Genomic DNA, 72,089 nt, shown 5'->3' with positions numbered 1-72,089 from the left:
GCATGACCCCATGCAGTGGTGTCCAAACTTTTTTCAAAGAGGGCCAGATTTGATGAAGTGAAGGGCCAAAGGGCCAACCTTTTTTTTAGGATTGAAGTTATTAAGCTTTTTTAAGGGTTGAAGTTGTTGAGAATTTTTTTAAGATTTTACCCCCTCCCCCCGCCCCGGAAATAAACTGTCACAGAGGCTGGATTAAACCAACCAGTCGGCCGGATTAGGCCCCTGAAACTGACTTTGGCCATGCCTCCAGGTATCACAGAATTGTAGGGCTGGGAGAGATCCCCAAGGGTGATCAAGTCCAACCCCCTTGCAATGCAGGAATCACAACTAAAGCATCCATATATGACCTCTTGACCACTTCGATCAGCCAAACTGGTGCTGTTACAAGTGTCACATGATTCCCGTTGTGCATTTGTGAGAAATCGATCTTTTCGTGTGGCAGCATTTACACTCTGGAACTCCCTGCCTCTTGATTTCAGAGAGGCGCCTTGACGGTACTGTTTTTTGGGCCTGCTAAAAACATCCTTACCGACCCAGATCTGTAGAAGTTGACGTATGTTTAAATCTGTTCTTTCGTTTATTGTTGATTGTGTCTTTCGGATGTTTTAAAGAGCTGCTTTTACTGATAATTTTATTTTTTTTGCTCTTTGTAAACTGCATTGAGCTGTTGTCTTTTAACTGTCAAGCTGTGTATCATTCTTATGAAATAAATAAACCTAAACAAGTGTAATACTGACAGCTCCAAGCATGTAGCCACATTTGTCCCCAAACAGATAATAATATGTCTGAGCCTTTGCTAACGCATGCAGACCCTTCACACTTCCCTTTCCACAAGCTACAATCAAAATGGGCAATCTTGAATGAAACATAGTTTCCCCGTTCCATCAAAACCAGAAAACTATGGTTCTCAGCTTTGGAACAAGGCTAAGATCTTAAACCTTAAAGGCTTGAAGTTGGTCTAAGATTCTGGCTTGTTCTGAAGCTGCTAACCAGAGTTTCTCAGTTTGGGAAAACTGGGAAACTGTGGTATATTACACCTCCCCGTTTAATTGCTGTGTGCAGAGAGGAGCTCATTAGGCGGGGATACGAGAGTCCAAATGCATGATTCTCTGAAGGAGCTTTTATGTTTCTCTCCTTGCTTCACTGGCCACTTGGCTCATTTATAACTTTGTCTTTAAAAACCCAGATATTTTTGTCCTCTTGTCTTATTGCTGCAATTTCCATCTCTCTCTCTGACTGTGTCTTGCTCTGTTTCTCTAATCATGACCATTATGCATTCATTTCGCTTCGGGGAACCAACAGGCACAGATGCTGCTCTTCCACCACACAAACCAGGTTTCCCAAACTCCCTGCCTGTATCGGATCTGCATATGGGATAGACACCGACTGATCCCAGTCTCAGATCTCTCTGGCAGAGCTGAAGCCCAACAGGAAGGCAGGATCTCCACGTTTCGTAAAACTGGGCCAAAGTAAACAGCTGCCCACAGACCAATTTGATCTCAGCAGCACGTTATAATAGTCTGCGGAGAGAGAAATTCACAAATTATTCATCCACACTGCGGATCTGAGAGTTTTGACCATAAGGTTTCCACGCCTTTGTAATCCTGCGGCTTTTTTATATTCTGGGATGCCTGTTTTGTAATTAATGAAAACATACAATAGGCAGGACCATAGAAATCTAGAGCTGGAAGGGACCCTGAGCATCATTTAGTCCATGCCCCCTGCAATGCAGGAATATTCAGCTATCCCTTACGGGGATCGAACCTGCAACCGTGGCGTTATCAGCACCACACGCTAACCAACTGAGCTATCCAGCTGATCATGAGGAAGGCCGGGTTTAGCTGTGGGACTGTGCTTCGTGAACAGACCACAAAGAGAGTGTTCTCTTTGACTGCAAGGCGCCATGTGATCCCCATCCCATGTTTGTAAGCATTCGATTGTCTAGTGTGGCAGCACCTACACTCCGGAACTCCCTGCCTATTGATATCAAGCACGGCCCTTCACTGTATCCCTTTTACCTGCCTAATCTATGGCCTGTTAAAGCTGGGGGATGGGACTGTTATGGTTATTTAATTTGTTCTTTTGAAATAGTTTTTATTAAAGATTTCCTTGGATTACAAAATAATGTGCAATGTCTCTTTCTCTCTAGATATTATTATGTTTTTGTTATTATGCTTCATAAGGTGTGTTCTTAACGTTGCATACCTCCCTGGGATCTTTTGATAAAGAGCGGGATATAATTGAATAAATAAAAAACAATAGTCATAAAAGCATTCTTGATTATGTAAGCTTCACCAAGGCGCTTAGAAAGCCAGTGCAAGTTTCAACCCATTTTAATATTTTAACTTTTTGTATATTTTAAAAAGTCTTGTAAGTTTTTCTCCATTTCATTGTTTTATCCTTTGGGGTTTTTTGTTTGAGGTTTTGCGATCGAGTGGTGTAGAAATCGTAGGGATTAAATAATTACCTCCATTTTGCCCAGGCCCCTCTTTGGGGCTCACCGTTTTCCCTTGGGGGGAGAGAGGGCCCTGTCTCCGAAGACATTCTTTCAGGCCGTCAAGGCACACTCAGCGTGGAGCTTTTCTCCTGCCCTGACAGCTGACTGACCAACCAAGAAATCGACTCGGACAAGTCTGGCTCCAAACCCTCCATTCAAATTCCTTGATAAATCTGTAAGATTACGGTGTCGGAGAACTTTGCTGGCATTATGTCGTTATGTCAAAAAGAAAGCCGGTGACAAGCTGGTAAGAGTGGAGGCGGCAGAGATTTTTGGGGAGGGGGGGCACCCACAGAGATCTCATCCTCAGGAACTCCATCTCAACGGGATTTCTAGCAAAAGCTGTCAGGTCTGAGCCAGAGGTCTCTCTCCTTCTCTGTCTCAGAAGGCCGCCCTTTTCTCTGCCATTGCTAATCAGGGAAGACGTTTGTGGAAGCCTCCTTTCTGCAGCGTTCAGGACTCAGCCCTCCATGACAAACTCAGCCCCCTTAAACTGCATTACCGAGGATTTGCATAATCTCAAGTGAGGGAGGGAAGAGGCCTGGAGGAACCAAGGCCTTGACAATATAAAGAAGAAGGGGGGGGACACCCCAAATGCATTAAAAGGAGCTTAGCTGAGAAGGAGAGAGACGCAATCTGATAAAAGGAATAAACCCGTTAAGAGAATGTGTGCCTGAATGCACCAGTCTATTAAAACCCCAACTTACGAAAAATCCTCTTAAGTCATCATCTGATCGCGTGTTCAAATTCCTAATTGAATAACACATTCATTGAGAATGTACACAGTGGTGTGGGTGTGCATGCAGACAAACACAAACACACACACACAAAGATTTAGGTGGAAGAGGTGCAGAAGGAGCAGCTTGCGGAATATATGAGGGTCTTTAGGATCCTGGCTTTGCCAGCCTGGACCATCACAGGGAAAACAAAAAGAGTTCAAAACTTCTCAGTCCATAATACCAGCAAAGGAAGAAGGGCTGTTAAAACTAAGGGAATACAGTGGTACCTCGGGTTAAGTACTTAATTTGTTCCGGAGGTCCGTTCTTAACCTGAAACTGTTCTTAACCTGAAGCACCACTTTAGCTAATGGAGCCTCCTGCTGCTGCCGCACAATTTCTGTTCTCATCCCAAAGCAAAGTTCTTAACCTGAAGCACTATTTCTGGGTTAGCGGAGTCTGTAACCTGAAGTGTATGTAACCTGAGGTACCAATGTACCTAGAATTGGCTAAACTTACAGACTCAATAAGAAATCATTCGAAGGAGAGAATAAGGAGAGAATGGGATGTTTTTATAAAATATATGAAAAATGGAAGTTCCCAGACCATCACTTGGCTTAGCGTAGATTAAAACCCCACTGGCAACTAGAACGTTTCTCCACAGACTTACCAACTGAATACAGATATTTATGAAAAGGAATTATCAAGGAATGTTCATGGGTAGCAGGAAGTCATCTTAGGAATCAAGGAGTCAAGCCAGAAGTTGCAAAAAGGCGGCTTGCACTCTCTACGAAGACTTGCATTTGAAAATGCTTGTTTCTCCTTTCTTTTTCTTTTTGCTTTTTCATTGCTGATATGCTTTTTCTTTCTTTTTCTTTTTTAATATTCTGATTATTTGATGTGTATGTATATGTAAAATCAAATCAAAACAAAACAAAACTTCTCAGTCTTCACAGCATTTCTCAGTTATCTGCAGGACCAAAAAACAGTTACCTTTAAATATATAATTTTGGTCGTTCATCTTAGTTTAAAACTTCTCTTCCGCCTGTATTGTTTGCAAAAGTTGGCTCTCTCCCCCCCCCTCCATATGACTGTGTATATACTTAATGTGTAAGGCATTTTAAAAAACACACTTCCAGATATAGAATCATAGGATTGTAGAGTTGGAAGGGACCCCAAAGAATAATCTAATCTAACCCCCTGCCGTGCAGGAATCACAGCTAAGGAATCCATGGCAGATGACCATCCAATCTCTGCTTAAAAACTTCCGCTGGAGGAGAGGCTGATACCTTCCAAGAAAGTCTGTTCCACTGACAAAAAGCTCTTACCGACAGAAACCTCTCCCTGATGTTTATTTCGAATCTCCTTTCTTTTCATTTGATTCCACTGAAATTCCGCTGGATTTAACTGGTTCAGGGCCAACCCGCTGGAGCAGGAGGAAAGAAACTTGCGCCATCTTCAGGTCGTTGATGATTGTTCTCATCTCAACTCTCAGGCTCCTCTTCTCCAGGCTAAACATACCTGTACAATTTTCCTCTGGATTCTGGAAGGATGCAATGAATCACTAATAAAACCACATATTTGTTAAGCAATCCATGAAGTGAAGGACATGAGGCAGGAGTAGATAATGCAGGTGAGCTGCGCACAGGTGAGCTGCAAGCAAGCTGCCGGCCAGCTCTGTGGAGGCTCCTTTTATTGACACAATATGCAAGCCCAGGCAGATACATTTTGGGCTGTGACCTTTACACATCTTCCAGTTCCGAGATTGTGGGGTGGTGCAAAGTTATTTTGGCGTCTGTTTCCACCGCGTCATTTCCCCCTTGCACAGTGTATGAAGAAGGAGACAAAGGTCTCAGAGACAAAGGTCACAGACAGGACACCGCAGACTACTGAGATGGCAAAAGGTTAGACAGAGGGCAAGATGTTCAGACAGCTGTGGCTTTATCTGTGAGGGGGAGTGTGCTCCACACCCAGTGATCATTCCTACAAATCCACTTCCAAACTGTTACAATATGGATGCAATGCAGCTGCCAACTGCTAGCTTGAAAACAAAACATGACGGGAATGTTGGGACTGTCCGTGGGAAACAGAGGGACAGTCAATTCACAGTGTGAAGCACCGGAAATAGCTCAGAGTGTAATATGAGCTCTTCCTTTTTTTCCTGTACAGAAAGTGTTTGTCTCTCGACTGCTGGAGCTTGAAGAGAGCAGTCATGTTTTTTGTAACGCTGCAAAGACAGAAATAAAGGCATGTAAATACGTTTCTGTCTATCTCTTTCCCCTGCCGGGGGGGGGGCAAGAAAGAGGGGGGGTGTTCTTCTCACGCTGAGAAGAATCGCCTATCGCGACCTTGCCTGGATCTTGCTGGGGAATGCAGACAGGGAGGCCAACAGGAGATATAGGTTTGAATTCCGACACAAACAACTGAAGGAGAGAGAGAGAGAAAGAGAGAGAGGGAGAGAGACAAGCTTGGGGACCAACATTGCCCCATGAAGTCCAGTGGATAGCTTGGCTACAGGAATTATTTCTACATTTGCATCTATACAGTGGTACCTCAGGTTAAGTACTTAATTCGTTCTGGAGGTCCGTTCTTAACCTGAAACTGTTCTTAACCTGAAGCACCACTTTAGCTAATGGGGCCTCCCACAGCCGCTGCGCCGCCAGAGCACGATTTCTGTTCTCATCCTGAAGCAAAGTTCTTAACCTGAAGCACTATTTCTGGGTTAGCGGAGTCTGTAACCTGAAGCGTCTGTAACCCGAGGTACAACTGTACATATGAATTAGCACCTGCAGATGTTGTGCAAGTTGGTGTCCTCTTCTGATCTCTCTCTCTCTCTTGCACAGCAGCAACCCTTTCCTACCCCCAAAATATGTGGAATCTATTTGATTTGCAACAATCTGACAGTAAGTGCAACTAAACCTACTCGAGCTAAAACATTCTGTTGAATAATACAGATGTCTGCGTGTTGGATTAGGGCCAGGAAGACCAAGATGAAAAATACACTTAGCTCTGAAGTTTGCCGAGTGACATTGGGACAGCCAGTCTCTCCCAGGCTAATCTACCTACCTCGCAGGGGCGTTGTGAGGGAAGAAAGGTGTGGGGGAAATAACAGTGTGTTCTGCTGCTGCTGCTGCTGCCTGGCTTTCCCTGTCGTAACTGAGCAGCTCCCGCCTTGTGCCATGAATGCAAATGAAACGGCTGCTTGCAAAACGTACCCACCCTCTATTTAGCAGAAACAAAGCACGGACTCGTCCGGTGAGTAGAGGAGATCTGAATCAGACAGGTGCTCAAGCTTAAAAGCACAGGTGCCAACCTACAAAGGGGCAGGTGTTCCCAGGGAGAAGACTCGGCGCTGACTACTGCTGATAAGAGGCGCTGGGGAACAGAGCATCAGTCTTCTAATCTCGAGCAGCAATAAAGGCTGCCATGGTGATACATTATACCTTGAAAGCTGGGCCTCATTTGCCAGCAGACTGCTGCTAATACAGGCGAGAGGCGAGGACTTGATGGGTGTGGGCACAGGCGCCCCCCCCCGATCCAAACAACTGTGCATGCGCGCCCTTGGCTGCTCTACAGCTGGGGGGAGGCAGCGGGCCATCTTGCCACACTCCGCCCTGCCCCCTTCGTACCCCCCCTGCCCCTCCGATCTAAACAACCACTTCTGTGCCCCCAGTTCTCTGTACCAACAACATATTTCATTTGCCACATTCCCGTGCACCTCTGTCCTCTCACTGGAGTGTGTTTATTAAACGCAGGGGTCAGCAAACTTTTTCAGCAGGGGGATAGTCCACCGTCCCTCAGACCTTATGGCGGGCCGGACTATATTTTGGAAGAGAGAAAAAATGAATGAATTCCTATGCCCCACAAATAACCCAGAGGTGCCTTTTAAATAAAAGCACACATTTGACTCATGTAAAAACACCAGGCAGGCCCCACAAATAACCCAGAGATGCATTTTAAATAAAAGCACACATTCGACTCATGTTAAAACACACTGATTCTCAGACCGTCCGCGGGCCAGATTTAGAAGGTGATTGGGCCAGATCTGGCCCCCGGGCCTTGGTTTGCCTACGCATGATTTAACACTTAAACGTTTCTAAATGGTTTTCATATAAGTTTGAATTCGAATCCTAGAGCAACATGGCCTCCAGCCAGCTGAGGTGGCGACAGGCCCCACTCAATTGCCTCTACGGCAACAAAGACCCCTCTTTAGATATAGAAACAGAGGAGCACAGAATATGTGCAGCTTGCAGACTTAACATATAGAATAAGAAGAACATACATTTAGAGAAGATTGGAAAACGCTTATTGAATATATGGGAAACAACTGTGTACAGCTGAAAACACCGGCAGCATCCAGATAAATTCAGCAGTGTAAGTAGGTTATGATGGATGTAATAATGGAATACTGAATGGTATAGTTTCTGTAAAATGTGCAGGGATTTGTGCTATGCAAAATGAACCATGGAAAGAGAAGAAGGGAAGTCATTGATATCTCAAGGATAAGGGGGTGGGACGGGACTGAGAAGGTGACAATTAGCTGTTTGTCCTGCTTATTCTGTTGCCCAGGTACCACCTGCTGACTTCAAGGTAACTTCAAGGCCTCCTCTGCCCACTTCCTTCCTGCAGGTTCTCTGTAATTGAATCAGACTTTGACCAAACAGCCCTGCAAGGGGAAAGTTATTTTTTATCATCCTTGCTATAATTAATGACTCACCCTAAGGTTCCAGGGCAGGTGACAACATCAGCCCCCGCAACTGTCCTTGAAAAAATGGGGCATCCGATTTTTTCTCACGAGAGAACAGTGGTCATTTGGGATGCTGCGATTTCGTGCTGTGATTTCCCCCCAAAAAAGGGTTTTAAGGGGGCTACAATCTCACATGGTGCCCCAAAATGTGTGGTTTTGAGTGCCGTGCCCCCCAAAAGCACTTTTTTGGGGAGAAATCACGCAAGATCTCACAGCATCCAAAACGGCCGCTGTTCTCTCGCGTGGAAGGGCACAATGGCGTCCTGTCCCATGATGAGGTCACATGCCACCCCATCACGGCTAGTAAGGAAATTAATTAACACAAGTGGGACAAAAACCAATCAGGCAGCCGTCCTCAGAAGCAGGGAGGCAACAAATGAACTTGACGATTCATCAAAGGGCTGAGAAAATGCTAATATTATTCACGAAGTCAAAAAGGCCCAGTGTGGTTCCGCTGTGTTTGAGAGCCTTTGTAATTATTTTGCCATTTAAAACAGAGAAACTGTTTTTCCTCTCCCCGCATGCTTCCTTTTTTATCCCCAATCTCTGTCATGTACAAATGTTGCATGCAGAGAGCTCAGCAAAGAGCTACATGGAGCCACTTGGGGTTTAGGTTCAGGGGAAGGCTGGCGTACTGGATGATACAGAATAACTTTGCTCCAATTTGGATGTGTTCCCTCCTCTTCCCTCCCCTTTTAGTGCACAGGTGAGGTCCCTCGCAGGAGTGTCAATGGCCTTTCCCCAAATTGGTGAGGCTCATTTGACAACAGTGAGAAACAGGGACTTTACTGTCATCGGCCAGGTCCTGCAGAACTCCCTGCCACTGGAGAGTCAGCAGGTGCCTTCTGCTTCGACTTTTGAATGCCTGCTGAAAACTTTTCTATTCTGCCAGACCTATGCAGTTGAATACTTTTCCCTTCTTCTTCTTCTTCTTCTTCTTCTTCTTCTTCTTCTTCTTCTTCTTCTTCTTCGGTGATCCCTCGTAGCTGAGTAAGATTGTCTTCGATAAACACAGTTTTAACAATGAGTTCGTAAGTGACTGTGGAGGCCAATTCTGGATCCACACATCCTTCCACAGTGGTGGCACCAGTTTCCGGGTGGGAGTCGAACCTGGTGTGGATTTGCCAAGCATGCCTTCCTCTTAGCACGTTTCTCCCTTGTGTCCTGCGTTCGAGTGTCTTCAAAGCCCATGACACCTTTGGTAAAGGCTGTTCTCCAATTGGAGTGCTTGCAGGCTAGTGTTTCTCAATTGTTTGTGATTATACTACATTTTTAAAGCTCTTCTTAATCTTAACCCCAAATACTAAGCCTGAGTAGCACCCACCTTTCCAAATCACTGGAGATTCCCTTTCACAACCTGATAAAAAAAAATAAAAATTAATCATTTGAGTGATTTCTGTAGGATCCAAAATCCCTAGATGGGCTATGACTTCTGTGCACAAATGACATTCCCAGTTCGTATGCAAAACAGGTGCTGTACACTTGTCCACTGGCATTAATTCAGAATTTGACCTATTAATCATACACCCTGAAACTCTAACAAATCCATTCATTAATCTGATTAATTCCAGTGTGCCCATTTCAAGTCCGCTAATAAACAGTAGCAAGCTATCTGCATACAGAGATAGCTGAAATCCCACCTTCTCAAAAGTGTAAATCTCCCTGCTCTGTCCAATACTGCAAGCTGGTGCTTCCAAACCGAAGCCTAATATGCCTTGTCCCTCTCTCTAAACTGAATCGGAGGATAATGGAGCGTAGGGGTCCTGTTTCTGGCCCTGTCCCATGAATGGCAGGTGCAGAGGGGAAAATATGTGCAACATAAGCAAAACAGATGCAAATCTGCTCAATTTGCCTAATGCATACAGGTGGCAGGGAAGTCACACTTTCTGGGTGCAGAATTTACATTAAAAAAACCCCCAAAAGAGAGGATTACACACTCCACTGGCCTGTGGTCTCCATCACTGCCTGTGTGCCATCCTCCTAAGCTCATCTCTTGGCTGTAAATGCCACGTCTCACCCGAAAACGATCAGCAGACGAGCAAAGCCCTCTCCGAACAAACGCAAAGAGCTAAAAATAGCCAGGTTTTTTCCTCCAAACACCCCTTCTCTGAAGATAACATGTTTGTGACAATTCGGTGAGGTCAGACCCCATCTTTCCTTCCTTCTCAGCCACACAGCACTGCAGGGGGACACTTATCTCCCGCCAGCAGCCCCCCTTCCCCCAAGAAAAAGCAAATCCAACCCCTTCCATGTTTTCAGCAGGGCCCTCGCATTGCATTTCCACAGTGCACAGCAGGCGCAAGGAAGCAGCTGCAGCCACATCGGCTGATGCTCTGAGATCTGAGCCAAAATTGATCCAAAGACATTTTGCTTTTCGTTCTTCCTCCTGCCCCCAACCTGGAACAGGAAGACAACTTGGCAGACTACAAACACACACACTCACAAGCCAACGCCTAGGGGCCGAAGTCCCCTAGCCCCCCCCCCTCAATATTTGAAGGGTCTGTCCTCTAAGTTGATAAATTCTTTCAAAATATAACACCGTCCTACAGATAAGTGATGAAATACCCAACCTGGAAGCCGGTGTTTAGGCAATACATACAAAATAACAATCAAATAGACATTCCTGAAACCTCGTGGGATGAAACCCATGACTGGAATGTAGGAACTGAGGGGTATATAACCTGTTCAATAGGAACAGACCCAGCAGGAATTTTATGCAATTTGTAGCAGCATTATGTGGGATGTGAAACACAGGAGCAGTCAAGTACAACATTCCTAGAGTGAACATGTTTACACATGAGGAGGAATGTTTGTCCAGCCAGCAAGTAAATTTCCTGTTTCCTTCTGGGCTGGGACAGACTTCCTCTGCATGTGACTAGAGGTGGGCGTGGCTTCACCTGTGCAGGTAACTAGAAAAGCACAGGGCAGGGCAGCCATCTCTCTCTCTCTTTGACAACATGCATGGAAGAAGCAACATCTGCTTAGCCAAAGATGCTCTCCTGGCCTCCAGCCAAGAGAGGACAAAGGGACTGTCTTCTTATGAGATAGTTTCCAGGTGTATGTTACTTTTCTAAGCTAAGTCTGCCTTCTGGGATCTGATTGTGAACAGAATGTGAGTGAGTAAACTCTTTTTATACTTTTATAGAAGAATGTGTCGTGTCTTATCTTTTATGAGGGAATAATGGGAAAATACCAGAACAGTTATTATAGAGGCTTTAGCGAGCCTGAGCAAACGCATCCACTATGAGTTTAAAAGGGGGAATGTTACTCTGCTAAATTGTGAACTTGTTAACACAAGTTGGAAAGGCTATAATCAAACAATATATCCTCTCCTGCATCCCTGAACATTCCCACACGTTATAGGTAAAGTATGTGCACAGTTGTGAAGAGATTGAGGGCTTGGAGCATGGAAGGTAGATTGAGTGTTTATGGGTACATTTTTTTATTTAAAAAAAATCATAAAAATTGTTTCTTTGAACTGGCCAGCCAAAGGAACTGGCTTAGATGGTTCAGCAGCCTCTTCTGTTAGATTTGAAGCAGGCCCTGGAAGCGACCCATAGTATCATCTAGACGGACCCCCCCCCCAAAAAAAAATAACCCTCATAAAAATATGCTTTGCTGCTTCCTTGGAACTGCAGCCAACAGTGTGGCAGGATGTCAAAGTCCCAAAAGGGACGGGGTGTGTGTGTGTGTGAGACCTCACAATATAGCATCTTTTGCACTGAGCCACTGTGAAGGATGGCCCCGTGCCCAATCACACGAGCACTTAAACACTATTTGTAAAACTGCTTTGCGAATTAGTGGGGTAGGCGGATGTTGCTTTGGGTGCTGGCCACTAGGAGGTGGGCTACCCTAAGGCCAGTGGAGGCTTATTCTTGTAGACACAAAGTATGCCTCTCATTTTAATTGAGAAGAAAAGCAATGCCATGCTTCATCTCGCTGCCAACAAATGAAAGACCACAGACAGTCAAATATAAATTGCATCCAAATCCAATTTATTTGCTAGCTTTTGCCGTCATGCATACACAAACGGCAGATCCAAACACATGTCGCCCGGTTCAAAATAAGATCAGAAATTACTTCATGCATATAAAATAAGATTACAAATTTGACTTTTCACTTTTGTGCAGTGTGTATTCTCTCCAAAAAATGAAAGAGAAAAGAATTCATTTAAGAGCACAAATGACGCCACTTGTTACTTTAGGAGCCAAACGGCTGAACTAACTGAGCTCCTGGCTATGCAAACCACATATTTGCAAGTCATTTCAGGATTACTTGAAGTCATTAGTAAATTTAAAACGTGTCAGCTGGGTCAGGAGCAGAGTCTGCTGTCCTGCAGTCAAGGCAGAAAAAGCAAGTTTCCCTAGCAGTGTCTCAGAGCTACAAGAATAGTTTGATAATCTGAGCCACATCGTTAAGATGAGAGATTCGTTCACTGAGTGCTACATTTGGCCAGCGCCTTTTCTGTCTTGTCCCTCGTCCGTGGGTTTTCAAGGGACCCCTTTGAACAAAGTTCCCCATCTCTTTCCAGATCCTCTGAGGAGTCTGTAGTCCAGTGATCTGAGTCCGGTGGCAAGATTGCCTCCCTGGGGCTCAGAGGGATAAATATAATTAATCAGTTAATTAATAAGGCTTCAGTGCCAGTGGATCCAAATCGGAAGGGCATGGAGAGTGGGTCTATCTCCTCAATTTTGGGGACCCTGTTGTAGGACTCCTGGAGGTGTGTTTGTGTGTGTATATATACACACACACACACAGAGAGAGAGAGACATATACATACACATACACGATCTTGGGGTCACGAAGAGTCAGACACGACTAAACGACTAAACAACAACAAATATATCATTTCCCAATACAGTGGTACCTCGGGTTACAGACGCTTCAGGTTACAAACTCCGCTAACCAGGAAGTGGTTGCTCCAGGTTAAGAACTTTGCCCCAGGATAAGAATGGAAATTGCGCACCAGCAGCGGAGCAGCAGCAACAGGAGGCCCCATTAGCAAAAGCGTGCCTCAGGTTAAGAACCGTTTCAGGTTAAGAACAGACCCCCAGAACGAATTAAGTTCTTAACCTGAGGGGGTACCACTGTACTCTTTTACCCTTTTACAAGTCCAGCACATATGATGAAACATATCCTCAACCTCATTCTATCTCCAGCACTTACCTGATTTGGACTTAAACATTTTTGCAAATCTGCTTGGAGTTAAATACCATCTATAAGTCATTTTCATGTAATTCTCCTTCAAAGAATAACAGACAGTGAACTTCAAATCACTCTTCCGAAGTCCCCCCCCCCCCAGATTTAAATCTATATTTTGACCTATATCTATTGCGACTCCTGGAGGTTCCTGACCATGACAACAAGCAGGGAGACAGCAGAGAAGACCTTTCAGGACCTCGGAGAGCTCCAAGCAAGACAACTTGCTCCACCCAGCAAAGCTCACCCAATTTGTGGTTGACAAAGGTCAGCTGGACATACAAAGGGCCCCATTACCTTCAGTAGCTTAGGGCAGGCTTCCTCAACCTCGTCCCTCCAGATGTTTTGAGACCACAATTCCCATCATCCTTGACCACTGGTCCTGCTAGCTAGGGATCATGGGAGTTGTAGGCCAAAAACATCTGGAGGGCCGAGGAAGCCTGGCTTAGGGCCTCATCAAACCCTAAATCTGGCCCTGCTCTGAAGGTAGGCTTTGTCTTGCTGTTACAGTTACATTTGCACAGAAAAGAAGTCTGAGCTAGGTCTCGGACTTTCTACCCTGTAGCTTCCATCCTCTGTAAGAATGAGCCATGTGCTGCTGGCTAAGAGTCGGAAGAAAGGAATAATAATAATAATAATAATTTATTACTTATACCCCACCCATCTGGCTGGGTTTCCCTAGCCACTCTGGGTGGCTTCCAACAAAATATTAAAATACAATAACCTATTAAACATTAAAAGCTTCCCTAAACAGGGCTGCCTTCAGATGTCTTCTAAAAGCCTGGTAGTTGTTTTTTTCCTTTGACATCTGGTGGGAGGGTGTTCCACAGGGCGGGAGCCACCACTAAGAAGGCCCTCTGCCCGGTTCCCTTTAACTTGGCTTCTCGTAGCGAGGGAACTGCCAGAAGGCCCTCGGAGCTGGACCTCAGTGTCCAGGCAGAACGATGGGGGTGGAGACACTCCTTCAGGTCTACTAGGCCAAGGCTGTTTAGGGCTTTCAAGGTCAGCACCAACACTTTGAATTGTGTCCTGAAACGTACTGGGAGCCAATGTAGGTCTTGTAGGAATGTAGGAAGGTGGCAAAAGAACCAAAAAGAGCCAAAGAGGAAGATGGCTGAGTGACTAGCCCTTTTGTAGGGTCTGCTAGGGTGACACCCATCTACCTGGTCACACAGAGAGGGAGGATGCGCCAGAGCAGGTATGACAGGAAGTCCTCCCGGTCTGGAGCAACATTCCTCTGTGTGTCCACTTTAGGAAACAGGAAATGTTGTATTTGACTTGCTCAGTGACGATGCACCCCACAAGATCAGCCTCAGAGGGTCTCCTTGTGGGACCCCCCCCCCAACAATTTTTATTAATTTTTTTTCCAAATATCTTAAACACAATACAGCTTAACAATATTATTCTCCTTTCAGTCTATATCTTATCCAAATTAACTTCCCTCCACCCCTCTTCTGGCTTCTCTACATTGCTCTTACTTAAGCATGATTACTATATATACATTCTATAAATGTCCATAATTCCTTAACAAATTTTTGTATTATACTTTAGACATACATTCCTTATTATATTACAGCATTACATCTTGTGGTCTAAGCAAATGTTTACAATAAACGTTATGAGTTTTATTTCAGTCCTGTGAGTGTCTTTATTTTTGTACAGTTTTCTCTAAGTATACCATAAATTTGAATCATTCTTTTTGGAATTTCTCATCGTCCTGCTGTCGGAGTCTTCCAGTTAGCCTTGCTATTTCCGCATACTCCAATACTTTCTGTTGCCATTCTTCAATTGTTGGAATATCCTGTTGTTTCCATCTCTGTGCGAGGCGTAGTCTTCCAGTGTTGTGGCATACAGGAAGAATTTCTGATCTTCCTTTTTAATGTCCTCTCCAACCATTCCTAGCAAAAATGCCTCCGGTTTTTAAAAAAGGGGGTACCTAAATATATTTTTTTAACTCATTATACACACTATCCCAAAAAGTCTTCACCTTGTCACACAACCGCCACATGTGGAGAAAATTTCCCTCTTTTACAGTGCATTTCCAACAGTTCTTATTTTTCATTTTGCACATCTTTGCTAGTTTGGTGGGTGTTAAGTAGGATCAGTAGCTAACACAGGGCCTTTTCTGTGGTAGCCCCAGATTGGCGAGACTCGCTCCCCTATGGCTCCATTGGTCCTGCCCTGAAAAAGCCCTTGAAACTTCATTTATTTTGAGTTGTTTTTAATGCAGATGCTGGGCCCCGTTTGTGATTTTTAAAAATGGATGCCACAAACCATTTTCCCTTATTTTCTAATACTTCTGTGTAAGCGGGTGGCTGTCCAACGTAGCTGCTGCTCTAAATGACTGCGTTGTGGTTTGAAATAAGATACCGATGTTTGTTTCTGCAAGCTGCTTTGGAGGGTGACTTTTTTCTAAATTGGAAAGGGGGGGAAACCACACACCAGTGCCGTAGGATGAGACAAAAGTTTTAATTTCCCTTAAAATGAATAAAGAATAAACCCCGAGTAATTTCCCAATTAGAAAAACAACAACATGGAACAGATAAAGAACACATGACAGGAGGTTGGGGGGGGGCGATCGTTTCCCTTTGCATATTTTAATGGCTTCAAAAGTAATTTTAATTTAGGCGTGTATATGAAAGCAAGCTTTCCATGTGGACCTCTTGATATGCAAATGACTGTTCAGCCGGGGCACATGAAAGAGTGTTTCTAATATGACATTTTTAAAAGTCTTCATCTCTCTCTCTCTCTCTCTCTCTCTCTCTCCCCCCTCTCCTCTTTTATTTTAAATAGTTTTTCTCAGAAAATAATGGGAGGCAAGTGCTCAGGGCTGCTCCCCTCTGCTGCTTGTCCAGCCCTTGCGGTCTTTGTTTGTCTGTCATGGTGGAAGGGGGGGGAGGCTTGCCAAGTTTGTGTGTGCAAAGAATAATAATAATAATAATAATAATTATTATTATTATTATTATTATTATTATTATTATTATTATTATTTATACCCCACCCTCCCTGGCCAGAGCTAGGCTCAGGGCGGCTAACATGAGTAAAATTACAGTAAAAACATAATAGGGAAAAAACCCAATTTAAAATGCAGGTTAAAATGCAATTTAAAATGCAGCCTCATTTTAAAAGTAGCTGATAAACCAAGACCATAAGGGGAGGGAAACATAAGGGTCAGACTGAGTCCAAACCAAAGGCCAGGCGGAACAGCTCTGTTTTGCAGGCCCTGAGGAAATATGTCAAGTCCCGCAGGGCCCTAGTCTCTTGGGACCAGTGGCGTAGCGTGGGGGGTGCAGGGGGGGCCGGCCGCACCGGGCGCAACATCTGGGGGTTAGGGGGCACAAATCCACAGGTTAGGGGGCGCAAATCCACGGGTTAGGGGGCGCAAATTACTTGCCTTGCCCCGGGTGCTGACAACCCACGCTACGCCACTGCTTGGGACAGAGTGTTCCACCAAGTCGGTGCCAGTACTGAAAAGGCCCTGGCCCTAGTTGAGACCAGTCTAACCACCTTGCGACTTGGGACCTCCAAAGTGTTGCCATTTGTGGACCTAAAGTGGGGCATACCAGGAGAGGCGGTCCCGTAGGTACGTGGCTCCTAGGCCGCATAGGGCTTTAAAGGTCAAAACCAGCACCTTAAACCTGACCCTACTTTTTGCATCCGGTTCTCAGCAGACCAACCTTTTCCATTCTGGCAGGGCCCCCCCAGATTCAGCAGCTGGGCGGGAAATGGAAGTTCAACAGGGAGAACTTTCTGCAGCAGTGGGAGTAAAACCCACACCTAGAGAATATCTGCCTGCCTCCCTCCCTATCATATTTACATCCTGTCTATCTGTCTGTTTATCACATTTAAATAATAATATTGGGGGGGGCGTTATAGTTTCTGTTTGTTACTATGGTATACATCTGTGTGTGTTTTTATATCGCAAATTGCAAAATAAGGTTAAGAAAAAAGCCCTGACCCAGTACTCCACCAGGAGCCAGTGCAGCTGGTAAAGCACTGGATGAATGTGATCTCGCGGCAAGGACCCCATAAGGAGTCTCGCCGCGGCATTTGGCAGCGTCTATCACTTGAGGCAAAACCAGAGCTTGGCACCTGAGCGGCCCTGCAGAAAACACCAAGGATGGATACAGAAAGGAAGGAGATTCATAAGGACATAAGGAGAGCCTGCCAAATCAGCCCAGTGGCCTGTCTAGCCCAGCATCCTGTTGTTGTTAAGTTGTGGGTGAACATATCAGACGACACAGTGATTCTTCAAACAGCTCTTCTTTATTCAGAGGCCACAAGAGAACTGAACTGAAGGCCTCAGTCAGCCTGCTTATATAGAGCTCCAGTACATTACTGTAGCAACTTTCTAAAACTATCCAATCATAGAATCCTAGAGTTGGAAGAGACCACAAGGGCCATCGAGTCCAACCCCCTGCCAAGCAGGAAACACCATCAGAGCACTCCTAACATATGGTTGTCAAGCCTCTGCTTAAAGACCTCCAAAGTAGGAGACTCCACCACACTCCTTGGCAGCAAATTCCACTGTCAAACAGCTCTTACTGTCAGGAAGTTCTTCCTAATGTTTAGGTGGAATCTTCTTTCTTGTAGTTTGGATCCATTGCTCCGTGTCCGCTTCTCTGGAGCAGCAGAAAACAACCTTTCTCCCTCCTCTATGTGACATCCTTTTATATATTTGAACATGGCTATCATATCACCCCTTAACCTCCTCTTCTCCAGGCTAAACATGCCCAGCTCCCTTAGCCGTTCCTCATAAGGCATCGTTTCCAGGCCTTTGACCATTTTGGTTGCCCTCCTCTGGACACGTTCCAGTTTGTCAGTGTCCTTCTTGAACTGTGGTGCCCAGAACTGGACACAGTACTCCAGGTGAGGTCTGACCAGAGCAGAATACAGTGGCACTGTTACTTCCCTTGATCTAGATGCTATACTCCTATTGATGCAGCCCAGAATTGCATTGGCTTTTTTAGCTGCCGCGTCACACTGTTGGCTCATGTCAAGTTTGCCAACTGAACGTCACTTTCGATCCTTCATTTGCATAACTATCTACAGTATCCATCCAATCACTGAATGTCACTTTCGATCCTTCATTTGCATAACTATCTACAGTATCCCCCTGCTGGCCCAGGGTGAGAACTTCAGGACATAACAGTTCTCACAGTGGGCAGCCATGTTGGGAAACCCGTAAACAGGATTCGAACACAAGACCAGCACTTTCCGGTCTTGCGGCTTCCAGGAACTGGTTTTCAGAAGCCTTGTGGCCTCCAACCATAAAAGCACAGCATAACCATTACAGCTAGTAGCCACTGACAGCCTTTTCTTGCAGGAATTTGTCCAATCCTCTTTTGAAGCCATTCAAATTGACAGGCATCACTTCCTCCTGGGGGAGGGAGTTCCATAGGTTAACTCAGGGGTCAGCAAACTTTTTCAGCAGGGGGCCGGTCCACTGTCCCTCAGACCTTGGGGGGGGGGGCGGACTATATTTTGAAAAAGAAAGAAAACGAATTCCTATGCCCCACAAACAACCCAGAGATGCATTTTAAATAAAAGGACACATTCTACTCATGTCAAAACCACGCTGACACCCGGACCATCCACAGATGGGATTTAGGTGGCAATTGGGCCAGATCCGGTCCCTGGGCGTTAGTTTGCCTACCCTTGGGTTAACTATTCCACAAGTGTGCAGAAAAGATTCTGAACTGATCCACATGATCGTGAGCCAATGGCAGCATAGTGGTTACCGTTTATTTTTTCCCTTATATTTTCTTGCACCCTGGCTTTTATTTTTTAAGGGAAATATATATTTTTAATACATAAATAACACTGAATCTGGAAGCCCCCTAGTGACTGCAATCAGCAGAATTAAGCCTGTCTTAAAGACTGCGTCTTATATTTACTTCTGAGCGGGCATGTAGTGGGTTGCTCTATAAATCTCTACCAAGATCAATGGGGCTGAAAAGTCCTCAATAGTCCTTAATAGGCTTGTGCCCTAAAATAAACAGATAGGTGCATAATGGGAATGAAATCGCCAGGGCCCTTGGTATTGCTTTTTCTTTCTTTTTTTGAGCTGCAGCTTTTAAACTTTTGTTCAGCCCCGTTTGTGATTTGAATTTTAATCGTTCCTTGGCTCGAAGCTGACCTCATCCAAAGCTTACCTTAATTAGCTGGCAAAAGGGCTGGACTTCTTTTTGCAAAAGAATCTCTGCCGTTCCTGGAGCAACTTCGTTCTTTTAGAGCGTGCTGGTAATTAACAGAAGCAAGATAGTGTGGGATTGGGGGGGCGGGGCAGAGGGAGAAAGATACAGTGGTACCTCAGGTTACATACGCTTTAGGTTACAGACTCTGCTAACCCAGAAATAGTACCTCGGGTTAAGAACTTTGCTTCAGGATGAGAACAGAAATCGTGCTCCGGTGGCGCGGCAGCAGCGGGAGGCCCCATTAGCTAAAGTCGTGCTTCAGGTTAAGAACAGTTTCAGGTTAAGAACGGACCTCCGGAACGAATTAAGTTCTTAACCCGAGGTACCACTGTATTGTTACCTGCCACCCCAATCTCTGCACAGTGAAGAAACCCCAGGGGTTGCACGCACTCACCCTGGGTTTCGCTTGTACTTGAGGGACAATTCCAAGAGATTCCACACGAAAAATGCTTTTGTCCCTGTGGAGATGGTAGTACCGAATCGGTGGCACATGTCCTTCTGGCCTGCACTCTTTACAAAGACCTGAGGAATGAGATTATCACCCCTCTTTCATTGTCCATTCCCGGTTGCCCAGCTACTGCCACCGTGTCCTTTCTCTTGGCAGATCAAGATGAGCAGGTGACAGCAAAGGTTGCAAGGTTTTTAGCTGGGGCAATTAGAATAAGACCCAATATTTGACTATTGATTCAAAAACCCCAAATATATTTTACATAATTGACTTTTTGTTTTTTATTCTTTGTACATCGTATTGTTGTATTATCGCTATGGCCGATGGCTGACGCAAATGAAGATTCATTCATTCATTCATTTCGGTTTACTTGGAACATCGGTCAGCGGAGACTGCGGTGTCTTCAGGATATATGGTTTTATTTACACATCCATACAACCTCAGCAAAGGGACATGGGTGGCGCTGTGGGTTAAACCACAGAGCCTAGGACTTGCCAATCAGGTGGTCGCGGTTCGAATCCCTGTGACGGGGTGAGCTCCCGTTGCTCAGTCCCAGCTCCTGCCCACCTAGCAGTTCAAAAGCACGTCAAAGTGCAAGTAGATAAATAGGTACCCCTCCGGTGGGAAGGTAAACGGCGTTTCCGTGTGCTGCTGTGGTTCACCGTAAGTGGTTTAGTCATGATGGCCACATGACCCGGAAGCTGTACGCTGGCTCCCTCGGCCAGTAAAGCGAGATGAGCACCGCAACCCCAGAGTCGGCCACGACTGGACCTAATGGTCAGGGGTCCCTTTACCTTTACCTTACAACCTGAGCATACGATGGAGGGGCTTGCAGTATTGACACTCTGACAGATCTGGCTTCTCCATTTGTCTCAGTTTTGGATCCAGCGCAGAACAAGCAGGTATCTGTGTATCCCGCTTCCAGGCTGCTTTCACACCAGCTATTATTCTCTTACGCTTAGCCTTGAGGGTCCCATCGTTCAATTGCAGCTCTTGCAACCTGGATCATTCTTTGGGGTTGCTGGTGAGGACACTCACGTGGCCAGTTAAGGTCCTACAAAGAATCTTGTTCGACATGTTCAGCAATAGGTTCCTCTGTTAGATTCTAATCCTCACTGGGTACAGCTCAAGAACTGGAAGGTGCTCAGGGCACCATCTAGACTACCCCCCCCCAATAAAATACTTCACTTAATTTCCCCCAGCAATGAACCACGCTCATCAGCTAATGATCAGAGTTAAATCCTTTTGCGTTGGTGGGATGCAGGCAACCCAAGGGGTGGGGACTATGTAATCCGTCTTTGCTCCTTGCACAAAAGGAATATAAACGTAATAACTGATAATTAATGTATAAATATGGCGAGGAGATGCAGTGGGGGGGGGGAGAAGGTGGGCGTTCAAACGCTGGCTTGAAAAAGATCCAGCCAAAGGTTTGGCCGCTGAAAACATTCTCATTTTCTTCATTTAAAGGTCATCCTGATCTCTTGGATATTTAACGCCAGCAGGAGTGACTTGAAGCTAACAGTGTTTATTTTCCAGGATGGATATTGAGTCAACAGAAATGAATGCTGCAGTTTCTTGCCTGTCTTCCCCAACCCCGGTCTAATTTATTCCCTGCCTTCCACAAAAGCATCATGTTCATTAACTTGTTTCAAAATCATGCCAGCTCTTACTGTAGAAAAAAAACAACAACCTACAATCTCGTCATCTACAAAAAGGGGCCCTTTCGTTGCCTGAATCCCCATGTTAATACCTTTGATGTTCAATTACTCCTAATTAAGATTGCAAGGAGTTCAACGAGGACATCAAATGAGAACTGAGGTAGTGGCGGAGGGAGGGAGAAGAGGCCCTTGCTTTTCAGCTTTCTTCCATATTTCAACCGCTTTGGGCAAGTTTTCCTTCAGACTGAACAACAGTTTTGTTTTTAAGGGGGTTGGATTCAGATGGAGTTATCCTGCTCCAAGATGCTCAACACAGCCAACGTCTCGATGGCTTACGTTTAGCCATTTCCTCTGTCCAAATCCACCCCAGACATTTCAAGCAACTGTAGCTTCCCCTCCTAAATAATAAGAATTTATTATTTATACCCCGCCCATCTGGCTGGGTTTCCCCAGCCGCTCTGGGTGGCTAAAGCATCCTGGGAACTGTAGTTTGCTGCGATTCCTGCATTGCAGGAGGTTGGACTAGATGCCTCTGGGGTTCCCTTGGACCCTACAATTCTACGATTCTATAAAGTTAGTAGACCACTATTCCCCTTGCAGAGTGACTGTTCTTTGAATTCCCTGGGGAAAGGGATTGGCTGTTAAACCCTCCCTCCCCCCAAAATATTCCCTAGCGCTGACCCTGGGTCTGAAGGGTAGCCCCGTTTAACATGAGTAGGGAACTATTTTCATCCTAAGGGGCACATTTCCTTCTGAGCAACTCTGCAGGGCCAGAAGGGAAAGCAGGCGGAGCAATGAAAACTACTGTAGTTTTCGCTCTAAAAGACGCACCTGACCATAAGATGCACTTAGTTTTAGAGGAGAACAAGAAAAAAAAGTATTCTCTCCCTCTCTGTTCAGCGCCTCTCCAGCAAAGCGGGAGGAGAAAGAGCCCCTTCCATTTCTCCTCCTGCTTCGCTGAAGGGGCACTGCGCAACTCTCCCTCTCTGCGCAGCGCCCCTTCAGTGAAACGGCAGGAGAAACGGAGCGGACGCAACGCAAAGCCTCCTGAGCTGTGTTCAGGAGGCTTCAGGCAGCTATCCCTGAAGCCGGGAGAGCAAGAGGGATCGGTGCGCAACGATCCCTCTTGCTCTCCTGGCATCAGCAAAAGCTGCGCAGCCTGCATTTGTTCCATAAGACGCACACACAGTTCCCCTTACTTTTTAGGAGGGGAAAAGTGCGTCTTATAGAGCGAAAAATACGGTAATATTACTTTTATACTATAGGAGGCTATTCTCCTCCCCTCTGTGTATTCTCCCCCAGACAAGCAAGAGGCATTATCAGTTAGGACCATAGAACCGTAAAGCTGGAAGAGACCAGGAGAACCATGTAGGTCCAACCTGCTGCAAGGCAGAAAACTTTGACCCAACGTGGGGCTCAAACCCAAGACTCTGAGATCAAGAGTCTCACACTGTATGTCCAAGGATATTTCTCAGCAGTGGGGTAGCATGCGCAGGGCTACAGGGATGGTTGCGCTGCATGCAAAATTCTTAGGGGTGCAAAACTTCAAAAGAGATAGCAATGATAAATAAAAAAGAGCACACCCTCTCCCTCACGGAAAATCTCCCAGTGTTTGTGTGGGAAGACTGCAGAGTGGATTTGGGCGACAACCGGTTGCTAGGGCGCACTCTGCACAGGCTTTTTAGAAACACACCCACTCCCAACCAATGCCACGCCCCACTCTCTGTTGTGCTTGGTGCCCATGGGTGCCCGCGCCACGCTGTGCCGGTTTAGCGTAGCGTGCAGGGAATCACTGAGTGGGCGGATCGGTTCAGGGGCAGCTTGTGGGCTGGTTAAACGGCCTTCATGAGCCGCTTCTGGCCCATGGGCCTTAGGTTGCCGACCCCTATTCCAGCCTATCAGCGAGCAGTGCCAAGGATAATTGCTTTGCCCTGGATGCTGGCAACCCATGCTTTGCCACTGCTTTCCAGGTAGACAAGACACCCGAGAGGCAAAGCCTGTGGGGCCTCTGGCCTGGGAAGTGCTCCAAGGGTCACATGGAGAGGTCAGAAGAGGGAGCTCACAGCCCCCAGGCCTTGACCACACCCTGCATCTGCTGCTCACACAAGCATTGCCTTCCTCCCTGATCTTGGCAAACATCCTTCTGCAGAATAGCGCCACCGACTCGCTACCTGTCTTTCCATGGCTGCTGTATGAGCAACAAGGTTTTCCTCCCAATAATCTGTGGTGCAGTCATGACTTCGCATGATGTCTATAGCTGCATTCTGCCCCCCCCCCCAAAAAAAACCAGGAGAGGTTTACCATCTAGTGGCACAACGAGAAACTGCTAGATGCTGGGAGGTACAAAAGCACACTACTAAATGTTGCTAGATTTGAAGCATTCCCCACCCCCCATTAATCAAGCCTATCTATCTATATCTATCTATCTATCTATCTATCTATCTATCTATCTATCTATCTATATTAAAAGGTCATTACAAAGCATTGTCTCATATTAGTTTCTGCTTAAGTATTGCTGGGTGGGATAAAGACCTGGGCAGCAAAATGCCCTGGGTGCTCGCTCGGTTTTACAAAGAGCATTCTTTCTTGCCTGAACTGAGCCTGGAATGCAGTTTGGGAGGGAAGCGAGCCCCCGTTGGAGGGAGAAACCCATGGGCATGTTTTCCCTCCCCCCCTTGAGGCAAACTCATTTTCCCTTCCTTGAGAGTGCCATCGTATTGGGTTTCACGATTCTTTCGTTGCCTGGAAGAGAACGCCACAAAAAAGGGAGAGTGAGTAATAATTTAATCGAAAAAGAAAAAAGAAAGCTGGCTGACAATCTAAGGAAAACAAGAGGTTCACACCCTAAGGGTTTGCACGCACACACCCACACACACACACACATTGCTGCTCATCAAAAACAAACTGGAAGGTTAAGAACCAAAAAAGGCACATTACAGCTCTGTAAAAGAGGGCAGCAGTTTTGCCCAGCTTTGGTCACTTCCTCGCGAGTCCCTGCAGTTCCACGAAAACCTGCCCCTCCTCCTGACGCAGGAACTGCTGTTCCAGCGGCTGGGAGGTGGGAGATTACATAAAGAATTGGAGGTTGAGAGGTCTGGGATGAAAACTGAGACACAGGTGCATGAGCTGTAGCTCAGGTGTGCTGCCACAAATGGAGGTTTGGGGTCCTTGACTGGAGTCACAACTACATGAGGGATCACAGGGCCAACCCTGGAAACGGAAACAAGCACTCCCTTCTCCAGTGCTGCATGGTAGAAGTTGCCCCATGTTTCGGTACCCCATGCTATCCATCTCCCAAGCCCCACTATGGGCTGCAGAGTGAGGCCACATTCACACCATGCATTTAAAACGCTACAATACCACTCAGAACAGGCATGGCTTCCCTCAAAGCATTCTGGGAGCTGTGGTTTAAGGTCCTAGGAGACCACCCCCTCCCCTCGCAGACCTGCAATTCTCAGAGTGGTGCAACCATTGGGGAATTGTACCTCTGTAAGGGGGTTTCCTAACAACTCTCAGCACCCTTAACAAACTATAGCTCCCTGGATTCTGTTGGGGGAAGCCATGACTGACTGAAGTGGTACCACAGTGCAGGGTGTGAAGGCAGATGGAGAGTACCAGGAACAGGGCGGCGGATTTCGACAGCGGCTCTGCATGTCACTTCGCCTTGGAGGAACTCGGGGAAAGTTCAAATATTGGCCAGCTGAAGGTGGCGCGGGAGAGGGAGAAGTCATGAGAGCAGGGCTGACAGATTGTGAAGGGAGCTCCAGCTGAAGGAAGATGCAAGGCTTTGCAAGGATTGAAGCAAGATGAGCAGATGGACGTGAAGGGCCAAAGGATGAAGATGCTTTCTGAGTTAACTGGCCAACACCTCTGAAACTGGAACACACTGACCCTACTTTCGGACAAAGACAGAACAGAAGGGAGAAGATTCCCCTGCTCCCAAAGAATGCCCAGCCTGCATTGGTCACTCTCTCAATTTCACGTCCCCAAAGAGAGGAAGAAGCGATAGCAGAGGCACACCATCCCCTCTGCGGAAGAGAACACAACAGTCCCACAAGCAAGGCAGCATTTAGAAGGAGTTTTTAATTAACAAAATGGTCCAGGGAAAAAGGAGGAGAGAAGGAGGTGGGGAAGAAAGGAGGGAATAAACTGTGAAGCTGGACAGGAGGGGGGAGGTTGTGTGATGGGAAGAACCCAAGAAAAGAAAAATAGAGAGAGATCGCTGCATGTTTCTAGGAGTTGCAACCGAAAGCCCATGCGCAAGAAACTACCTGGAACCTTTGTCCGGGTAGAATAAGCCAATGTCCTTCAAATCCTTGGGCACCCAGATGTGGAGGGACTAGAAGCCCCATCATCCATGACCATCGGGTCAAGCTGGCTGTGGACAATGGAAGTGGTAGTCCATCCACATCTGGGGATGGTAAGGCTGAAGAGCACTGGAAGAAGTCAAAGCACCCAGAAGCAAACTTTGCTGCTCCTCCCTTCACGGATGCCAAGTGTTATTTATGTACATGTATTTGTCTTCTAAAAAAAAGAGAGAGAGAGAGATAACCCCAGAACTCGGCAAACTTCTTCGTTATGAAGTGATCTGCTTGCTTGGCACAAGGCAGCATGCAAAGCTAGGAGGTGCCGAAGGATGCACAGAGAGAGCAGGTTTTGGCAACAGGAACAACGACGAAAAATATATATGCATATATCCTCACAGCTAAAAGGTAAAGCAGGATTTAAAAGCCACTGAAGTGAAACCATATATTTCCCCCCCACCCCACCCCCACCTCCATGGCATCAAATCAGCATTACGACTACAATGGTTTGTGTGTGTGTTTGTTTTAAAATGACTTCAGAGTCTTCCGCCGTCCTCCCTCTTGCTCTCAGCCCAGGTCAAGGTTCGTAGCAGCACAGACACAATAATCCTCCAGAGGGGTCAGGCCTGCGTCCTCGGCTTCAGGAGTGGAGTTCACAGGTCAAAGTTCAGTCCGTCCGAAGGATCATCGGGGGGTGCTCGCTGTCTTCGTCCAGCCGCAGGGTGCTGGCGTCCTCTTCCAGGCAAGCGCCACCAACCGCACCCAAGTCCTCGGTATAGGCTGGAAGACGAATGAAAAGTGCAAGGTTTTGGAAGCCACACACAGACAGGGAGAGCCTACAGTAACCAGGCGGGCAGTAGGTTGGCAAAGGTTACACTAGGGAATTACACACCGCATTTTCACAGCATCAACCCAAAGACAGATACTTCAAGATCTCTTGGCATGCAGGAGGGGGAAAGGGAAGTCAAAGGCTTTGTAAAAATGTCTGCAAACATAAACTCAGTGGAACAATACCTGGGATTCATTCACCCTTTTCAAATGCAATCTTTCACATGGGCATGGCAGATATCTAAGTGTTGTTTTAGGTCTACATTTTTCTGATTCAGTCATATTTATACATGATTGATTATCCTCAAATATGGTTACAATTTCTGGAAAAATTTGATGTAGATCACTGAAAAGTTGTCTGAACCATTCAACCTCATTACAGGCTAGAGATAGGCGAATATATTCTGCCTCAGCTACCAAACTTTGTTTTCTGGAGTACCACTCAATGAAAGTTTATTTATACATAAATACAGACGCAGATGTGGACTTTCTATCTGTAAGCACGCTTGCTCAGAGGGAAACTCAATTTAATTCCTAGCAAATATGCCTAGGATGGCAGCCTCAAGTGCTAATCTCAAGAGACCCAGGTAATCAAAAAGGCTTGACTGTCCACGGTGACACCCAGGCAGTTTGGCCACAGTAGGTGCCCCTTACTGGCTAGGGGCGGGTATGGCCAAGACGGAGACTGAAGGCAGAACACAGGATGGGGCAGAGGTGGCTTCAGGGGTCAATAGCCTCTTCTCCTCGCCACCCAGAGACCCAAAGGGACTGAAGTACCCTTGGTGCAGCGCAACCCCAAGTTCCTGACAAGCCTTGCGGGGTGGCAGCTTCCCGAGAAAGCAGCACTTTGAAGTGCAAGTGGGGGGGAATGAGTGCTTTTTAAAATGGTCAATTGGCTTGGGTATTCCTGTGCCCCATTTCATTTCAATACATTTATTACCATAACAATACAAGGAAGAAAGGGAGAAAGAGAGAGAGAGAGAGGAACCAACGAAGGAAGCTGCCTTATACTAAGTCAGACGGTTGGTCCATCTAGCCCAGTGTAGTCCACACAGACTGGCAGCTGCTCTCCGAGGTTCCAGGCAGGGGGACTTTCCCAGCCCAACCTGGAGATGTTGCCAGGGATTGAACCTGGGATCCTCCTACCACTAAATTACAGCCCATCCCCCAAAGACTGGATTACCATTTCTACATAACATTCAAGCTTTGTCAACACTTTATTCATAATAAAGGGGGATGCGATGTCTGACTTCTTGCCTCTGACAAGGAGTGGAGTAACGAAAGGACCAGGCCGAGTGGCTCATGCAGCCTTCTTGACCAGGGTGGTCTTCCTCTCCCAAGGGGCGAGGAAGGCAAGTCATGCCCTATGGGGAAGACCATGTGGAACTTGCCTCTGTGGGCACCCCCCTTGCAGGCTCCTCACTCAGCCACCCTGGTCCCATCCTTACCGTGCCTTGTAGGCGAAGAAGGCACGTAAGTACCTTTAGTCACAGCAGTGCTGTACGTCTGTGCTACTAGCGGCCGGTCGTGCGATGCAGATTCTAGGATTTCATTGCCTGGCTCCATGCTGCCATCCAGCCTATGGGAAGAACCAGAGAGCGAACGGTGACCAATGCAATCCTTAGAAAGAAAGACTGTGTTCGCTTTATGGTTTCATACACGCATAATAATAATAGTAAATTTTTATTTGTATCTGCCCTCCCCAGCCGGAGCCAGGCTCAGAGCGGCTCACATCTGCAATATGCATAAAAACAAGCAATCAATCGATTCAAATGCAACCCAAAATTAATTCAAAGAAATTAAAATTAAAGTTAAAACTGGACAAATGACAATCCTCAGGTTAAAATTGAAAGCGGTTAATACTCGCCAGGTATTAACAACCTGTACAACCTGAGCCTAAGATGGAGGGGCTCACCGCACTAACGCCCCAACAGATCTGTCTCCTTCATCAGTCGCAGCTTTGGATCCAGCACAGAGAAAGTGGCTCTCTGTGTGTCCAGCTTCCAGCCTGCTTCTGGCTCAGCTCATACACACTACTCTGGCTATGACTCTCCTACCTAGCAGCTAAAGGAGGGCAGGTGAAAAGCCCACCCATTTGCTCGATGGCACGTTCTTTGGTTATGTGGCTATGCAAGTTATGTTTAACGGGTCACCCAAAGCCATTGCTTTGAACAGGCATGTCCAAAGTCTGTTTCGAGGGCCTAAAGTCTGTCCCTTTGGTCAGCCCTCACTGCCCTTCACTTCATCAAATCTGGCCCTCTTTGAAAAAAGTTTGGACACCACTGGCTTAGAAAAAGGGACTGGTTTGGCAACCTTGCTCTCATGCCTTCTACCGCCACAGATATAGGATCCCCAAAACTGGAAAGGACTCAGGGCATCATCCAGGCTGACCCCTCCCAACTCAGGACAGTATATTTTGCTCAGCCTTGTGCTAACTTTTTAAAATTGTTGTAGGGCATTGGGCCTACTGTTCTGCGTTACGGTTTTACATATGCTGTACACTGCCCTGACACCTTTCTTTGATGAAGGGTGGTGTAAAAATATGTGACAGAATTAAAACAACTATGGTAGCAAACTGTGCATTAGAACTAACTATGGCTACCACAGCCACCTACAGTGGTGCCCCGCAGGACGAATGCCTCGCAAGACGGAAAACTCGCTAGACGAAAGAGTTTTCCGTTTTGGAGGTGCTTCGCAAAACGAATTTCCTATGGGCTTGCTTCGCAAGACGACAACGTCTTGCGAGTTCCTGCTGTTTTTTTTCCCTTCCCCCCTTTTCTAAGCCGGTAAGCCGCTTATCAGCTGATCCGATCAGCAGATAAGCCGCTAAAAGCCGCTAAAAGCCGCTAATAGCGCTAATCCATCAATGGGCTTGCTTCGCAAGACGAATAAACCGCTAGACGAAGAGAATCACAGAACGGATTCTTTTCGTCTTGCGAGGCACCACTGTATATGAAGGCAATGCTTCACCCTAGCTCTGAAACGGAACATCTCAAAACAAAAGAATGGGAGCATCTCACAAGGAGAAAGCAGGACAGGAGACTTACTTGTGCTGTTTCATCAGGGTGCATTCACCTCCCTCCTGGGGGTCCAGGTTGTACATGTACAGGTACCCATCTGCAGCTCCTACCAGCAGCCGAGGGATCTTCTGGATTCTGCAAGTAAATCCTAGTCAAGTTTAAAAATCTTACTATGTAAGATTTAACTATGTGTGTGGTTTTTAAAGTTGCTGCTTTCCTCCCAGCAGCTAAGTTCACATTACAAAGATCAGTGTAAGTCCAGCTGCACCGAATGGGAGTTACTTCAGAGTAAACATGCACAGGGGGACGCGGGTGGCACTGTGGGTTAAACCACAGAGCCTAGGGTTTGCCGATCAGAAGGTCGGCGGTTCGAATCCCTGCAACGGGATGAGCTCCCGTTACTCGGTCCCTGCTCCTGCCAACCTGGCAGTTCGAAAGCACGTCAAAGTGCAAGTAGATAAATAGGTACCACTCTAGCGGGAAGGTAAACGGCGTTTCCGTGTGCTGCTCTGGTTCGCCAGAAGCAGCTTAGTCATGCTGGCCACATGACCCGGAAGCTGTACGCCGGCTCCCTCGGCCAATAAAGCGAGGTGAGCGTCGCAACCCCAGAGTCGTCCGTGACTGGACCTAATGGTCAAGGGTCCATTTACCCTTTACCTTTTTAAACATGCACAGGACTTTGCTGTCAGCTGATCAATCAAGCCTCACAGGCCTCACTATTGTGCACAAAGGAACCTGGGTTTTGTGCATTATTCAAATGCAGTATGATTATTAAAAACAAACCAACCCAGATAGGTTCAGAAGGTCACGTTGCCACCCTTTTCCACCTCTACCTTTAGGGTGCTTGTGAAAGATGTGGGGAGAAGTCCCCTCCCCACCCAACGCTCCCGTACTTACGTGGCCAATGCACAGATGTTTTTGTGCCCACAGAAAGGGAGGCGGACGGTGGCAAAAGCTCGGCCTTGGTTGAACATTTCTGTCACCTGGGCAGGCAGGTAGTTTGTGGAGACCATCAGGACTTTCCCAAAGTAACCCGTCCAAGTCGTGGGCTCTTCCTGAGGTCTGGAAGCAAGGAAGTAGAGTGGAAATTACACTTGCACCACTTAATATATCACAAGAACAATTCTGCCATATTTGAGTATGTCTTGGCTTACAGCCACAGGCAGAAGCATAACTTCCTCTAAGTTTAAGCTGCTCTTTCAAGACATTAGCACAAGTCTTCCATTGCATTTGGGAAATAGACTGGCCTCTACAGAAAAGATGGGACTCTCCCCGTTCTGCCTCTGGAGATGCAGATGGATCTAGCTTTACTTTATTTCCAAAGACAGATTTATTTATTTATTTTTAAAACCTTTTCTTTCATGTTCTCTCTTCACTATATGGTTTACTAGAGCACTGCTTGCATTGGGTTTTTGCTTCGAAACAATGTGGCCTTAAAAATTATCCTATATTTACGTCAACAAGCAGCACAAATTTTAAAGAAACAGTATCATTGGTTGTTGTGTGTGCACACTGCCTTAACAGCCCAGTTCCACCCTGATTCTACACCAAGGCAAATATTTATCAAAAGTGATTATTATACAGTGGTGCCTCGCAAGACGAAATTAATTCGTTCCGCAAGTTCTTTCTTCTTGCGAGTTTTTCGTCTTGCGAAGCACGGTTTCCCATAGGAATGCATTGAAAATCAATTAATGCGTTCCTAGGGAAACCGCTTGCCAGGCTGGCGGTGCGGAGAAGGGCTTTTCTCCGCACCGCAAGCCTTCAGGACAGGTACGGGAACAGAGGGGAAGGCGCGCAGCGCTTCTCCTCTGTTCCCGGGGCTTGCGTGGGAGGAGGGTTTTTCCTCCCCACCGCCAACATTCAGAACAGCATTCTGAATGTTGGCGGTGGGAAGGAAAACCCTCCTCCCACCCCAAGTCTTCAGGACAGCCATCCGATGCCGGGCTGCGGGAGGAGGCGTTCCCCCCCCCGCCCGGCATTGGAGCTTCGTTCCGATGTCCGTTGGAGGGAGGAGACGTTCCCCCCCCCCGCCGGACATCGGAGCTTCGTTCCGATGTCCGTTGGAGGGAGGAGACGTCCCCCCCCCCCGCCGGACATCGGAGCTTCGTTCCGATGTCCGTTGGAGGGAGGAGACGTTTCCCCCCCCCCGCCGGACATCGGAGCTTCGTTCCGATGTCCGTTGGAGGGAGGAGACGTCCCCCCCCCCGCCGGACATCGGAGCTTCGTTCCGATGTCCGTTGGAGGGAGGAGACGTTCCCCCCCCCCGCCGGACATCGGAGCTTCGTTCCGATGTCCGTTGGAGGGAGGAGACGTCCCCCCCCCCGCCGGACATCGGAGCTTCGTTCCGATGTCCGTTGGAGGGAGGAGACGTTCCCCCCCCCCGCCGGACATCGGAGCTTCGTTCCGATGTCCGTTGGAGGGAGGAGACGTTCCCCCCCCCGCCGGACATCGGAGCTTCGTTCCGATGTCCGGCGGCGGGAGGAGACGTTCCCCCCCCGCCGGACATCGGAGCTTCGTTCCGATGTCCGGCGGCGGGAGGAGGTCCGAGGACAGTGGGGAAGACGCGCTGCGCTTCCCCGCTGTCCCGGAGATTTCCCTATGGGCTGTCGTCTTGCGAAGCAAGCCCATAGGGAAATTCGTTTTGCGAAGCGCCTCCAAAACGGAAAACCCTTTCGTCTAGCGGGTTTTCCGTCTTGCGAGGCGTTCGTCTTGCGGGGTACCACTGTATCCTGCTTTCCTAACAAATATAGAGCTCTGCAAATGCTCACAACAGCTAGTAATGATTCTGAACAAGGAAGAAAAGCTCATCTATCCAGGACAATATATAAGCAAAAAGCAAGTAACCCTAGAGTCAGCACGTCAAAAGTTTGGGAATTTTTTTAGCTTTAAACTGGCTCCTAAAAAGCTACCACTATTATGACCTACCTACCACTCAGTCATGCTCAGAACAGACCCACTGAAATCAATGAATGTGACAAACCTAAGACAACTGATTTAAATGGGTCTACTCTTGGTATGGATTAGTTCAGGGGTGCCCAAACTTTTTTCAAAGAGGGCCAGATTTGATGAAGTGAACATGCGTGAGGGCAACCAAAGTTGCTGAGCTATTTTTACAATTTCCCCACAAAGTTGTTCAGCTTTTTTTAGGATTGAAGTTGTTGAGCTTCAATCCTTGCCACGCGGGCCAGATTAAATTGACCGGCAGGCCGGATTAGGCCCCTGAAACGGACTTTGAACATGCCTAGATTAGTTGGACACAAGCCCTATTTAACCTAGGGGCCTGATGAATAGTGGCTGGGGAGAATATTCTGAAACAAGAGAGGAACACGGCAAATCTGCCCCTTCCAAGCCACACTGAAAGCCCTTAGCCTGAGAGATCAGAGGTGGTTTTCAGCCCACCCTGGATATAAGTGGGCAGCTATGGAAAGAAAGGTTTCCTTACTTCTCTTTCACAGTTTCTAATTTGAAAATGTGCACTGTCTCTGTGTTACTGGATGCAGACAGAAACATGCCGTCCATGCTGAAGGCCAAAGAGGAGATGCTCACACACCTGGAGGGAATAAGCAGAAAAGAAAACGGCCGGTCAGTTTCCACATCCCAACTGGAGGAAGAAGAGGTGGCAGCTAGACAGAGGCAACTGCTCCACATTCTACAGTGGCCTAGTTAGGGTCCCACCCATTTAACTGCTGGGGAATTCTGAGGCACCCGAAAACTTGCTCACTGCTTCCTGCTGCAAAACAAAGCTTTCGCCCTTCTGCAGATTTTGAATGAATTTATTAATACGGTCACAGACCAGTCACAACACACACAATATCGCAGATCATAAAAAAAAAACAGAGATACAGAGGACAATATGAATATAACAAGGATTTAAATATAAAAATTAAAATTAATTATTAGCGTGCTCCCTGTAGTTAACATTTAGGGGTTTGGTCATTATGGACTACCACTTGCTTCCTGCGATTAATTGCAGACACACAGAATTTGGCTACATTTAATGTAGTCTTGGGCTTCTTGTCCTCTAGCAGTAGCTTTAATCTATGGAGTTCCGATACTTTCCTGGACTTTTGCAAAACAGGTGTAATAAAAGTCAAACGTATATCCTCATAAAGACGGCAACGTAATAATAGTACGTGTAGAGCAGTTTCAACTTCCAACGAGCCACAAGGGCAGACCCGTGCTGTATATGGTTTACCCTCAAATCTGCCCTGAAGTAAGGCAGAAGGGAGAACGTTGAATCTGGCGAGAGTAAAAGACCGTCTGTATTTGGGTACCTGAAGACCTGACAGATAATTAGCTGGAGAGAAACCTCTCCCATGGTCCCTTATTGCTGGGTGTTTGATCATTTTGCCCATGTGGCATTGTAATTCTACGTCCCAGATATGCTGGCGGTATGAGCCAAAATGGCGACGGAGGTAGCAGACTAGCCAAAACCTCCCGTCTTCAATTAAGCTTTTAATTAGGTTTTAGCCATCTTCTGACCCTATGTTTATATTTTTAGTTGTCATTTTGTTTCCTTTGCTTTTAGCCTAATGGTTTATTGTTTTACTGTTTTCTTATCTACTGTTTTATGGCTCAACTTCTGCAGATTTTGGATTCCCCCCGCCATGAAGAAACACAGCTACCTATGACACAGGTTCAACTGCTGAGGAGGGGGGGGGGGGACCTCCTGCAAAGAGCAAGTTTCTGAGACTGAGCATTTTACTTCACCTCTTCACACCCCTTCGGAATTCAAAGAGTTTCTGTCCCTCTGGAATGGAAAATACCCGGATCACCGTCCCCTGTGGGGAAAAAGGAGGTGAGAAACAAAGACTTCAATGTTCAATTTAAAATAGCTGCTGCAGAGTCTCAATATAGTTCGAGAGCAGAGGGGCTGAACCTATCTAGCTCTGGGAGAGAGATCTTTGGCTGTCTCCACCCTGTGGGCCAACTCTGATGGCAGGTCAACCTGCCAGCCTGTCAAAATTCTCTTGTGCGGGGTTCCCAAGCATGGAAACCACAGTGGCAAGGGGTTTCCTGCGCTCTGGATGCCTCCCTACGCTTCTCCTTTTCGTCCCCAATGTTGGAGAGGGAAATGGGAGAAGGGGCTGGGAAGGCTTCAAACAGCAGTTTCAATTTAATGGAAACAGTTTCCTCCTCCTTGAGCAAGGCCTGCTCCTGCCATGTTCCAACAGAAGGAACAATCCAGAGCCCACTTGCAGCTCCGGAGTGTCCCCTTGAAGTCCCAGCCCCGCCCCTCCTGCACCATCACCTTTGACACCAGGTACAGAGGTGTGTGGCTTCTCCACAATGGCCTGTCAAGCAAAATGGGGAAGTCTGGTAAGCCACCTTTGACTCACAGCCCAGAGGTTCTCCACCCCGGTTATACTGGGAGGAACCAAAATGGCTGGGGTCGAAAGAGCAATTTTTAGATCCTTGGCCGTGTCCACTGGGGTTTAAAACCTCCATGCAGAACACATTCACACTGTCTTTTATTTATAAGACTACAGCTGTGCACAGCGCAACTTAAGGATTGCCATAAAACCAACACCAATGGAATTAAAAACAAAAAAGTAAATTAAAAGCAAACAGATTAAGAACAGGCTGGTATTCATTGCCAGCAGAGACTTGGGACGACAAATGAGTTTTACCCTAGAAGCCCCTGTCCCCACCAGATCACATGCTGCTTGCTTTGAGGAAGACTTGTTCGTTCTGTAAGAGTTTGCTCTGTGGCAATGGAAGGTGGGGCTTCCTGCCCAAGACGCACACAAACCTTGAATGTGCAGGACTGGTTATGGAGCACTTTGGACTCAGGACAATAAATTGAGTTGGAATCACAGAAATGAAGTATCCTGGAAGGCTGAATCAAATACATTTCAAGGTGTGATTTGAGATAAGGTTATCAGATTTTTTTCAATGAATCCGGGGACACTTTTCAACTTCAGTTGAATTCAGTGGATTTTGTCAGGGTAATGATTTGTAAATTTGGGGACTGTCCCCGGGAAAGGGGGACACCTGGTAACCTTAATTTGAGAGGATGAGCAAGCTTGGAAAGTGTAGGACTGTCATCAATGTCACTACCACATCACAGAGTTAATTCCAAGATACAGCACTGTACCTGCTGTGGGGTGGGACAGGGCAAACGGGAGAGATTTCCTGCCAGGATCTGTGAGAATGCTCATCAGGAATAACATGGTGCCACTGCAGGAAAAGCCCTGACAATACAGCTATACTTTAAAAGGCGGGCAGAACCCCACCTGATAAAAAGAACCAACGCACAGCTTAGCATGACAGGGTGTTCATAGCTGAAACAGCGGCTCAAGTCCTAAGTTGGAGGGTGAGAGGTTTGTGCTGACATTTTGGATTATTCCCAAGCAGAAATACTGCAGGAGGCTTCTGGGCACTTCAACTCACTCTTTCAAAAAGCCCACACAGAAATGCTGCCTTTGTTCCCGTTCAAAACAGAAGTCAGTGTATCAGGCCCTCACCTTTTCTGACGCCGTGGCCAGTTTTGTGCCGCTCGCATCAAAAGCTAGCGCAGCCAAAGGACTGTCATGAGCAGGGATCATGTTAGCAGCTCTCTGCAGAAGAAGAAAAAAGGGGCACAAGAGCTTAGCACAGGCGCAGCCAGCACCAAACAGGGAAGATCTCCTTGGGCACAGGAGCAGGAAAGATGCTTGTGGAACCTCACCAGATTGATGGTGTCAAAGACCTGGACTTCCCCAATAGTGGCACTGCCTGGGTAGGCCAGGTAGCAGTTGTCGTTGTTTATGGACAGCGCACACAAGCCTAGGGACAGAGAGAAAAGGGGGGCATTGCCTCAGGCTACAAACACGTCAAGGAGGATTGGGAAGGGAAAGCAGCCGTCACTGAGGCTTGCAGGACAGGGTTTGGAGTTCCTGTGGGTGACAGGGAGCATTTTAAGGTGGCCTTGTGGTTGGGACTCAAGGCGGTTCGCACGAACAGCACAGGTAAAATACAAAAAGCTAAAAACCACACAGCCTTTTCCTTTAAAAAGTCAGTTCCCCAAGGCCTGTTGGAGCAAACACCTGCCAGGAGAAGGACAACAGGGAGAAAACCAGCGCATTTATGTCTGTAGTCATATGCTGTAGTCATATGCCCCTTGAAGAATATGCAACCAGGAGGGTCGACTATACAAACACACATTTAATTCTTGACTGAGCTACCCTCCTAGCAGAATTACAGCTGGGTGGTGCTTTCACTGTGTCAAAGATTATGTGTGGGAAATGGAGAATGGTCTCCTTTACCTGCGGGGTTGGGGGGCGTCTCCCTGATGGTATGCAACACCTTCATGTCCCGGATGTTATGTATGTACAGAGACTCTTCTAAGCACACGATCAATCGCTGAGGAGGGAAATAAAAAAAGGAGAGGGAAGAGAATGAAGAGAAAATCCTGAAGCAGCGTAAAACCTTCAGAGTGAAGTTTCCTAGGGAAGAAAGTTAGCGACTAGTGAAGGCAGTTTTAAAATCTGCCAGCCTGGATTATATTGATTTAGAAGCGCAAGGCAAAGCCTCCTTTCCCACAACTTAGGCGAGGCAATTGTGATCACCTGTTATTAGGAGGCCTCACCTGATCCTGACCTCAATTCAAGAAAGATCCTGACTGCTCTTCGCCCTACAGGCAATGTGTGTTTGTGTTCTGGGACAGAAGGAAGTGCAATTATCACCTCGCCCTGCACAACAAAAATATCTGTGCTCAAAATAAATAAGGGTTCATTAGAATTTCTTGCAGTCCATCAAGGGACAAAATACTAAGCAAGATTCCAACAAAAATTCCATGATCATTATTTATTGGATTGGATAAGTGACTGACTACTCACCAGTCACCCTGTTAAGCTAGAGCTAGTGGTGCTATGTTCAAGTCTGAGAATGGAGGCCTGGGAAACAGGCACTTGCCTGGTTGCTATCAGCAAGCAAAACCTGCCTCCAGGGAAATTTTACCCAAGAATCTCCCCCCCCCCCCGCTTTCCAATGCCTCTGATGCCACAAAAATCACTTAATGAAGCTATGCATGGCCGGTATGAGCATGTCACAGGGACAGGAGGAAATTCATCTGCATGAGCCCCTACCTGCAGCAGCTGAGTCCAGAAACAGGGTCAACTCCTATTTTCCTGTCTTCACTGTACACAGAAAACTAGCATATAATATTGCTCTTATAGGTTAGCTTTCTATGAGATATATAGTTTTTTCTTTGTTTGGTGCAAGGAGAAGCGTTCAAGTCGCAAGAGGCCCCTGTCAGCAGCATAAGTGTGTCCAGAAAAAGAAGTTTTGTTGTCCCTTCTACTGTTAGAAAGAACCAGTGCCACAAAACCCAGCCACTTGCAACCACAGTTTCAAACTTATTCCTAGACACTGGGCTGACCACAAATAAAGAGGCCTTTTGTCCTTTATGCTTTACATTTCTGATTCTTTGTTTTCTTTCTTTTTGTTACGGTTGCCCTTTTCTCTTGTTGCTGTGGTTTGTATCCTGCCTTTCCTCCAAGGAGTTCAAGGTGCCTGACATAGTTCTCCTCCCTATTTTATCCTCACAACAACCCTGCGAGGTAGGGTAGACTGAGAGCAAGTGACTGGCCCAGGGTCACCCAGGGAGCTTCATGACCAAGTGGGGATCTGAACTCTGCTTAACCAAATCAATAAAATACTAAATGTGAATGAAAAACAAAAGAAGCCTGAGATGACGCAAAAGCATCACGACTCACCTGCCTGTTAAGCTTGACAGCCAGGATTGTATTGGAATAGCTGTAGTTGCAAATCTCTGTCCCCTTCTTGAAGTGGCAAACTTTCAGCTTGCGGGGGGCTTTGAGGCTCACTATGGCCACCAAGCTACTGGAAAAGAGCCTCTCCACAATGCACACATCTTCTGTGTCAGCTGCAGGGGTGGAAAGGAGAGGTGTAGGAAAAAGTTGACAAAATGAAGGATGAAGGTGTACAAAGGAGCTGTTCACAAATCAAATCAGAATTTCAATTCACTCCTCTTGCTGCTGACCTGCCCTGTTCTCCTGCCTCATCTGCCTGCACCTCCCACCCCAGAACCAGCAAAAGCAAAGGTGCAACCCGACTCAAAATACAGTAATTAAGAGTCATACCCCCTTCTTAATGTGTCTGGAGACGCTGCGGTTTCAAAACTGTATTCAGGTGAACCTTAGGGTTTCCTGGAACCTTTTGAGGGTATAGAGTGGTACCTCAGGTTACATACACTTCAGGTTACAGACTCCGCTAACCCAGAAATAGTACCTCAGGTTAAGAACTTTGCTTCAGGATAAGAACAGAAATCGTGCTCCAGTGGTACGGCAGCAGCAGGAGGCCCCATTAGCTAAAGTGGTGCTTCAGGTTAAGAACAGTTTCAGGTTAAGAACTGACCTACAGAACGAATTAAGTACATAACCAGAGGTACCACTGTAGTCATTTTTGATAAGCTTTGCTGAAAGAACTTTGCAATTTGCAGTTGCTGGGGAGTAGAGCATGTTCTGTGTCACCCTATCCATTCACAATGGAGATGCCCAGTAAGCCTGGCTGTGGCCCTACATCCTCCAGAGTCATCCCCTCCTCCCGCAAAAAAAAAGTCAGGTGGCCTGTAAGGCATCTCATCCTGATGCAGAACTCCAAAGCTTGAGCATCCCCAGGATATGGCTCTCCAGGAAAGAGAAGCCTACCCCCTGCTTTAAGAAATTGGTTCCACTGTTCAGCTACTCTCACCGTCAAGAAGATTCTCCTAATATTCAACCGAAATCCATCCTCCTGTAACTTAAACCCATTAGAATCCTCTGTGGCATGGACAATGGCTGATCAGATGGCAAGTCTATATGCAAAGGATTCCCTGAGGGAAGGCAAATCTGAAAACCATTTGCTGACAAGAGGGCTAACCCTAAAACACTCATATCAGATTGCTAGTGTGTACACTTACAAAGAAACTCCATGGAAATCAAATGGGACATACTCTCAAGAAAGTGTGCCTAGGATCAAGGTGTTAAGATTGCTCCTAAAGATCTCCCATCCAAAACTTTAGGCACGTATGGTCACAATTACCTTATTTTTCTATTTAAAGAGGAACAGGGTTTGAGGGAGAGAGACTGAACTGGGTGAGAACATGCAGGTGCTTGACTAAACTGCAGCTGGCTAGAGCTTTGCTCTTCCCTGAAGATCAATAGATTGACATATCTGAGGCTAGGCTGGCTGTAAATAGACCTTAATATTACAGCAGGAAGAGCAAAGCTGCTAAGTGGGGGAAGACAACAGAACGGGAGGGAGCCCAACCTTCTGCTTGCTGAAGATGAGCAAGCTGTAAATAAAGAGCCTGCTAAAAGCATGTGCCATGGAACAGATTTCAAGCAGCTACAGAGGCTTCCTGGCCAAAACCATTAGTATAAATCTTAACTGTATCAAGCAGTGCAACGGTTGACATTTGCCAACTAGGAAAACTGCCAGAAGTTAAAGCCTGAAGGGGTTCTGGTTCATCTACTGGGTCTATCAAGCAAGCGCCATTTCCGTTACCAAGGGCAATTCACTCCTTTCAGATAATCTGCTCCAAAAGCTCAGCAAAAATGAAAAAAAGAAGACAAACTGTACTTGTGTGATTTAGTGGGTGGATTTCCCCACACTAAGCAGAGGTGTGAGTTTGGGGGGGGGGGCGGCTCATCAAGTCCTAATCAATGCCTGCCCATCGAATGAGGCGAAACACACCCAATTTACCCAGCAGAGTGAAACACAAACAACGGCACCACGCAGGGATTTTGTCCTTTAGGACAGTACCACACTTTTGTGTGACAAGTTTGTTTTCTGCACAACACACACGTTGCAGGCTGTGGTACAACCATGTCTCTTAGGTACATGTATATGCCCGTATGTTGTCACGGTTTGCGCTTGCTCTGGGAAAACATTTGTGTACAAACGGCAAACGTGTTTTCCCATGTAAATTACAAAGCTATCCTTGAACTTGGGTACCTTTGCACCAATGTTCAAAAAGCTGAGCGTGATTCATCTCGTATTCCTGCACAACTACATAAAATGCTTGGTAATGTGAAAAGATACCAATGCTCCAGCCAAGGCCACACCGTACAGCCAGATACCCTCTTTGTGCTGAAAATGGGGGGGGGGGGTAATGTCAAAAACACATTGGGGGAGCAAACAGCATAAGACACCCAAAATGTGGCAAGAGGGGACAGAGGGGAACAGATACTCCCCTCCACCCTCTGTTCAGAATCAAAGCTTCCAAGCCAGGAAGAACTCAAGACACACATCGCAAACACCGTAACTCAAGAGTCACATTTCTTCTGGTTTGATGCAAAGCATGACGTGAGTTGTTAAAAGGCAAATGAGACCTCCCAGTTAGAGAAAGGCTGGGTCTGGTGGTTGAGTCACATGGACACAAGCTAGGAACACATTTGTGCCAGGAAAGGGGGAGTTAGGACCCAGGGATGTTGAGCTGTTCACATGGGGCTAGGGCAGCATGTAAATGGACCAACTGCAGATCATGGGAATGCAGAATGAAGAATCTGCTGAACCCATGTTGAGACCAAGTCGAATTTTTTTTTTTTAATGAAGGTGCAGAGTGGGGCAGAAGCAAGCCACCGTTGACCCCCATTAACCACAGATGCATCATCTTCTTGGAAGTGGCAGAGCTGCCACAGGGACCCCAATATACCACTTGTGGTTTATTATCTCTCACTGAAGTCATGAACCACAACCCTGTAGGACAGGTTCGCTGCTTGCCAGCAGTGCAACAGCAGCTGCCCCCAGCAGCCAGCACCAACTGGATTTCTGCCTGCAGTCAGCAACACACTGCTGAAGATCTTGCATGTGCTGGGGCTAGAGACTCCCATTTTAGGTGGCCCAAACATCTCTCTCTCCCTCTTTTGCTTTGGAGGCTTCTGGAATAAGAGATGCAAAAAGAACTTTTTAGAAAGAAGCTCCAGAAAAATACCAAACATACAAGCTCGGATGTTTGGGGTCAAGGAGCTGGCCGCTGTCCTTGCAGCTAGGAGGGCAAGCCCAGGGATCAAGTCAATTAGGTAACTAAGGCTACTAGAGCAGGGGGCAGTCAATTGGAGGAGAAACTATCTGCTCAGTCCAAAATGTGACCACAACATAAAGATGGAAGGGGGCATGGGCTGGGGTAGAAGGGGAATTAAAATATACACTTACTGCATTCATAGATCTGCTCCAGTTTATCCACAGAAGAAAGGGAGAAGAATTTGTAACCTGATTTGCTGCCAACAGCTAAGGACCTGCAAAGCAAGACATGAGGTCAATGAAGCATGGGAACGGAACAAACTTGCCGTTTCACACAGAAAACCAAGCAGCAACCTCCACCAACCTGATGCCCTCCCGGAAGTATTGGACTATATCAGCCCCAGTGAAAGTGGCTGTGCTCACTGGGGCTGGTGAGAGTCATGCCCAAATTACCAGAGGGCACCAGGTTGGCAAAGATTGCAACAGAGCACCCCAAGCTCTCTCACAAGCGCGTTCAGCTTCACAGTTTGTCCTGGATCATCACGTGCTCACCAATTTCATCATCCAGGTACGTGGCTGCTTGCAAAACCAAAATAGCAGCCCCATTCTTTTCTTTATTTGCCTTACTGCAGAAATAAATGCAGAACAAGGTTCCAAAAGAGCATGCTGCAAGGAGCAGTAAGAGCAGAGCACAGAACTATGTGCATATTGATAATGGCTGTGTGATTTGTTTGCACCCGTAAGATAGTGCTTTCTTTGCATACTGCATTCCTGGCATGGGGCAAACTGTTTCTCTTTGAGTGGCCTGGGGAGGGGGAGAAATCTAAGTGCTTTCTTTTTCCAAAGTTATTGCTAAGACATGTCCTCAAGAGAGTTAGATATTGACCAGACCAAATAACTGACACATGAACACAAATCACATGACAGTTCATTTCCCCTTAAGAGACACAACTCTTTGGGGAAGCTGAAATGCTTAGTTGTAATGTGCGCCATGTAGCGAAAGCCTTTATTTTTAAGGCATTTGTTGTTCTGAGGTTTGTGCAACTTGCACTGCCCATTGTCAATTGTATCAGACGCTAAATCAAATGACCAAACCCCACAACAAGCTGTTGTGCTGATGACCTAGCAAAAAGGCCTGATTTTTGGAGAGCCAAGTGGATCAGCGATAATCCTGTCATTTAGAAGCTGGGGATAGCAAGCAGAGAAGCACTGTGTCATTTTTATTACATGCCGGGGAAATCACTCACTTCAACGTGGCGTGCCTGTGCATTTTCTTGCACTGAAGGTCACACAAAACAGCTGCATGTTGTTTTGACAGGTAATTCAAATAGACATAACAATGTAAGTGTTTTCTGCAGCAAAAAAAGGGGAATGGAAGGTGGAATCCAGAAGGTGTTGTGTACACAATGTGACAAAAGCACAACTGCCTCAATCCATATATAGCCCACTTGTTGACACGACAAAATGTGGAGGGGATTCTTTTTTTGGGGGGGAGGGGGAGGACAGAACCCCGGCCTTGCCCCTGCTCCCCAACCAAAGGCTGAACCTATCACTGAAAGCTGCTTCACACTATGTCAGACCTTCGGGTCTGTCTCGCTCAGTACTGTCTCCACTGACTGGCAGTGACTCTGCAGGGTTTCTGGCAGGAATGCCTCCCAGGAGATGCCACTGGGATTGAGCGAGGGACCTTCTGCATGCAAAAAAGATGCTCTGCCATTCAGCTGTGGCCCTTCCCTATTTGACCAAGAGGATGCACATTCAACCCAGTCTGTAGCTCACGTTCGCACGTCCTGTTCCCTGTCCTGTTAGGGATGTGAACTTCCCTCTACAAGTATGTACCTAGGGGGATCGAGGCAAACATCTTGCTACGGCCTTCTCCTAAAGCAGGCACGTCCAACTTCCAAGAGACTGCAATCTACTCCCACTATAAAAAACTGGCAGTGATCTACCCGTTGGATTGACCAGAGTTGTAGAGCTTCGATCGACCAGGGACACCCCACAATCAACCAGTAGATCGCGATCGACTAGTAAGACATCCCTGTCCTAAAGGACTAGAGATTCTGGTGTTCATGGTATAATTCTGCCCACTTTCCATCTCTCCCCGCCCCTCCTTAGGATCTCTGAGTTAGCAATGCCATCGTACTGCCTGCGAGAACAGCAGCTACGAAGAGAAAATGAAACAGGGGGAGGGGAAAATTGTTCATGCAACACCCAGCCCCCATTCTGAGGTCTGATTGGAAGACCTGGCTTGAAAGATAAAGAGCATCTCCCTGTGCCATTATCCTTCCAAACACCACCAAAGATCGATTACTAACATGCTGTGATATGTGGTTGTAAATAATTAAGACTACACTTGTCAGAAGACAAAACACACAGTGTGGTTGCAAAACACTTCCTTTGAGCATCTTACACAAGTCTCTCAACAGCAGGCACTCTGCGCATGAGGAGGAGGCTCAGGATCTGCTGGCAGATCTCTGGGTAATTTGTCGCAGGTGGGCAAGACTCCCAATGTTTTAAATGACAGCAACTTTCCCCACCTAATTAGGCTGCTGACCTGAAGAAAGCAAACCATGAGAAGACTTATAGGTGAAAGGACTGAGTTTGGTCCAGTTCAGTTCTGGTACTAAATACAAATTCCTGGGCTCAGAAAGTGCTCAGAAGTATCCTGTTCTAACTGAACATCCTTTGCACCTAGCTCTGGTTGGTAAATATTGAGGTTCTCATTTTAAAAAACATACACTAATCATATCTGACAAGCCTCAAATAAAGGTAAAGGTAAAGGGACGCCTGACCATTAGGTCCAGTCGTGACAGACTCTGGGGTTGCGGCGCTCATCTCGCTTTATTGGCCGAGGAAGCCGGCGTACAGCTTCCGGGTCATGTGGCCAGCATGACTAAGCCGCTTCTGGCGAACCAGGGCAGCGCACACAAACGCCGTTTACCTTCCCGCCGGAGCAGTACCTATTTATCTACTTGCACTTTGGCGTGCTTTCGAACTGCTAGGCTGGCAGGAGCAGGGACCGAACAACGGGAGCTCACCCCATCGCGGGGATTCGAACCACCGACCTTCTGATCAGCAAGTCCTAGGCTCTGTGGTTTAACCCACAGCGCCACCCGTGTCCCACTAAGCCTCAAATATATTATTATTATTAATGTGATAAGTGGAACTGTGGCATTCTGCATACAAGACCAGAGTACAATGTAAGAACAAGAGACCACAACATTTCTTTCAAGATAACCCCTATATCCACCTGAAACAGAACACTGTTCTTCATATCAAAACCCTTCTTTTTATTGTTGCTCAAGATGTACTCACTGCTGGGGAATTTATCAACAATAATCACAGAAATCAATTCTTTCACTCCACACACTTTTATTTCAGTGTGAACCTACAGCAAATGATATCCACAAACCTCTGTACCACAACAGGAAGGTCTAGTTTCACATTCCTGCAATGAAAAGGGGGGGGGGGTAGAGCTCTGCCTAATCCTAAATTCAGTGCTTTTATTTAAATAAGTCCACACCATAGTGCTAAAATTCCCAAGTTTTGTCACTTACACTTTCTGTAATTTAATTTTATCTACAGTACTAGTGTGTTTTGTGAAAGGGGTTAAGATGGTGCAACTATGCAAAAACACATATACCAGAACCCATGTGTGCAATCTATCTGCAAGATCTCAACCAGCTGGTTTTCAGTCATGCAAGGTTGAAATCACACAAGTTAATTGCATGCAAGGTGTGATCATACTATATTTAATATCATTGTACTGGGCTGAAGAATTTACTTCTCTCTAGGGATATGAACTCAGATCACTTTCTTTCACAGGGAGAGCGGTTTTCTATTACACACACTGACTAAAGAATTTCATACACTGGCCAGACTATGCAAGCCTATTTGTGGAAGGGCTGTGGTGGGACGGAGTCAAGAGAGCCAAGCTTTTGAGGAAAGGATCAGGCTCCTAGACCTTTGGGCCCTTCGATCTCAGTGAGTCACCCAGCATCAAGGAAAGGAATTTTGTGTGGCTTCCCTTGTACACAAAGGAAGCAGTCATTCCAAAAACAGCCCAACGGCACAGCTCTCCTGATCATTTCCTCTTATTCACTTCCCACGGGTGATGCTCCTCCCTGCAAAATGGCCTATTTATCACTGCCCCATCAATTGCCTCTTAAGCATTTCAAAACCCTCGCACTCTGACTACACACTCCGACTTCTTTCCCATGCACTTCAGTGTGAGCCCAGTGTGAGAGGCAAGAACTCTGCAGTGTTTCAGCTTGCTTTTGCTCCCATTATAGGAAGTCCCACACCAACACCAGGCCATCTGGCCCACAAAGCCACAAATTTGGGGACAAGGAGAGGGAAAGGGGAGACCCGGACACACACACACACACACACACACACACACTTTGATTTGGGGGTGGTTATACCAAATTTATATATGCAAAGAATAAGAGCTTGATTTACAGCAGGGATGTGGCCCTCCAGATGTTGTTGCAGTCAGACTCCCATCAGCCTTAGGTAGCATGGCCAATGGGAGCTGTGGACCAGCAACACCTGGAAAGCCACAGATGTCCCATTCCTGACTTACTCCAAAGTCAGTTGCTTAGAATTACAGGGTAAGGTTCATTAACAAAGCAGGGCTTACTTCTGAGTAAACATTAGGGCCCTCTCTCCCCCCGAAGGCTAATTGCATCAGGGCAGTGGGTGTCTTCCAGGAAAAACTATTGGGTGTCCACTGACTTCAATGCACCTAATGTTTGAGCACTGTCCACACAAGAGAGGTGTGATAACTCTACTGCAGTCCAAAAACATCTGGAGGGCCCCAGGTTGGCAAAGGTTGCCTTGAAAAGGACAGAGCATCTCTTACACTGTTCATACCAAAGGCCTTCATACTATGTTCCAGGAAACCCTGACGTTCCTGGGAAGTTTAATGTAAGTTTCTCAGGGAGTGGATCAGAGAGGCTGCTCTGAAACAGAAAAGGCTTGCCCCCTGCGACACCCACCCCCACATCCCTTACCCGGTGCAGCAGTAGGAGAGCGCAGGGCATATTCTAGGCCACACACTCATGGGATTTGTGGGGAAGTCCAACAAGCCTGGGACCCCACCCCCAGGCCCTAACACAAGACTGCCAAGAGTAGACAAGTCAGGGCTAAATGGATCAAACCTCTGACTCAGCATAAAAAGCAGTTTCATATGCCCAAGGAAGGGTGCTTTGGGGATTGCAGCTGAATCCAAATTGGGATTCCTCAGAACTGTGCCTGAAGTGCTTGCCAAGGACTTCAAACCCCTCCTCAAAGCCTTCCCAGTGAAGTTTTCATACTGCAATTAAACTGAACCTAGGTATGCGTAAGTGCAACATGGTATATTCTGCCTACCCTTCCTCTGAGAATTATTAGTTTACAACCCAGCTTTTCTCCAAGGAGCACAAGGCAACATACACAGTTTGCTCCCCCCCCGCCCCGCATACTTTTATCCTTACAACAATCCTGTGAGATAAGATTAAGAGGTAGTGACTGACTTGATGCCACCTGGTAAGCTCTATAGCCAAGTGGGGCTTTAAACTTGGCTCTCCCCAGTCCCTCCCAGCCAAAAACTTTAACCACTACACCACAGTGGCCCTTGTGTTATCCTCTATATTGTAAGTTCGAGGCACAGACTTGTCCTTTCATTCTTTCTGAAGTGTGGTGTAGTGGTTAAGAGCGGTAGTCTCATAATCTGGGGAACCGGGTTCGCGTCTCCGCTCCTCCACATGCAGCTGCTGGGTGACCTTGGGCCAGTCACACTTCTGTGAAATCTCTCAGCCCCACTCACCTCACAGAGTGTTTGTTGTGGGGGAGGAAGGGAAAGGAGAATGTTAGCCGCTTTGAGACTCCTGAAGGGGAGTGAAAGGCGGGATATCAAATCCAAACTCTTCTTCTTCTAGAACCCAATGGGTTCTATGGGATTTGCTCTCACTGCAGGCATCAAGAAAAGAGTTCCACTTCACCACTACCAATCCCTCGTTCTCCACCTGCCCAGGCCATCAGTCGTGATCTTTTCTCCACCAACGCCTTCCCGAAGCCTTCTTCAGTGAGACACACTGGAGATTTAGCAGTCTCCCTCTTATGATCCCCAGCAACTTGCTTCTAAGCAAGCGTGCCTAGAACTGCAGATATGGTGCATGCTTACTCAGCAGTAAGTCCTACTTTTCCCAACCCTCAAGGTGTTCTAAGCTCAGGAAGAAGGGTGTGTGTGATGATTCGAGGTTCTAACCCTCATCAAAGCACCTCCACGATGGAGAAGGAATTGCAAGTTAAATATGTCCCTGCCAAGAACCTGTTTTAAAAACACAAGCATCTTGCAGCACATACACCTTCCAGACAGGTAGCGTGTTAAGTCTGTTGCAGCAAAAAACAAAAACGAGACTTGCGGTATCTTACAATGCTAACCAATATATACCGTAAACTGTCAGGGGTCCTTTACCTTTTTTTTACTTTTGTTCATCTTGTCAGATGTATGAATTGCAATCCTGAACTGGCAAGTACACACAACTGTGTGTGCGCGCACCCCCACCCCCCAACACATGGTTGGGAAAGGTAGTTAAGTAAGTTCAGAGGGAAATGAAAAGAAAAGAGGACATACAGGGACAATTACAACATAGCTACAGTGACCAATTAACAAGGCAGGTTTGGCAACAGCATGAACAGCTTGGCAGTGGTTATCTCTCACCCACCTGAGATCCCTAAATAAAACAGTGGCCATCTGAATAACTTGGCAAACTCCTAGTCGCTCACAGAATTGGCCAGATTCGGATTTATTTGCATCCAACCATCAGAATGTTACTAAGCAAAAGTTAAGAAAGGGAGCAATATACTTGTATGAAAGTAACACAGCAACATGTAAAAAGAAATTAAAAAGGCAGAGAAAGAGACACAAACCTAACAACATACCATATGAACATTAAAATTATTAACCTCCATGGCAAACCACAACATTTATCTGTAAGGCTAGGATTTTAACACACATTAAAAAAGATAATCTGAATCTTCCAGGCAAGACACAGCAACCTCCTTTAAAAGAAAAGAAAGGAGTTATCCAGAACTCTTCATTATGCTAGATCAGCCTTCCCCTCTACCTGGTGGCCTCCAGATGTTGGCCAATGGGACTTGCAGTCCAAAACATCTGGAGAGAATCAAGTAGGGGAAGCTAGCTGGTAAATATGGAACCAGCAGCAGCCAACTTTGAAGGCAATGATTACAAAATCCAATATACCATGTGAATTCTTCACTCAAAATATGAACACTGCATAGGAACACTGGTGCAATGGTTGAGCACTGGTCCAGGACATGGGAGAAACCGGGGCTCAAATCCCCAGTCATGAAGCTGGCTGGGTGTGACCATGGAAGCCAGTCAACTGCCTCTCAGCCTGAACTACCTCACAGGGCTGTTGTGGGGATTAAGTGGGGAGAGGGAGAACTACGAATGTTGCCACCTTGAGCTCCATTGAGAAAAAGGTGGGATATAGATTAAATGAATAAATAATAATAATAATAAATACAGGATCAGACCAGAACCTGGGAAAGAGTGGGTACGAATCCTCATTCAGCCATGAAGCTCACTGGGAGCGACCTTGGAAGACAGCCAACTGCCCCCCTCTCTTTGTCTAACCTACTCACAACTAGATAGCTCAGTTGGTTAGAGCCTGGTGCTGATAACACCAAGGTCGCAGGTTCAATCCCCCAAAAGCCCATGCGAATACCTGCATTGCAGCGGGTTAAACTAGATGATCCTCAGCGTCCCTGCAATTCTACTTCCCAGGGGTGTTGTGAGGATAAAAAGGAAAGGCAGTGGGAACCATAATACACCTGGCTTGATCTCCTTGGATTTTTTAAAAAAGGAAGAAAGCAATAAAAATAAACGAAGAAACGAATAAATCCTGGGTGTGCGTGCCTTCTCTTCCTCCCACCCCCCGCCTCATTTAGGGACATTTCTTCTCCAAACTCTCCCTCTTTCAAAGGAATATACACTGCACATTTAAAACAGCATAATTAACAAGATATAACATATTACCATAGGGACGCGGGTGGCGCTGTGGGTAAAAGCCTCAGCGCCTAGGGCTTGCCGATCGAAAGGTCGGCGGTTCGAATCCCCGGGGCGGGGTGCACTCCTGTTGTTCGGTCCCAGCGCCTGCCAACCTAGCAGTTCGAAAGCACTCCCGGGTGCAAGTAGATAAATAGGGACCGCTTACTAGCGGGAAGGTAAACGGCGTTTCCGTGTGCGGCTCTGGCTCGCCAGATGCAGCTTGTCACGCTGGCCACGTGACCCGGAAGTGTCTCCGGACAGCGCTGGCCCCTGGCCTCTTGAGTGAGATGGGCGCACAACCCTAGAGTCTGTCAAGACTGGCCCGTACGGGCAGGGGTACCTTTACCTTTTAACGTATTACCATAAGCATAGGACATATCTGCTGTCACTGCCAACCCATGTCTGTGGAATGCTCTCCCCAGGGGAGTCAGCCTGGCGCCTTCATCATGCACCTTTAGGCGCCGGGCAAAAACATTCCTTTTTAACCAGGCCTTTGGTTGACCTGACTGACACCATATACCTTTTTAAAATGTGGCTCTTTCTGGGGGGAGGGGGTGTTATTGGGTTATTGTTTTTATTTTGATTTTATATACTGTATTGCGATCTTTTTTGTGAACCGTCCAGAAACCTATAGGTATAGGGCGGTATATAAATTCAAACAATAAATAATAATAATAATAATAATAATAATAATAATAATAATAATAATAATAGTAATAACAATAGCAGCAATGCGTGCAGGATCTCAGGTATAGCAACTCAACCACGCGCACGCGCAGTACCGGGGCTCCAGGTGGGGGATCCTCCCGAGTTTTCGAACCTTCGTCTCCCCCCTCCTTCCGCTCCCCCCCGCGTTCTCTCTGGGCCACGCCCCCTCCCCCCTCTGGCCTTACGTGTTGTCCTGGTTGAAGTTGGCGAAGAGCAGTTGGCCGGCGCCGGCCTCGCCGCTCTGACTGGCCAAGTTCATGGCTCTCCCTGGCGGCGGCGGCGGCGGCGCCCCCCCGTCCCCGGCCGGCGGGAGGGCAGCGGAAAGAGGCCTGTCAGCCTCGACGGCTCCCGGCCCCGCTCGGCTCCGCCGGCCGCCTCCTCATCCCTCTCAGCGGCGCCTTGTTTACGCTCCGGTAGTGGCCGGAGCCTTCAGCGCGCCTGCGCCAACCCGCCTACTTCCCTCCTCGCCGCGGCGAAAGCGGGCCGCCATTGGCGGCGCTTCCCGACCGGCCACCGTAGCGCCCGTGCGCCTGCGCGGTTTCCGGAGAGAGGCGCGGGACGGGACGGGACGAGGGCTCGCGCGTGCCTTGCGCATGCGCCGTATGGTGCGGGAGTTTTTTTTTTTCTTCTTCTGCGCGCGCGCAGTGCAGCTTCCCGCGACTGTTGGGTTTTGGCGCGAAAAGGTCTCTCTCTCGAGGCGCCTGAGGGGAATTTTTAGAAACACACGAAACGAGGCCAAAAAGACAGAAGTTTGAGGAAGAAGTCAGCTTAGGGAGCCCCACATAATGAAATAAGGACATTTCAAATCAGCAACTATTTATTACTCAGTATTTCTTTAAAAAGCACTGCTTTTTTTAAAAAAATAAAGAGACAAAAGTAATAATAATAATAATTTTTTTTTTATTTATATCGCGCCCTTCTCGGTTCAGAAAACCGGTCTCAGGGCAGCTAACAACAAATTTAAAACAATTGATGCAACAAAAAACCAGCATAAAATACAATATAAAATGTGAATAACAATAAATTCAGAATTAAAAAATCAATTTAGGGGGAAACCCATCCAATAAACATTAGATGATCACCAGGGCTAGCTGGCTGAATTAGTCCTATTTGGGCCAGCAAGGAATATATATACGTAACCACAAACATTTCATTGAACCAACAGGGTATTCCTTTTATTTATTTATTTAATAAATAAATAGGCACCAGTGGTGAATATATAACCACAGGCAATTTCATAAAATACCATATTCTGACATCGTTCAAGATGAGATTTCTTTCAATGTCTATTTGATTTTCTTCGGTAACATTTTATCCCTGAATTTTTTCCCTGACGTTGGAATGTGATTTGGAAACTGCTTAATGGATTCCACACCCCCTTAAAAGTTTGGAGCAGTATAGATGGATTACAACAACAACAAGCACAGTATTCCTTTTATTTTTTATGAATCAGCAATCAGTATATAATTAAACATTTACTAAAACCCACACTGTTGATTTTGCTGTTTTTATATTAATGCATCAGGACTGAATAAACCCCCCATTAACATTTAACAAAACACTGATTTTATAGAACATGACTCATTATAGACCCAAGGGACTCGGGGTCTCCATGCACTTTCCTTTTTTATGTTTTTACAGTAAATTGGTACATCCATTTCACAATATTCTTCATTATCCTTCTACATTATTTGACTTCCCCTCATCTCCCTCCTTTTTACTCTTAGTTGTGCTGCATATCTTTCTACACCTAATTAATTTAGCTGCTGTTCATATATCTAGTCCTGCTTGGAGATTTATGTAACTGTTATGATCCTTTAAATATTCTCCAAAGTTTTCCCATTCCTCGCTTACAAGTTATGTTCATCCTGGTTTCTTATCTTTGCAGCCAGCATCGCTAACTCCACATATTTTGTTAACTTATTCTGCCAATCCTCTTTTGTTGGAACTGTTTTTGTCCTTCTGAATTTGTGCACAGGCTATTCAGTTGCATAAAGAAAAAGATTTAATGCATTCTTAGGTATCTCACCCTCTATTATACCCAAAAGGAACATCTCTGGTTTTTGGCGAAATGTCAACCTTAGCACTCCATGTGCTTTCCAAGGGTTTGGTTTCCTTGGAGTGAATTATTATTATTATTATTAATACCCCACCCATCTAACTGGGTTTCCCCAGCCACTCTAGGCGGCTCCCAACAGAATTAAAAGCACAATAAAACATCATAATGAGGCATCTGATGAAAACCTGCATTTTAAAATGAGCTTAAAAATATATATATTTGTAAATGTTTTGTATCTCTCAATCCAGGCAGAAACCAGCTGGGTGCTTTGGCAGATGTTTATCTTCCTAAACAGGGCCCCACTGATCTATAAGCAGGAGACGAGCACCTCAGGGTTGTAAAAGGAAATTACAGGCTGGGAGCAAAAGGTCACACTGACCATACAAATTACAGAATACAATCAAGCTGCAAAAACCCAAATTAAGAGTTGGTAAATAGTAAGTTTTATTGTTTAACAGAAGACTCGAGTCATATTTTCATAAGGTTAAAAAGGGCAAGAGCTAATAGAAACAGCAGCTGGCTAGGGAAAGAAGGGTTGTAAACCGAAAGTGTTTTTATTAAGTTCCTTTTCTTTTAAAAATCTATATATGCTATGTATGAAATATATTGGCTTAAATGTAATTATGCAAAGGATTTAGAAAGTAAGAAATGTTAGATTCTTATGTTAGATTCTTATTTCATTGATGGTGTGTGAGAAGGTGAACCCAAGATCTCTGTTTAAGATAAAAATTAAAAACCATGCACCATCTGTTTTAGCCATCTGTTTTGCAGTGAATAGGGCAATAGGGCAAAGATGATCTGATAATTAAGGTGCCTGGTCGAGGCAAATGTAAGACATATGGCTACTTGTCTGCCATTTATGGATAGAAGGAAATATAGCTCTTTGTCTCCCATAAAAGGTAATAGGAAATGGGTGTATCTTTTATGATTGGTTCTAGCAAACAGCCAATAGGAATTTCAACCAGGCTGATTGGACAGAGGCAGCCAAAGGAGGAGCAAGGGGTCTGGGCTGAGGGAATATAAGTGCTGGCCATCAGGGCTGGAATGGGCAGAGCTTTGGTAACCATATACCACTGTGTCTCTCATTGATTTGTCTGACAAATAAATTATTATTTTAATTTCTCTATTGCTGCGTTGAATATTTCATTCCAGCTAAGCGTTAACCACAAGCAGGGTGCTACAATAATTTTTTTAAAAAAAATGCAGACCCTGCACAGTTGGCCCCAAATTACCATACTTTTCTGTGTATAAGACTATGGGGGTTTTTACTTTAAAATACAGTGGTGCCTTGCAAGACGAAATTAATTCATTCCGCGAGTTTTGTCGTCTTGCGATTTTTTTCGCCTTGCGATTTTTTTCGCCTTGCGAAGCACGGTGTCGGGAAAGTTTTGGAAAAGCTTCAAAAATCACCAAAGTCTTTAAAAACCTCAAAAAAGGCTACCACACCGCGTTCTATGAGTTGCTCCTCGAAGTCAAGTCGCAACTGTATTAACGGTGTTAAGAAAAAGGAAACAAACTTGCAAGACGTTTCCGTCTTGCGAAGCAAGCCCATAGGGAAAATCGTCTTGCGAAGCAGCTCAAAAAACAAAAAACCCTTTCGTCTAGCGAGTTTTTTGTCTTGCGAGGCCTTTGTCTTGCGAGGTACCACTGTAAAGTCTTATACACAGATAGTGCATATGCCCATTTTCTAAATTTGGGGTCCCCAAAAGTAAGGAGCGTCTTATACTTGTGGGCATCTTACACACGGAAAAATACGGTATTTGCAAACAAACACGGTCGACTCTGCTCACATGGGGGCTAACGTCTGTGGAATAGTGCAAGGGCTCCTTAAGATTTGGATAGGATACTGACTAATCCATTTCTTGTCTGATGCTGTATTGTTTTTAATATTTGGTTGGAAGCCGCCCAGAGTGGCTGGGGAAACCCAGCCAGATGGGTGGAGTATAAATTATTATTATTATTATTATTATTATTATTATTATTATTATTATTATTATTTTCTTTCTCACCCTTTTCCCTCAGCTTAGTCTGATGCAGAAAATATACCTTCCAACATTTCTCCGTTGAAAATAGGGGCGTCCTAAGGAAAAGCGGGACATTCCGGGGTCAAATCAGAAACTGGGAAGGCTTCCGTAAATTCGGGAAATAGGGACACTTGGAGGGTCTGAAAAATGTTCAGAGCGGCTTATTCGAGAAAAGAAAAGGCAGGCACATTCAGTTGGTTCAGAAGAAAACTCCCCAAATTCTTATTAGGGCAATGCAGAAGACTACAGCAGTGCATCTGGCGCTTGGTGTTTACAACCCTCTTTTTTAAAGATGTAATTCCTCCATGGCAAAGGGGTTCCTGGACAAGCAGTGCTGTCTTTAGCATATGAACTGCCGGGGTGCAAAGATCTGTCCAGCACCCCCAATTAACTTTTATTATGTTTATGTCAGACACCACGCTTATGCCTTATCTCTTGTTTATGAAAGACTGGAGGAAAAAGAAACAAACTTTTTTATTTGCTCATTTATTTACAATACACTTATACTTAAGTATAAAGCACCATCACACTTAAACTTATAAGTATTGTTTAGGCACCTACCTCATTGCAGCGCAATACAATACGTAACTGTCAGAGCTGCTTCCAGATCCTAGCTCACAGAGGATCACGCTAGCCAGCGTTCACTTTATAAAAGTCTTTATTGAGTTACAGTTTCCATTCTCAAGCTGCTGCGTGCAGCTCTACGTCGTATGGGTTAGACCGGCGAAGCTCCGTCTGAGTCTCCGCCCCCTGTGCACCAGCTTACTAACCTAGTCTTACTCCACCTTTTCCGCCTGACCGTTCTTCTCTGGGTCCCTCTGCCCCCCGTGGTCTCTTCCTTCCGGGATTCTTCTGACGCGGACCCCCGGACCCTCCTGTCTCCTTGCGCCGGGCTTTAGGACCTGGCTCCCTTTCCGGGCTGCTTACTGCGCCACCTTCCTGTGCATTTGAACTTGGCGCGCGCGCCCAACCTTCCACTTTCCGCCTGACCGTTTCTTCGCTCCCCGATGGAGGTGTGGCCACTCCTGACTCGTGCCCTCCCTCCTGTTGCGAGCTGCCAGCGCTTGATACCTGGCGCCCTTCTTCTCCCCTGCTCTCTGTTGGTGACGCTGGTCCCGATTTCCAACTGCTCCCCTCTGAGCCCCCTCTGGACCCTTCTTCCTGGGGTGTTCCCCTAGGTTCCCCCCTTGTTCTGGCCACTGGTGCTCCTTTCTGTGAATCTTCTGATTCACTGGAAAGACTCGGAGATCTCGGGTCGTCGTCATCACTCATCTTTTCCTCTGCCTCCTCCCCCTCGCTCTCTGTTTCCTCCCTTGCCCTCGCCTCTGCTCCTGAACCCCTGACAGTAACATAATATTTTGATGTAAGGGTTAATTTCGCGTGCATGGCACCGTTGTGAATGACAAGTGCCACCGCTGGTGCGGTGCGTCTTTGGTAAATGAACGCACAAAGTCGAAAGTCCTTTAGTGAAACAGTAGGTATACATTTTGGTAATACCTAGGTATATGTGTACAGTGGTACCTCAGGATGCAAACAGAATCCGTTCCAGAGCCCCATTCGCATACTGAATAGAACGTAAGATGCGACTGCACATGCGCGGGTCATGTTTTGCCACTTCCGCGCATGCGTGTGATGTCATTTTGAGCATCTGCGCATGCGTGAGTGGCAAAACCCGGAAGTAATGTGCTCCGTTACTTCCAGGTAGCCGTGGAGCGCAACCCGAAAGCACTCAACCTGAAGCACATTCAACCCGAGGTATGACTGTATTTTGTTTTTCTGGCTTGATCAAAAGTATTTATAATTTCACAACAGATAGATAGTTAAGAGCTTAGGCAGCTTTAGCAGCAGAATTCGGCGCCTGGGTGCCTTGCACGCCTAGGTAAAGACGGCTCTTTGGACAAAATTAAATGTTTATGTAACTCTCCCCAAAAAACCCCACAAAGGGTAGGAGGAAGCTGTTTTGTTCCTTGGGGCTGTTTCTGACTTCATCAATTGTTGAGGCAAATTGGATTATCCAGGAGACAGAGGAGGAGAGGATGAGGCAAGGGGAAGGCGGAGTGATGGAAAACAGCCTCTCATCTCTGCCTTGAGAAGGGTGGCCTCCATGGACTTCTTCATTAGCTGCTGAGGAGAGCGGTCTGCTGGCCCGAGAGCCTCTTCCGAGGATGCCAGGATCGGTTTGCATGAAGTACAACAGACGGCAGCGGTGGGGAAGAGTGGCTATTAAAGAGCCACAAAATTTAATTGAGAGCCTCGCTGGAGGAAGAGCGTCGCTCAGGGCCTTTTAATTTCCCAAGCTCCTGGTTGGACTTCAGCGGCTGGGCTTGATTTCGCTGTTCACCAAAGTTGTGTCTGAAAGCTCTGGCTCTAAAGCACACTCCTCCTGAGTAAGCCTCATTGAGCACCATGGGACTTGCTTCCCAGTAAATGTGCACATTAAGCATGAGCTGCACTTCTGTGCTAAAAAAAAGAAAGAAATCAAGGTAAATCTGAATATCACAAGTCAAACAGCACGGATGCTCAACTCCTGCTACAAGACCACCCTGATTACATAGTAAGGGAGACACACGGCAGCTCAGTGGTAGAACACATGGAGAAGGTCCCGGGTTCTAATTTTGGCATTGTAGCAGGAACCCCCCCCCACCCCAATCATTCTGTTTGTACAAACTTCACACACACTCAGACTTCCGGAGGCGGCGCGAAATAAGTAATGGCGGTCCTCTTTGCGCTGCGAAGAGGGGCTCCGCAGGAAAGGGACGTTCGCTGCGGCAAAGCGACGACCCATTAAGATAAACCACGAGCAGAGTGAGCTCGTGGCCGTGGGATCCGGCGGGCACCTAGAGCGACCCCCAAAACGAAGAAGGGTCCCCGTAAGGGGGTCCGGAAGCGCGGAGGGGAAGCGGTGCTGTGGATTCATCGCTCTTTCTGCGGGAGTGAAGCCGCGCGGCTGTTGCTGATGAGCGCCGACCTTTCTTCCTTAAGAATTGGATTCTAAATCATCTACTCGTGAGTAAGAAGAGTATTAATTTCGGGACTACAAAGTGAAAATTTGGCTGAAAGCGGGAGACGAGAAAAAGGAAGTCCGTCTCCCGGTAGTGCTTAGAGATCAAAGGCAAAGGAACTGACAAGCTGGAAGCAATAGAAAGGGATTTTAAGACGGGAAGTATCATGCGTCTGGTGGAGTTTGTAACTGAAGGGAAAGGCAAGCTTTTATTTTTCTATCTGCTATCGTGTTGATTTTACTTGAGGATCCTCTCCTTTACTGGACTTTTAAAACTTTAAAAACTTTAAAAACCCCAGTCCCGGGCTTGCAGGGGGTAAAAGCCTCCTTTGCGGATACATATACAAAGTTGAAATGGATACATAGAGGCATCATTGGTGGATACAACTAAATAACTGTATCTTGCATCTTCAGATAAACTATTGTGGCAATATTGAAAGGGCTTTGCCAGTGGAAAAAAGTTTTCTTTAAGGACTATTGTTAATTTACTTAACTGCAGGAACTTTAATGGCGACTGAAACTTTCTTCCTTCTTTCCTGAACTGTAACAACACTCCCTCTAGTGGAGTTTGGGATTTACAAATTCCTGAGAACCAACTTTGTTTTGACTCTCTGTGGTTTGGTTATTTACTTTGAGGCCTGTCTTTCCCATGGAACATTTGACAGTTTGACCTTGAATCCAAAGGCAGGTGTGGAATGAGTGGCCCACCGAAAACAAGAGCTGCGTCGAAAGCAGGAAAAGGCCAATTAGTACAAACAACTCTGATTTCTCAGGCTCGCAGATCTTCAGTCCCTGCCGTTTTACAGGGAGCTGTACCCTCAACAACAGCTCCATCTAAGGAAGCTGAACAGCCAACAACTGAGGATATGGCAGCAGGGGGATCTGGAACTCTTTTAGAGGAAATGCTACAACAATTTGCAATTTTGAACAAAAAGGTTGATGATCAAACTGCAAAAATTGACTTAGCTACATCTTCAATTACTAAACTTTCTGAACAGGTGGCTAAGCATTCACAAGATATTGGGAATCTAAAGGACGCTACATCTGAAAATCGGAAACTGGCCGAGGCTGCGAATGAAAAAGCAGGTCAAGCAATTCAGAAAGCGGATGAATTGAAAGGAGAAGTAAGGCCGCTTTACAAACATGTCAGCGACCAGCAGGCCTACCTGTCTATGGTGGAACTGAGAAACAGGGAAAATAATTTGAGATTACGCTCTATCCCAGAGATTGAGAAAGAGGACCTGACTGGCTTTTTGACAGCAGAATTTTCTAAATTCTGGGGTATAGAAGAAGATTCAGATTTTAAAATAACAACTGCATTCAGACTGGGAAGAGTTGCCAAGAAGGACAGGCCTAGAGATTGTTTGATTATCTTAAGGACCAAGCAAGAGAGAGACAAACTACTTGACCTACATTTCAATAAAGCACTTGAGATCCAGGACAGAAGAGCACAAATTTACAAGGATATCCCTAAACAACTACTGGATCTCAGATCCAACTACACTGATCTAGCTGGACTTTTGAGAAGCAACGGAATACCCTACAGGTGGGAGTTTCCACAAGGCCTATCATTCAACTACAAAGGAAAGAAGATTAAAATCAAAACGAAAGAGGATAGCCAGAAGTTTCTACACGATCACGGAGAAGACCTGCAGAAGGGAACAGCAGTTCCTTGGCCTCCACCTGAGTCTGGGAAAGAGCTAGTACCCTCGGATTTAGACAAGAAAGAAGACACCCCATAAAGAGCAACAACAGATTGATACAGGATGTCTCTACAGCTGTATAGTTGGAATATTAATGGCGCAAATTCCCCGGAAAAACGCAAAAGGATTTTTCATATTTTGAAGAAGGAACATTTGGATATAATCTGTCTGCAAGAAACCCACGTGACCAGGCTTCACAGGAAAGTGTTAATAAACAAAAGATTAGGCCAAGAATTTATCTCATCAGACAGAGTTAAAAAGAGAGGAGTGGTGATCTATGCAAAAGAGAATTTATCACCAAAATTTTTGTTTAAAGATGAACAAGGAAGAATCCTGGCAATTGAAATACAAATCCAAGGAGAAAAAGTTTTGATATTAGGAATCTACGCACCAAATGAGGGGAAATCAGAATTCTACAAGAAGCTTCATGAGACATTACTGGACTATCTGGACTATTCTAACATCATTATGATGGGAGACATGAATGGGGTGGTCTCTACCTATATGGACAAGTCACAGAACCAGAACCTGACCAAAGATGGAAGACTACCAAAGACTTTTTTCGAACTAACTGACAATATGGACTTGATTGATCTATGGAGGACGAGAAATCCCCTAGGTAAAGAAGGAACTTTTTTTTCTGAGGCCCACCTGTCATGGACAAGAATCGACCAAATTTGGACAACTAGAGGTCTGGCACCTAAGACCACAAGAGTAGAAATCTGCCCAAAGACATGCTCCGACCACAACGCTCTGAAAATGGAAATGAGATTTACTACTGCCGACTCCTTCAGATGGAAAATGAATGACAACCTGCTAAGAGATCAAGAGATTGTAAAGAAGGCCAAAAAAACTTTAAAGGACTACTTTGAAATTAACCTCAACACCTCGGTGGAAAAAAGAATAATCTGGGACGCAAGTAAAGCTGTTATGAGAGGGTTTCTGATACAACAAAATACGATCAAGAAAAAACTTTGGAATGGGAAAAAGGATAAGATATTAGAGAAGATAAGAGTCGGAGAGAAAAAATTAAGACTGAATCCAAAATCAAAAGAGACTTTAAGAGAAATTAAATTTCACCAGTCACAATATATGAAATTGATTAACCAAGAAGTGGAATGGAAAATTAAACAAATGAACCAAAGATCTTTTGAATCTGCGAATAAATGTGGGAAGCTGCTAGCTTGGCAGTTGAAAAAGAGACAAAAATTAAATTATGTTACCAATCTAGAAGTTGAAGGAAAAAATATTCAGAAACCAGGAGAAATTAGAAAGTGTTTCCAGAAATACTTTAAAAAACTGTACACCCAAGGGCCTGAGGAAGGGACTGAGATAGAACAATTCTTGAAAGATAATGGCCTACCAGAATTATCTCAAGAGAAGAGATCAATCTTGAATTGTAAAATAACACAACAGGAAATCGAGGTTGCCATACAGAACATGCAGTTAGGCAAATCTCCAGGCCCTGATGGACTTACCTCCAAGTACTACAGGATGTTAAAGGACTACTTGACACAACCATTAATGGAGGTTTGCAACCAGATTATGGGGGGAGGGAGGGCACCAGAAACGTGGAAAGAAGCATTCATCACACTGATACCTAAAGTGGAAACTGAAAAGACTCAACTCAAGAATTACCGTCCCATCTCACTCCTAAACGTGGATTACAAAATATTTGCAGACATTTTGGCAAATAGATTTAAAAAGGTTTTAAATGAAGTAATTCATAAGGACCAAGCAGGCTTCCTCCCAGGTAGACATTTGTTTGATAACACCAGGAACATTATTGATATTCTGGAACTTCTACAAACAAATATTAACACTAAAGCAGTGTTAATTTTTATTGATGCGGAGAAAGCCTTTGACAATATCTCTTGGAAATTTATGAAGAGAAACTTGGAAGGGATGGGAGTGGGAAGGGGGTTTGAGAACGGAATAGAAGCAATCTATTCCGAACAAAAAGCTAAGTTGATAGTGAACAATGTGGTGACAGAAGAACTTCAGATTGAAAAAGGAACACGTCAGGGGTGCCCCCTGTCCCCTTTATTGTTTATTTCAGTCCTGGAGGTTTTGCTGAACATGATAAGGAAGGATCGGCAGGTACAAGGAATACGGGTCGGAGTGAAACAATATAAACTGAAAGCATTTGCAGATGACTTGGTTTTAACATTACAGGAGCCAGAATCTAGTACAAAAAGAGTTTTGGAACTGATACAGAAATTTGGTCGGGTGGCGGGTTTCAAGTTGAACAAACAAAAAACTAAGGTGTTAGGGAAAAATTTGACAGCTACTGAAACAGAAGGGTTTCAGAAGGAAACAGAACTAAATATTGTTAAAAAAGTGAAATACCTGGGGGTCAATCTCTCTTCCAAGAACTTGAATTTATTTAAAGATAATTACGAGAAATGTTGGTCAGAAGTTAAAAAAGATCTAGAAATTTGGTCAAGACTGAAGTTATCCTTGTTAGGCCGAATTGCAGCTATAAAAATGAACGTTTTGCCAAAGATGTTGTTTTTGTTTCAGGCCTTGCAGATTGTGGACAGAGTGGAATGTTTTGGAAAGTGGCAGAAGGATATCTCTAAATTTGTCTGGCAGGGCAAAAAGCCCCGAATAAAGTTTAAAATACTAACTGATGCAAAGGAGAGAGGGGGATTTGCCCTGCCGGACTTAAGGATATATTACGAAGCTGCAGCCTTCTGCTGGATGAAAGATTGGATCTTGTTGGAAAACACTGATGTCCTAGATCTGGAAGGCTTTAATAACTCGTTAGGTTGGCATGCGTATTTGTGGTATGACAAGGCAAAAACATATGGAATGTTTAAAAACCATATTGTCAGGAAAGCAATATTTATGGTCTGGAAAAAATACAAAGACTTATTAGAAAGCAAAACTCCGAGGTGGGTATCACCAATAGAGGCCAAGGCTCGGAAAAAACCCAATATGGAGGCCGGTTGGCCGAAATATTGGGAAATAATAGAAAACATTGGAGATAACTGGAGGTTGCAGAGCTTTGAAAGGTTAAAGGGTAAAGTGCAAGATTGGTTTCATTATGCCCAAATTAATGAGGTTTTTAAGCTAGATAAAAAACAGGATTCCAGGTGGAAAAATCGAAACTTGAGACAGAATTGCTAGAACCAAAGACCAAGCTATTATCGAGAATGTATAACTTGCTGCTTAAATGGAATACTCAGGATGAGACAGTTAAATCAGCCATGATAAAATGGGCTCAGGACATTGGTTATAACATCATGTCTGAGGACTGGGAAAGGTTATGGACCACCGGTATGAAGTTTACGGCATGTAATGCCTTGAAAGAAAACATTATGAAAATGGTATACAGGTGGTACATGACCCCAGTCAAGCTTGCTAAGATCTACCATTTGTCCGATAATAAATGCTGGAAATGTAAGGAGGCTGAAGGGACATTCTTTCACCTCTGGTGGACCTGTCCAAGAGTGAAGGCCTTCTGGGAAATGATATATAACGAGTTAAAAAAGGTGTTTAAATACACTTTCCCTAAGAAACCAGAGGCATTCCTCCTGGGCATTGTCGGCCAGAAGGTGTTAAAGAAGGATAGAACTCTTTTTATGTATGCTACTACTGCAGCAAGGATTCTTATCGCTAAGCATTGGAAGACTCAAGATTTGCCCACACTGGAGGACTGGCAGACGCAACTGATGAACTACATGGAACTAGCCGAGATGACTGCAAGGATCCGAGATTTGGGAGAAGAAGCAATGGAGGAGGATTGGTGTAAATTTAAGGACTATTTGCAAAAGTATTATAAGTTATATGAATCTTAAGACGCCGTATGATTTGGAATATCAGCCCCAGCAACAAAAATGGTTTATATAAGAAATTGGATAATTTTTATGAAAGAATCAAGGTTTAAATGGGTAAAAATGATAATATGTTATATTTTAAAAGTAAATGGAAAACAAGAGATTTAAACTTAAACTGCAATTGAAAGTAAAAAGAAACACATGAAACAAGGTTATAATTTGCTGATAATTTTATTGTTAAGAATGCATTATGAGGGAGATGTGGGGAAGCCCGATAGAAATCTGAAATAAGTTGTTGAAATGGTTGAGATTTTCTGTTTTTTCTTTCTTTCTACTGTCTATGTTCTTTCTTTTCTATCTGTAATTTGGAAAAAAACGTAATAAAAATTATTATAAAAAAAAACAACAAACTTCACACACACTCACACTCACACACTACATACGCCACATTTCTGTTATAAATTCATAGAAAATCAACCATACATCGGATTTGCACTGTTCCATTTTTATTTTACTCCATATGACAAGGACTATCGAAGGGGGGGGTGGCTTGGTTCTGGTCAGCCATAATCCCTTCACCATCCCAGCACATCCACAGGAGCCCTGCCCAGTTGCTATGTCAACCCTGATGATCCCAGACAGAAGACAATCAAAATCACAAAGAACAGTGGATTCACCACAGGCTGAAACAAAGGACAATGATCAGATCTTCCCTCTGGGGGCAGGAAACTGCAAACTCCCCTTTGTCTCCTGGAAGCGACTCATGGGCAGGGGGAAAGGAGGAACCAGCCAGGTGACAGGACACTCAGGTTACCACCACAACTCCTCCCTCAACCCCTCCTTTCTGTAATGTATGCATGATGTCAACCCCTTCTGTAATGTATGCATGATGTTTCTGGGGGTGGGCTTGACCTAGAGGATGGGAATTTCAAAAGTTTTTATAAGGTCTTGCACACCATCTTTCTGGGTCTTTTCTCTCTCCTGCAAGTGAGGGGAACACCCTGTTGCAACAGTTCAATAAAGGCCAAGCCTACAGGCTGCTGTTTTGCTCCAAGTTATCCTGGTTGGTGTCTTTGTTTTTGTCCAAGGGAGCCCTCGGATTTTTCCGGTAACAGCATCTCCAGTTAAATAGGATCAAGTAGCATTGGAAAAGTCAGCTGTGTGAGACCATGGAGAGCTACTGCCAATTAAAGCAGATGGTACTGGAGTACTTGGTCAAATAGGCTGAACTGGTTATAAGGCAATTTCTTACTTCAAAGGTCCTCAGGTACTGAAACAGAAACCATTTAGGGGTGAGATATTTGGGGAGTAACCACACCAATGGCATGTTTGGAGGGGAGTGATAGACCTGCGACAGATGATGAGGCAACTATGTCCCTTTCTGATCAGATGAGTAGAAGAGCCAGGACTACTTTTTGAGAAGCTATTGGAGGACATCGGTAAAAAAAGAAAAAAACTTTTAACCAGCTTCATGTTGTACAGACTCCATTCCTTGTTCTGTCTTATTTTTTAAAAGTTAAAATTTTCAACAAAAATAACAAAAACAACAGAAAAATAAAAAATAACTAATACAAAACAACAACAAACATAGAAAAAATTACACAGAAACAATATCAAATCCATAAAATGGGATTCTCCGAATCCCGTGACTTCCCTCCCCACCCCGTTCCTTAAGTTTTCTTTGCAACTGCATATTATTTCTACTCCAAAATATTTTAAATCTCAGATTTCCTATACTATCTTTAAGATTACAAGTGTTCTTAAAATTCTGACAGTGTATTAACCTGTTCGCAGTACTTCTGTAAATACATATAATAAACATTTCCCATTCTTTTTTTAAATTTTTGTCATCTTGATTTCTGAGCTTTCCAGTTAGTTTCGCCATTTCAGCATAGTCCATTAACTTGGTTTGCCAGTCTTTAGTCGGGACTAATAGTATTTAGTCTTTGGGCTAATAGTACATGAGTCATTCCCTTCTCGGACAGGTGCTCTTATTTATTAAGAAACATTCTCCACGGCTTTATAATTAAAAAGATATATTCTAACTTCCAGGCTTGCCTGCCATAATGTGCTTCATGTAGGACTACCCTTGAACATAACTCAGAGCAAAACGCAGCTGCCCACATTTTCGGCAGATGTATACAGGATGCGCTGCTGTCCCTTTTGCACTGGCTGCCTCTATGCTTCCAAGCCTAATTCTAGGTCTTGTATTGACATGTAAAGACGTGACGCCCCACTAGGGCTGCCATACGTCCGGATACGCCCAGGGGAAATTTCCGAAAGGCAGCGTTTTGTCCTGGATCTTTGGGGTTTGTCTAAAAAAAAGCTCAACAATTAAAAAGCTCAACAACTTTTGGGGTGTCCTGGTTTTTACTTTTTGAAATAGGGCAACCCTAGACCCCACTAACCTAAGAAACTGCCTCTCTCCCTATCAGGTATATGCCCATGACTGTCATGCATAAAAAAAAACACAATTCTTGGGTACAATTCCAGACATCTTTGCTCTTAGGCAGGCACTCTCCCCGTATTTGTTCATATTTGCCCTGTGTTAGGATTTTGTACTACTCCAATTGGCACCACTGGAGGGCACTAAAATGTAACAAAAAAATTAACAAATAAAAAGTTGCAACCAGCAGCCCCAAAGCCCATCCTTTATGGACAGACTCTTTACCTGCCTTAGGGCAGATATTCTCAGACCGTATTCCAGGGGTCAGCAACCTTTTTCAGCCGTGGGCCGGTCCACTGTCCCTCAGACCTTGTGGGGAGCCGGACTATTTTTTTTGGGGGGGGGAATGAACGAATTCCTATGACCCACAAATAACCCAGAGATGCATTTTAAATAAAAGGACATATTCTACTCATGTAAAAACATGCTTTGCAGGACACCTTTGGGAGAAGAAAAAGCTCAGGAGGTAATCCTTCACAAATCTGGAGTGGAGTCCCTAAGACATTTGGATGGGTTCTGGTACACCTCCGTCCGGCAACTCCTGCAGCCATGCTGGTGCGAAACATATTACTCTGCTTTCTTTTGGACCACATCAGCAAAACCAAGAGTGGGGTCTTGTCATCTGGACAGCCCGGGACCTCCAGGAGCACTGCCCAGGCTTGCACCCCGCAAAGGCCACGTCAGTGTGCTGCTAACACAGCAAAAACAAAGCGGGAGGCAGCAGTTACATATTGCCAATATCTGCAGCCACAGCAGGCGCTGTGATTCTCCAACAGTTTGGCGTCATCCCCGGAGATGCAGTCCATTGTCTCTTGAGATAGAAGGATGCCAGCAGACTGGAGAATGCTTCAAATAGACTACTGTCATTGGCAAAGTACAAGGGTACCCTAAAATATGGAAGTGGGTGGGAGGTTAGGAAACAGTCCCTGGTGCAAGAATCAGAATTGTTGCATGTTCCCCAATCTCTGAGCAGCAAGAGACTCCAGGGATGCCTGTGCTTTCCAAGGGCCAGGTTTCCTTCGAATGAAGGCCGACGGAGACTGTGATGCCTTTAGGATATCTTCTTCTTCTTTCTTCTTTGGTGATCCCTCGTAGCTGAGTAAAATTGTCTTCCATAAACATGGTTTTAACAATGAGTCCGTAAGTGACTGTGGAGGCCAATTCTGGATCCACACATCCTTCCACAGTGGGGACATAGGTTTCTGGGTGGGAGTTGATGATGGTGTGGATATGCCAAGTGTGCCTTCCTCTTAGCATGTTTCTCCCTTGCGTCCTGAGTTCGAGTGTCTTCAAAGCCCATGACACCTTTGGTAAAGGCTGTTCTCCAACTGGAGCGCTCACAGGCAAGTATTTCCTAGTTGTCAGTGTTTATACTACATTTTAAAAGATTTGCCTTGAGACAGCCTTTAAGCCTCTTTTGTTGACCACCAGCTTTACACTTTCCATTTTTAAGTTTGGATTAGAGTAACTGCTTTGGAAGACAATAATCAGGCATCCGTACACCATGACCAGTCCAGTGAAGTTGATGTTGAAGAATCATTGTTTCATTTTTTTTTTTTTTAATATATATTTATTACGGTTTTCCAATACAAAAAGGCATATTCAGTAAAACAACATTAGTTATTTAACATCTTTTCATCATAACTTTGGACTCCCCCACACCTCCCCCACACACTTGCATCGTTATAAAGATATTTCCAAGCAAATTATCATTTTGTAAATAAGTCTTTAGTTTCAGTCATTAAAATATGATTAAACTTGAATCTAGTTTAGTGATAGACAATTATTTCTATTCTGGCATCCCTATCAACATTCCGCCAAATTACAATGTTTTTGTAAATAAATCTTAAATTTCTTCCAGTCTTCTTCAACTCTCTCTTCTCCCAGATCTCGGATTCTGCCGGTCATCTCAGCTAGCTGCATATAGTCCATCAGCTGCATCTGCCATTCTTCTAGGGTGGGTAGTTCTTGCGTCTTCCAATTCTTAGCGATCAATATCCTTGCTGCCGTTGTTGCATACATAAAAAAAGTTCTATCCTTCTTTAACACATTCTGGCCGACAATGCCCAAGAGGAAGGCCTCTGGTTTCTTGGTAAAGGTATACTTAAACACCTTTTTCAGCTCATTATATATCATCTCCCAGAAGGCCTTCACTTTAGGGCAAGTCCACCAGAGGTGAAAGAATGTTCCTTCATTTTCCTTACATTTCCAACATTTATTATCAGACGAATGGTATATCTTAGCCAATTTAACTGGGGTCATGTACCATCTGTATATCATTTTCATTACATTTTCCTTCAGAGCATTACATGCAGTGAAGTTCAGCCCAGTGGTCCACAACCTTTCCCAGTCTTCAAACATAATATTATGCCCAATATCCTGTGCCCACTTTATCATTGCCGGTTTAACCATTTCGTCTTGTGTGTTCCATTTCAGCAGCAAATTATACATTTTTGAAAGTACTTTAGTCTTAGGTTCTAACAGTTCTGTTTCCAACTTCGATTTCTCCACCTGGAATCCTAACTTTTTATCATTCTTGAATACTTCTTTAATCTGAGCATAGTGTAGCCAGTCTCGCACTTTATCTTTTATTTTCTCTAGACTCTGCAATTTCCAATTTTCTCCATCTCTTTCTAATATCTCCCAATATTTTGGCCAATTGGCCTCCATATTGACTTTTTTTAGGGCCTTAGCCTCCATGGGTGACAGCCACCTCGGAGTTTTTTTCTCCAGTAAGTCTTTGTATCTTATCCAGACATTGAATACTGCTTTCCTGACAATATGGTTCTTAAAGGCCTTATTGATCTTAACCTTATCATACCATAAATATGCATGCCATCCAAATGCATTGTTAAAAGAATCATTGTTTCAACACTGGTGATCTTTGCTTCTTCCAGTACACTGGTATTAGTTCGCCTGTCTTCCCAAGTGATGTGTAAAAAATTTTTGGAGACACCATTGCTGGAATTTTTCAAGGAGTTGGAAATGGCACTTATAAGTGGTCCATGTTTCACAAGCATACAGTAAGGTTGGTAGTACAGTAGCTTTGTAAACAAGCATTTTGGTTTCCCTGTGAATGTCCCGCTCCTCAAACACTCTGCACTTCAATCGGGAGAAAGCCACACTCGCAGAGCTCAGGCGATACTGGATTTCAGCATCAGTGTCAGCCCTTGTGGAAAGATAACTGCCCAGGTAGGAGAAGTGATTGGCATTTTCCAACATTAAACCAACACTCATGATGCACAGAGTTTCTTTAAAGCCACAAAGAGCATCTATGGGCCAATAAATCATGGCATGTGCCCTCTACGCTCAGCAGATGGTACCACACTTCTAAAAGATAAAGAAGCTATTGCACTGCGCTGGAAAGAACATTACCAACATCTCCTTCACCGCAACTCCCCTGTAGCCTTTATGATATATGGTTTTATTTACACATATATTCAATTTGAGCATAGGGTGGAGGGGCTCACAGCATTAATACTCCCATAGAGCTTGCTTCCCCTTTAGGTTTCCATGGAACCCCAAAACACAGCACAGAGCAGAGATGTCTCTCAGGTTCCAGCTTCCAGCGACAGTCCAACTTGCATATGCAACTCTCACATGCCCAGCCCCACATAGTAATAGTAATAATAATAATAATAATAATAATAATAATAATTTATTTATATCCCGCCCTCCCCAGGCGAAGCCGGGCTCAGAGCGGCTAACAACAGTAAAATAATACAGCATTCTAAAATCAATTCAAATCAAATTGATGGCAACCACTGGGCTAGAGTTCTGTGAAGAAATTACCAAAGGAGGGGGTCAGTCAAAGGCCTGGTGGAACAGCTCTGTCTTGCAAGCCCTGCGGAAAGATGTCAAGTCCCGCAGGGCCCTAGTCTCTTGTGACAGAGCATTCCACCAGATCGGAGCCACAGCTGAAAAAGCCCTGGCTCTGGTTGAGGCCATCCTAACCTCTCTGTGGCCCGGGACCTTCAAGATGTTTTTGTTTGAAGACTGTAAATTCCTCTGTGGGACATACCAGGAGAGTTCCGTAGGTATGTGGGTCCTAGGCTGCATAGGGCTTTAAATGTAAACCAGCACCTTAAACCTGATCCTGTACTCCACCAGGAGTCAGTGCAGCTGGTATAGCACTGGGTGAATGTGATCCAGCAGCAAGGACCCCGTAAGGAGTCTCGCCGCGGCATTCTGCACCCTCATTCTGCATGTAGCCCATTGTTTCCGGTCAGTTGAGTTGGGAAAGGGCCCATCAACTTGCCTCTATGGCAGCCTCATTTGTGCTTGTAAATAGCAGTGCTCAGCTGCCCAGCTAAGGCCAAAGGAACTCATTTGACTAGTTCACCAGGTTCCCTCTTACACTTTCTACCCTCAGTATAAAAAAATTCCTTCCTGTGGCACCTTAAAGTCCAACTAAGTTAGTTCTTGGTATAAGCTTTCGTGTGCATGCACACTTCTTCAGATACGAATGCATGCACACGAAAGCTTATACCAAGAACTAACTTAGTTGGTCTTTAAGGTGCTACTGGAAGGAATTTTTTTATTTTGACTATGGCAGACCAACACGGCTACCTATCTGTAACTTTCTACCCTGACAGATATAGGATTGCAGGTTTGGAAGGGGCCTGGGGGTATCATACAGACTGACCTTACCCCCCTCCAAAAAAAAAACCTATAGCAGAATATTAAAAGCACAGGAATTCCACATTTCACCCATAAGATTGCCTTTGTGAATGGCTGGAAAAAGCTGGGCTCAAGCCCACGAACATATAGCGAAAGTCTGTGGGTCGGCGACTTAAGATTCTCCATCAATTGCCTGAGAATCTTTCTCCCAAGAGACAGTCCATGACTCAGTAGGATTGCTCTGTTGGAAGCCTGTGAGATCCTCGCTGTTCTGTGGTTGTTCTGCTGCCTGCTTCAACAGACACTCGTTTCCATAACAACCACATCCAGGCTTTAAAAATAGTAACTTATTTTTCATTCAGCTCGTCTCCTGCCCTTAGGACCAGGTCTATTTTTGTCCTGGTGGTTTATTTCAGGTGTCCCCCCCCCTCTCTCTCTCTCATCCCAAGTGAACTCTGTGGGCCCCCACCTCATGCTGGGTTCACAAAGGGACAGAGTGTGTGTATTTCCTTCGTCTAGGGTTTCCACCCAGCCAGAATGATTGCACATCTCTGTGTATATTTGCACCAAAAAAAGTCCTATGGGATCCAATGGGATTTATTCTGAGTAAATCTGCTTATGATGTAGCCCTTTATGACCCTTTGTGCTGCTCTGAACTCTGCACATGCTCAGAGATGCTCAGCAGAATCTCCCCCCCCCCATTTTTTTATTGATTTTAACAGATAAAACATACAAAAGAAAGAACATTACAATACTAAAAGAAGGGGGGAAACGAAAAACTAAAATAAAAACACATATTCCTTCTGAAGTTCATTTTAAATTCCATTATTAACTGACTTCCTCAAATCCCTCCTAACTGAATTTCATTGTATCACCTTGTAACAGTTTTCGAAAATCATCTTTCTACTACAATTTACTCCTTCAATTTACTATCCTCATCTCTTTTCTCATTGACTTAAATCCATATTACTATACAACATTCTTATTCTAATCCTAGGCCTATTTGATACTTTCAAGTACCTTCTAATTATCTTATATTGCAATATTTAGCTAGATAATCTTTAAGTTTCTTCCAATCTTCTTGTTGCTCCTCTTCTTTCTGATTGCAGATTCTTCCAGTCAGGTCGGCCAGCTCCAAAATCTCCAACATCTTCATCTGCCATTCTTCTACCGTTGGTATTTCTTGAGATTTCCAGTAAACTCCAGATGGCTCCAGGTTTCACTCCTGCCTGAATGGACAGATCCTGCTCTGACTCCACCCCTGCTTGCTGGCTTCCTGTTTCCCTCCTTTCCTTCCTTCACGTGTTCTGTCCTCCTCCTTCTATGATTTGTAAGCTCCATCCAGGAACTGCAACTATTCAATACAATCTTGTCTCTTGACTTCACAGCCCATGGTATGACTCCTAGTTGCTGGCCCAGCTCCACTTGAACCTTGCCGGTTTCTGACCGGATTCTGTTCCTGACTTCCCCGCTTCTGACCTGACAAAGATGATCAAGGGTCTGGAAACCAAGCCATATGAGGAATGGTTGAGGGAGTTGGGTGTGTTTAGCCTGGAAAAGAGGAGACCGAGAGAAGATACGCTGGTTGTTTCAAATATCTAAGAAGTAGTCACATGGAATACGGAGCAAGATTGTTCTCTACTGCTCCAGAGGGGAGGATCAGAACTAATGGATTCAAGTTACAAGAAAGGAGACTCCAAAGAAACATTAGGAAGAACTTTCTGGTGGCAAGAGCTTTTTGGCAGTGGAACAGAGTCCCTTGGAAGGTTGTGGACTTTCCTTCCTTGGGGGTTTTAAAGCAGAGGTTGGAAATGTAAAGAAATGTAAAGAAAAGGAGGGGACTTTTTATCATATGTGGTGGGGAGGTAGAGACATTTTCTTAAAAATTGGGAAATGATATATAATGAATTGAAAAAAATGTTTAAAATGACATTTGTAAAAAAACCCAGAAGCATTTTTGTTAGCGATTGTAGGACAAGACCTGCCAAGGAAAATGAAGAATTTATTTATGTATGCAACAACAGCGGCAAGAATCTTGATAGCACAAGGATGGAAGAATGAGGAAATCCTGACGATTTCTTACAATGGCAAGAGAAATGGATGAACCATGCAGAAATGGCTAAA

At 45.4% G+C, this 72,089-nt stretch overlaps 1 protein-coding gene across 2 annotated transcripts; it reads right to left on the bottom strand.

The window, feature by feature from the left end:
- Positions 1-24,229: 24,229 nt before the first annotated feature.
- WIPI2 (WD repeat domain, phosphoinositide interacting 2) lies at positions 24,230-50,842 on the bottom strand. Of its 2 annotated transcripts, none has more exons than XM_081169627.1 (12): positions 50,516-50,842; positions 41,756-41,838; positions 38,314-38,483; positions 36,862-36,958; positions 36,285-36,382; positions 36,082-36,174; positions 34,325-34,395; positions 33,057-33,164; positions 30,512-30,676; positions 29,642-29,749; positions 28,076-28,173; positions 24,230-26,546 (listed from the first exon to the last, which is right to left on the bottom strand). In XM_081169627.1, the coding sequence occupies exons 1-12, from the start codon at positions 50,587-50,589 to the stop codon at positions 26,434-26,436; spliced, it is 1,278 nt and encodes a 425-aa protein (XP_081025753.1). In that variant the 5' UTR covers positions 50,590-50,842; the 3' UTR covers positions 24,230-26,433. The 2 variants fall into 2 exon arrangements, with proteins under 2 accessions (XP_081025753.1, XP_081025752.1); XM_081169626.1 differs by having other exon boundaries at positions 28,043-28,173; positions 50,516-50,840.
- Between the last annotated feature and the right edge of the window lie 21,247 nt (positions 50,843-72,089).

This window comes from Podarcis bocagei (assembly GCF_964188305.1).
Source record: "Podarcis bocagei genome assembly, chromosome: 14".
Lineage (NCBI taxonomy): Eukaryota > Metazoa > Chordata > Lepidosauria > Squamata > Lacertidae > Podarcis > Podarcis bocagei.
The sequence above is the reverse complement of the archived record's forward strand: the minus strand, read 5'-3'. Positions and strand labels throughout refer to the sequence as shown.

Bases quoted from the DNA above. Each gene is read 5' to 3' on its own strand.
- WIPI2 (XM_081169626.1), bottom strand. From the start codon at position 50,589: ATGAACTTGGCCAGTCAGAGCGGCGAGGCCGGCGCCGGCCAACTGCTC. The intron at 36,175-36,284 runs GTGAGGTTCCAC...CTTCTTCTGCAG, and splicing joins TCTTTGACACCATCAATCTG to AGAGCTGCTAACATGATCCC. The intron at 29,750-30,511 runs GTAAGTACGGGA...ATTTACTTGCAG, and splicing joins AACATCTGTGCATTGGCCAC to AATCCAGAAGATCCCTCGGC.